The sequence below is a fragment of the Dermochelys coriacea genome, chromosome 25 (genome assembly GCF_009764565.3).
Source record: "Dermochelys coriacea isolate rDerCor1 chromosome 25, rDerCor1.pri.v4, whole genome shotgun sequence".
NCBI lineage: Eukaryota > Metazoa > Chordata > Testudines > Dermochelyidae > Dermochelys > Dermochelys coriacea.
Window position 1 is genome coordinate 7,595,280 of NC_050092.1, and position 68,531 is coordinate 7,663,810.

Sequence of the window (68,531 nt, forward strand, 5' to 3'; positions counted from 1 at the left end):
CAGCAGGTGAAATGCAACCATCAGCAGAAGGGTACCTGGAATTCAGCAGGACCAGGGTGGACTTCAGGGCTGTGCATGACGGGGTTGGCGCCAAACCAGTGCAAAGAGAAGGAGGGACATGGGTGTGGCTAAGAAATGCAGAAACCTGCCCAACCCGTCTTTGGCATGCCACCCCAATGACCCCTCCTAATGGAACCCTGACCATTCGGCTGCTCCTCGGACCTTGTATTCATGTGCAAGGATGGGGCTGGAGGACCAGATTTGCTCAGTAGTTCCATCAGCATAGTATAGCATCTAGCTAGAGAATTCAGTAGGAATAGGGACAGGATGCATGATCTCAGAGACTATAGCTTTACTTGATGTGGTGGATGCAAGCAGCTGGGAGCCAGTCCGTTAGCTGTGGGGCAGGGACCAGCTTCTTGTCCTATGCCTTTACAGCCCCTCGCACAGGGGGCCCTGCTCCATGTCCGGGGCTCCTAGGCCCTATGGTGATACAAATCATCAATAATAATAATAATTAATTAATCAACAGATGTGTGCATCTCAGCAGTAACACCTGGCATTCAAAACAGCATTTTTCTGGAAGCCCAAGGAAAGTTTCCAAAAAGCTGGCTGAAACAGAAGCAGGGATTTTCATAGGCGCCTAAGGCCTATGAATCAGGCACCTGCTTCCCATTGACAGTGGGGTTTGGACATCCTAGACCCCTTTGTTAACTCCCCCTCCCCCCCGCCGCCGCCTAAATCTTCAGCTGGTGCCATTTCCACTTGCCATCTGCTCTGGGCTGCATCTGCACAGACCTGCGTTCCATCCTCCCCCTTCCTCAGAGCCGATTCTTTTCAGCTCCCCTAAAGCCCTCTGGGGGTCTGCACTACCCCAGTGACCCTCCTAGCCACCCCCACTCCAGCTCCCAGCAGCAAGGAGAGCCCCTCTGTTCCACGTGCAGAGAGATGCTGAAGGGAAGAGGGCGCACTGTTAGACTGGGGACAGAGAACCTGCTTTGGACCCTCTGTCTTTGCCTTTCCTTAGCCAATGATGCTCTACATTAAACAGCTTTTCGCCCACCCCTCTCCTCCTGGGCTGGATCCTGCCAGCGGCTGGGGGTGCTTAGGATGCCAAGGGAGAGGCTGTGGAGACATTTGCTGTCCTCTATCCAATCAGAGGAGACGTGGCACTGAAAAGAGGGGTGCTTTATGCTGCTAGCTCTCCACACACCCCCCACACCCCTCCCCTTCCTTCCCAGCACACAAAAGCAGTGCAATTAGCTGTCTTAAGGGAGCTGGGGCTTAGCCAGCTGTGAGCTGCAAATAATCAAATATCTCCGAGGCAGTCCCTGGGCAGAGCAAGCAGCAGTGGCTGTGGCCGTGTTAAGAGAATACAAATAACTGCCATCCATTTCCAAAGCAAAAGGCCAGCTCCTGTACTGAAGGCCAGCACTGATGCAGCTTCTTGTTCCCCAGCTGCGACAGCCTTTCCCAGCGGTATTTTTATTCCCATCCTGGATGTCCTAAGGAGCCCCCTGCTATCGAAGGAGGAATGCCCAGCTGGAATACAGGAGAGAGCTTCTTTGTTCCTCAGTAGCAAGAAGAGACCCTCAGAGGGTAAGTACAAGATGCCCTCCTTGCTTCCCTTCTGCTGGGGAAAGGGTTGATGATGGAGACACCGGGTCCAGCTCTGGGGGTGTTTTTTCCTCCATCCTGCTTTGAAGGGGTTTGGGGAAGGGGAATTAGAGCTCCGGGATCTGCATGGGCGCTGGGGCATGGCTGGTTCCTACATGCTAAGAAATCATCCGTTAGCACAAATACGCTCCTTTCCCAAGCAGCGAATCCGGCAATGCACCAGGATAAAGACAAATATGTAATGCAGGACGCACTGCACAGACAGAGGGAGGGTGAGGAGAAGGCAGTAACCCTTCACCACACAGCTCTCCACCAGCTTCCTCTGGGGCTGGCTCCCACCTCTGACAATGCCCACAGTAAATCCGAATACTGGATTTCCTTGGTGATCCATAGAGCTTCACCCCCTTAAAGCAGCAGGCAGACAGAACTGCATCTCCTGCTCATCCATCATCATGGAGGCCCTCTTTAGAAAGGACACCAGAACCGCACTGGCTCTCACAAACAGCATCGAGTGGGCCGGAGGAGCAACACTGGCTTTAGTGGGGTCACTCAGGCTTGACGCTGATGTAACTGAGACTAGGATCTGGCCGGTTGAATTAAAAATATGTTACTATTTGGCCAACCCCTAAATACACAGACACCTCATGTATATTGGATCCTTTGGATTGAGCCTGAACATTCATGTACCTTTCTCGCTGACTGTGCTTATGTGCAGGTGTGTCATGTCAGTTATTCAGCTCCGGCAGTGGGTCTGATCCTGCTCCCTTTAACTTCAGCTGCTATTAAGATCAATGGGAATGGAATCCGGTCAAGAGAGGAGTATATGGGGCCTTGCTAAAGGAACTGACAACATGCAGTCCTGAGCCTGAATCCTTGCACACTCTGAATTCCTACTGACTTCATTTCGAGCTTTAAGTGGGCAAAGAATATAGGGTCAGGCCTGAGATAGGATGGGCATGATTCTCATTGACCGGCAGTGTAAAGGGGTCACAAAGCAAGAGTGATCCACAGTCACTCTGAGACCCCTTTGCACTGCCAGAGGCCTGAATGTAAATGAGAACTAGGCCCGTGGGTCCTGATTCTGCCTTCCCTTGCACTAGTGTGGCTCAAGAGTGACTGCACTGAAGGGAACGGAGTTACATCAGTATAAACCACATGGAAGCGGGCACAGAGCCAAGGCCCCTATGCAGACATGTCCCTGTATGGTTTGACACATGTTTTTATAAAAATGGGATCAGGACAAGTGATGAATGCCACAAGGCTACCAGGTGTATCTCCTGAGTGAAGAAGAGCCAGTGTCTTCTTCACAGGAGGCCTTCCTCCTAGACCCCTCTCTTCCTCTCTCAGTGCAGGGTGCTTAGCTGGGTCGCAACACAGAACATCACCCAGAAATTTCTCTGTGCAACAGAAGAGATTAACATCCACAGGAGACAGCAAAATGCAAACAGGTGTCACTGCCACATAACCCGAAACCGATCTTGTATTGTTGTCCTTTAAACCTGTATTGCATTTCCATTGGCGATCGTGTTGGTTAACGTCAATATTAGTTGTATGGCAGAATAAAATCTGAAAGGTGAGCCTATACACCACAGAACGGAGCGTGTTGGGTGCCTGCGGATCACTGCAATGGCTCTGCTCAGAACTAGCATCTCAAAGGGTGATCGATAAGTAGTTTGCTGTGGTCGCATTTTATACAGAGCCTATGCTCCAGAACCAGCTGATTTATTTTTATCCAGGGGGGTCAGTAGCCCCAAAGTACCATGCCCAGGGGCTCACTGGCTCATGCTTTTATAAAGCCATTGTGTTTTCTGTAGAAAGTCTATATAGTCACGTCAGATCTGAACATTCCCCCCACCCCGACCCACCTCTGGAGCTAAATTTTCCAAATGGCTTCTGATGTTGGAACAGACCAGAATCAAAACCTTGGACTCCCATACTCCTGAACTATAAGGGGGCTGAGGGTGGGCTGCAGATCTTGAAGGGTGTAGCTTTATGCTCAGCATTCAGCTTGTTGCCCATGCTGCTGTGTCTCCTGTTCCAGACCAAGCCCCTTGGCAGGTGGAACCCAGTGCGGCCAGAGTCTCTCCCCAATCGCAATGGGCACCACCGAAGCCACGCTGCGGATGGAGAACGTGGAGGTGAAGGAGGAGTGGCAAGACGAGGACTTCCCCAGGTCTGTTCTGGCAGAGCTGCAGCTAGAGGCCGGGGAGAATTATACTAGAGAGCAATAGGACACCTGGGTCTGACAAGCAGGTTCTTGCAAAGCTCAGGCAAACCATCATTCAGAAAGCAGCAATTTTGCAAGGATGGCTCACAGCCCTTTTCAAAATGTTTGCGTGGCAAGAATCTTGCAACACACTCACACCTCTTGGGCACTCAGATATCAGGGTGAGGGGCAAAATGGTCATGTGATAGTTAGGCATGCCTCCTTCTCTTATCTAATGTGCAGGAAGTATCTCCTCAAAGAAAGCAATTCTGCACGTACTTACTCAAGCGAGCAGTTCCAATGAGGCGATTGAAGTCAATGGGACTACTTGTGTGAGTAACTGCTACACGATGCTATTATAAGTTGTAGAATCAGGTCCCAACTGATCCCCCACCAGGGCTGTCAGACAGCCATGTAGAGAAAGACGGAGTTGCATCTGCTCGCACCCAATCTGAATTTTTGCCTCTGGCCCCTAGCACAGAACCCATCTCTCCCAGCTCCAGGCTTCAGCTTGTACCCAGCACCTGGCTACACCCATGCTTATCACTTGGGACACACCATGCAGCTGGCGCAGATGAATGGGGTGGAGCGGTGCGGCCTGAATGCTGTGGGGATGCCTTTCAAGTAGCGATCCTCTCTTCCCAGCTGCAGCGGAATTGCTACCGCCGGGACTACAGCCACCCTGTGTTCATAGGACAGTGGGCCCGCTGTGTAATTCGGCCTGTTAAGTGCGGTACCCTGGCAAGGCCAACCACTGTAGTCAGAGGTCTCCTGTCCTCCTTGTTGTTAGATGATTAGCTTAGCTCTGTTCATGCAAGTCCCAGCTGCAGGGCTAATCTAAGCACCTCTGTCTGCAGCCCACGGTACCCAGCTCATTTTTGTTCACTCGTCGTCCTCCCCACGCACAAGAATGAGACTCAGCCAGGCCTTTGTGTTGCTAGAAGATGGGAAGAGCCCTCGCTTATTTCAGGGAGGGGCAGGGGGCCCCAAACTAGCAAAGAGTTCCTGAGAAAACAAGTTAGCCCTGAGCCAGAGATCTGCCGCAAGACTGGACGGCAGTCGTGACTCCCCCAAATGTTGTCATTATTTCTATTACAGAAGCATCTAGAGGAACTAGGATCCTAAGTGAGCTCAGAACCCCCTCCCCCCGCATTGTGTTTGGTGCTGTACAAACACAATGGCCAACAGGCCCACGTCTCCTGAGTCCCGGGCCAGAGCACTAGCCACTAGGTCACACTGCTATGACGATGCAGGAGCCACAAAGTTCCATTTTTTCCAGCTGTGGCGAACCTGCTCTCTTGTCATAATAACGTAACACTTCTCTTAGGTTTCGACCCTCGATCTCAAGGTGGGTCGATAGCCTTTGTTCCCATTTTGCAGAATAGGAAAATCGAAGCACAAAGAGCTGAGGTGACGTACCCAAGGCCACGCAGCAAATCAGTGGCGGCGTTGTGAACAGAGCCCCAGTATCTGGAATACCAGACCCCCTGGCCTAGCTGCTAGACCACACTCCCGCCTACTGCATAGGGACTAAACAGGGAAAGAGGTTAGCCTTTAATGTAAATAAAACCTAACCAAGCCTGTCATCTGACACATGAGCCCCTGCTGGACTGGCAGAATTTAGCTGGCTTTGGAGAATTTAGTTAAAGATATTTTCACACTTCAATCACAGAGACTTGCCTTGGAGCCCGGATGACGTGCTGAGCAACTTTGTATTTGCTCAGCGGCCATTAGCCCCTCTGGCTACGAAGGTGCAGGTGGTCCCTACAAAGATCCCCACTGGGCAAAGTGAATTCAGCGCCTGACAAAGGGCGGAATGTGAACGTTCCCCGTAGCCAGCCGGTTCTTGGGGTGAATTTCCTGTTCCCTGGTAGCAAAGGGGTGGTGCCCACTGCTGCACAACTGGGCTGAGCTCTGTCACCCAGGCAGAGAATGACCTAAGTGGCACCAGCAAGGAAAGACTCCTCCCTGAAGGCTTAATCTCCTGGCTACAGTATGTCTCAGCTGTTTGTGTGACTGCAGTGATGCTGAAGTGATGCTAGAGGGTGGATGCAGGAGCATGCTCACTGTGTCACTAGCATCCATCTAATCCACAGAAGAGGCACGGGGAGCAGGTGCCTTATATGGTGAAATTGGCCATCAGCTGATCAGTATAGAGCAAAATGGTGGCCCATGACCCTTAGAAAAGCTGCTTTATTCAGGAAACTCTGGAAAAGGGGAACGATTCTTAAGCTTGCTGTGTGGGAAGGAAAACCCAAGGGCAGATTTACCCTAGGAAGTGGGAGACAGCAGTCTAAGCAGCCTTTGGAAAGGTAAGGAAGACCCCGTACCTCTGACTTTTAGACAGATTCTGTTGCTAAATAAAAGGATCTGAAATCCCCCATCAGCTTCATAAACCCCTGAGCCCCACGGCAACGGGTATTTTGATACACCCAAGCCAGATGGCTTCTTTTTTTCTTTTTTTTTTTTTTGACAGTGCATCACCCGACTGTATCAGGCAACAGAGGGTCAGATCACAGTCACAGAACCAACCAGGGAAAGACAGAGAGAAAGACAGACAGACTGAAAGTGTGTGTGTGTCTGGTGGATCTTTTGCACTGATCTAGGAATATTCTTATTTCTTACCAGTTTAGGGTACTGCTGTCTGCTGGGCTCTGGGCTGGACCTTAGAAGCAGGGCCAGTGTGCCTTTAATCAGAACTCGTACACACATTAATATACAACAACCTGGCTCCAAAGGGATTATCCCTTCATCTGAATGTTTATACAGTTTAATTTGATGGCTGTGGTGGCGTGTCAGTGCAAAAGCAGTCTCTGTAGTTCTGTAGGGCATGTGCAGTCTAACCCCCTTGCTTGAACGTACCAGGTAAAACAAGCATATGGGTTGCTCTAAGACTGGCCTGTTCTATGGGGCTCTGTCCCTGAATTCGCAAATCTTCACACCACAGCCCCTAGCAAGCACTGGACAGTGGAACACAAATTCTAGTGTGGGTTATTAGGCACCAGGCAGAAGGAACACAGCCTGGCGTTTTGCACAGTGTGCTGAACTTCAGAATAACATACATCATTCGTGTGCCAGCGAGAGCCTACGTAGCTCAGCTGGGCAGACTACAAGTGGACGTGGCGAGACGTGTTGCTTAACATATGCAAAGTGTGGGCCAGATTCTGATCTCATTTACACCTGGGCAGATCCACTGGCTTCCTTGAAATGATGCAGGACTTGCACCAGTGTGACTGAGTGCAGACTTTGGCGCTGGCCCTTGCATCTGAAAGCAAAGCTTTCTGTTACATTGGCATGGCTGAACCTCCTGCTAGCAGCGACCATCTTGCAGAAAAGGGAGGTTTACGGGGCAAGCTGAAAGTCAGAAGCTGCCTCTGGAGCTGTGACCCAGGGCTGCCGATTGCTCAGTGCTCCCTGAGACATGGCTGTAAATTTCTGTGTAGGGAAATGATACAGTGTGCCTGGGTCCTATTTGTCTGTATTACAAAACCACTGCAGCTTTTGTGGGGGGAGGAGGGGGATCATCAGTTTCTGCACAAGGAAGGGCCAGGATAGAAATGGGAGAGTCTTGAGCCAGAGCATAGCATGGAGGTGCTGAGTTCTCCTGAGTTTTAAGGCCACTGACTCCCTTGGCCCCAATCACCTAATCTCTTGGCATCAGTTTCCCCACCCATATACCCACAATCATACAGGAAGGGTTCATTAGTTAATATCTGCAAGGTGCCTTGACATGGGTGGTGGGTATAATAGGCCAGGGGAGGCTGTGCTTCTCCTGGTGCTACCCCCAGTTGTGGGGTTTTGGGGGGAAGTTTTTGATTTATTATGCCCCAGGCAGGCATAGCAAAAGCTTCTTCCAGACCAGAGACGCTTTCCCCCGGGTGGCTTGGGGTCTGGGGAGGGGCGACACGGCCTGGCTGCAGCTGGCCCGGGACTCTTCTGGGCAGGTGCGGGGGCCCGGCTCGGGGCTTCGGCCAGACCAGGACTCCTCCAGCCGAGGGCAGGGGATTCAGGGCTCCTCCGGGCACAGGGGGGAACAGGGGGTATGGGGCTCTGGCTGCGAGGAGGGGGCAGGCAGAAGGGGCGGAGCCAGGGCTAGCCTGCCCAAAGGGGGACTCCACCCACCACCCCGTGCCTTGAAGAGAATGAGTAAAAGGCAGTTGCCGGGCTGGTTGCAGGTTAGGGCTGTGGTGTAGCTCGCAGCGTTGTGGGTAGAAAAATTGCAAAGTGCCAAATTTTTCCCCCATCTTCCTTGGGCAGAAGTATGAAGTCAGGCCGCAGCTAACCGGCCCAGGGTGGGTGCTGATGTGCCCAGAGTGTCTGTTCATTTTACAAGGCTCCCTTCTTGGCAGGACACTCGCTGTTTGGGGGCCCCTTCAGGGAAGGCCAGGGCAGGGGCTGTGGCTTAGTGAATGCAGCAGCCAAATCCACCTGTTCTGCATGGCTGAGCTCCCAGGCTTCTGCGTGGCATCGTCTTTAGTCTGTTTCCCCTTCCAGCTGTCAAGGGGCCCACACAAGGCCGTGCTGTCTGGGCTGCAAATGCAGCCAGGGAAGGGTTAAATCCAAACCAAGAACTTTAAATGAAAACCCAGGAGAACATTGCAATGCGTAAAACTTGACAACAGCCTGGCTGCTGCTGTGCTAAGACCACAACCTATCATACTGGTCTCATTGTTTCCTTGTGCGCCTCCATCGGACTGTCCCCATCTGCTGTGTCTTGTCTTATACTTCAATTGGAAGCTCCTTGGGGCAGGGACCGTCTCTTTGTTCAGTGTTTGCCTAGCACAATGGGGCCCTGGCCCATGACTGGGTCTCCTATGTGAATACTTTGTTATTATTATTATTAGATTCGGGGAGGAGCCTCATCTGGGTGGGCAAGGAAACAAGGGTGTAAGGCACCGTGCAAGAGTGAGAATGACTAAACAATACCTCCCTACAAGAATCCACCAAGCAGAGGAGTGAACAGGTCTTCCAGGTTCAGCCACTCTGCTAGACTCTCCTGTCTGTCAACATCCCATCTTTAAGGTTGGCAAAGGGGAGCTTTCAGCGGAGGGTTAACACAGCAGCCGTCAAATATTTCAGAGACTCCTTCTACAGAAGCTAAGCGTTCCCCAAACCTTAGTTCCTGAAGGAGCCTCCTCCATTAATAGATATGACACGGACAGACACTGTTTAGTTGGTGTTGGTCCTGCTTTGAGCAGGGGGTGGGACTAGATGACCTCCTGAGGTCCCTTCCAACCCTGATATTCAATGATTCTATGTAGATGATGAATGAGGGCTTCCTACTAGGTATGTTCCTCACATGTATCGCAGGGTTAATTCTCACACTGCTGGGGGCAGTAATTTAGTATCTAAAACATCAAACTTAGAATCTGTAGATTCCCCAGTGCCACGAACTCAAATCCCTGTAGGTTTGAAGCAACCCTTCATCTTTCACAGAACATGAACGTGGGTTTCATGCAGTTTAATAAGGGAGAATGAGGACATCTCTCGGCACTTTTGGGGGGTAAAAGAGTTTTCTCTAGTGCCCTTGGCCAAAATGTCCACTCTCCTTGCTGGGTGGCAGCTGGGTGTCTGGCTGCTGCCTCGCACCCCAGAAGTGGCTGCATTTCAGTGGGGATGCGATGTGTGTGTGTGTTCATATAGATAGTTCCTAAAGCACCTTGGGATGCAAAATGCTATAAATATAAATGGCAGATTAGGTTGTTCCCAGTCTATGCCAGATGGGATGGACCCAACTCAACTATTGCATCTGGTTGAAATGTACGTGGCTCAAAGGTGTAGAACTTGCACATTTTCCCCAGGGCTCTCCAGTGCATCAACAATGGAAAGACCTGCTATTGATCTCTCACTCCATTGAGGGTGGCACCGTCTGCCATGCGTATAAGGTCAGGGATGTAAAGCCAACTGAGCAATAGCTTCGTAGCTCAGTATCAAGTATTAGCTTCTAAAGCTCCTCTGAGCTGAAGGCCTCTTCTGACCCTATATCCCTGCCCAGCAGTTAGGGTTGGCCAAGGTAGATCTATTGTTCTCCATCCCTAGATTTACATTGAACCAGTCTCGGGCAAGGTCTTTCTCAATCCAGAGCTCTTTGCATTGAGACTCTCTTCCCTGGGATCCTTCTCTGGCTACTTATTTTGGATACATGGCAGGTCCTATCTTCTTTGGCTGGTCTTTTCTTGTCCATTTTTGGCTCGCTCCAGAGCTTTTTGCACCTATGACCCATTTTCCCCTCTACTCCTTTGCATTCATTGGGAATTGTTCTCTTTTGCTGGGGAGCTGGGTGGGAGGAGGCATTGACTTGAGGATAACTGGTCCTGTCCTATTTGGTATTAGGGTGAGGGATTTCTTCCTGATGGATTTTTAAATGATGTTGTACCTTGAATTTGATAAATACGATGGGCCTAATATACTTATTGATAGTTGTTACGAAGCCCAAGGAGCTGGGATGAACGGACTTTAATAGTGGCATCTCCTGCTAATTATGCTCTCTTTGCCTCCTGGACCCTTTGCTTTGGCTGGTTTGCAGACCCCTCCCAGAAGAGACAGGAATGGACTCCCTGGGCAGACCCACAGCTGAGAACACATCTTGTAAGTATCAGCCTTGCCTTGTTGGGCTTCGAAGAGGGTATTTTGCTGAGCCCAGTGGGCAGCAGGCCATGGTTAGAGAAAAGAGAGAACAAATTTCCTTCAAGTCTCGTCAAAAAAACTTGCATGGGGCACAGAACCAAGAACCATCTGAGTGTGTTACAGATTCACAACAAGTGGGGGAAACAGGCATTTTCACCGTGCTGAGCACTCCTTGGAATTGTGGGTGCTCAGCCCCTCCGAATTATGTCCCACCCCTCTCAACTTCCTTGAGTGGAATGCCCCATGGCTTCCATCCATCTGGCAGCCGGCTGGGGACACAGCTGTGCCCGCAGCCTCGATGCATTGCTGCAAAGCAGTAGGAAGAGTTTGAAAAGCCCAGATGCTCATTGATAAGCTGAGCAATTGCTGCCATAATTCATTTTGCTCAGAACAGAGTTCGGACTGGAACGCTCATTGCAATTATTTGATTGAGCTTCGCCATGCACCTGGACACCGACAGAACAGAGCAGACACAACAGCTACATACGCACCAGGAACAGAGCCAGAATAGTATTTAATAGGGAGAGGAGAGGAACCCTAAGGATCAATCCTTATTGATATCTATTGCTGTGGCAGCTAGGAGCCCCAGTCCTGGGGGCAATACATTGTGCTAGGCGCTGCACAAACACGGCACAAAAAGACGGTTGCAGTAGTGGCCCCAGACCTCTTTGTTCCCTCGCTTTATTTTATCCGGTTAGTTTATCCTTTAAGTAAAAGTTGTTCTGTTCACCCCCCTGTGCTTTGAGCTCTGCAGCTTTCGTTGTGGTTGGCTATGGATAGTAGACCTCTCCTAAGATAAGAGAAGCATGTTTAGCATCATAGACAGGACTTGAGACAACAAGTGACTGAGCTAAAGCCCTACCTGGAAGCCAGTGGCAGAGCCAGAATGAGAACTCAGGAATTCCTTCGTCGCATCCATATATTTAATTCACTGTACCATGCTGCCTCTTCTGTGTTGTCAGCAAACCACCATCACCAATCAGCCATAGCAAGGGTTCCAGAGACCAAACCATGAAAACGATTATCAGGCTCTTAACTAGGCTCAAATACAGGTTCGAGCATCATTAGGCCCCAAATTGGTCTATTCTTATGGTTATTTATATTTTAATAGAGTTTTCAGCCACAGTTTCCTGCTTGGTGTAGATAGGGCCTCTGTGTCTCAGTTTCCCCATCCGTAAGATGGCAATAATGATTCTGACCTGTCTCGTGGGGGTTTGTGAAGATCAATTAGTTAGCACTATATTAATGCTAAGTGTTATTAACTGAACAGAGACTCTGGACCCACAGAAAGTTCGGTGTCAGTAATTTGCCCAGCTCAGCAAGGAATGACTTTGTGAGCACTTCAAAAGTGGGGCTGTATTTTGTAATGTGCAGGGACCTCATTAGAACAGAGAGCTGAGAGTCAGGACACCTGCCTTCTACTCCTGACTCTTGCCATTGACTCACTGTCTTGGCTTGGACATGTGCTTAACATTTCTGTGCCTCAGTTTAACCCCCTTTAAAATGGGGATAAAACAACTCACTGCACAGGGGTGTAAGGCTGCTGCACAGATGCAAGGATCTGGCAGGGCAAAGTCTTGCTGCAAGGGTGGATGATCAGGACAAGCTGTCACTTCCTTTCCTCTTTCCTTGCAGCTCCTCCTAACACTTTGAACTTTAACGGGGCTCATCGGAAGCGCAAGACGCTCATAGCCCCTGAAATCAACATTTCCCTCGACCAAAGTGAGGGTTCCATGCTGTCCGATGACTTCCTGGACACGCCCGACGACCTGGACATTAACGTAGATGACATCGAAACCCCGGATGAGACGGACTCCCTGGAGTTCCTGGGCAATGGGAATGAACTGGAATGGGAAGGTAAAAGACCAACGTGGGGTGGATTTCACTAGGACTTGGTGCTTGTCTTGGATTTACTTTAACCCTTTTTCTTTTAACTCTGCTTTAGTGTTCCCCAGCTGTGACACATAGCTCCGTCGTGTACCATTTGTCCTCAGTACATTCACAGCTGACGGTATGGCACAGGCTCAGCTGTTGTTAATTGTCATAACAATGGTGAAGTCAATGGAACTACAAGAAATGAGACCAGCTGAAGATCATAGAATCAGAATCATAGAATCTTAGGATTGGAAGGGACCTCAGGAGGTCATCTTGTCCAGTCCCCTGCAAAGATCTGCCCCCACAGCTCCAGGGAGGGGTTGGGGGTGGTGATTCAGAAGTTCTCTCCCTCCGAGTCAGTCCTGTGCTAATGCCCCAGCATGTTGTTCCACAGCAGAGGATCCATCTCTCAGGTGAGGTGCAATACCGAGGAACTGATTACTTGAGCTCAATAAAGAGTCTGTGTCACTTCTCACAAGAGCCAGAGCACTGACCTCAGGCCAGATTCCAACACAGATCATTACATTCTGCCTCCCTCGAGTCCCCCTCCAAGTGTAAGAACAGGAACATCAGAAAGACCACACTGGATCAGATCGACTGTCCATGGAACCCAGTATCCTGTCTTCTGACAGTGACTGGTGCCAGTTCATTCACAGGCAATGAGCAGAACAGGGCAATTATCGAGTGACCCATTCCCTGTCATCCATTCCCAGCTTCCAGCAGTTGGGGCATTTAGGGACACACGGAACATCCCTGACCATCTTGGCTAATAGCCATTGATGGACTTATCCTCCATGAACTTATCTAATTCCTTTTTGAACCCATTTATACTTTTGTCTGATAACTTTGTTCTTTACTATAGTTGGAACCAATTTGTCTGTTACTGAAGTTAGGCTTACCAGCCTGTAATTGCCAGGATCACCTCTGGAGCCTTTTTTAAAAGTTGGCATCACATTAGCTATCTGCCAGTCATCTGGTACAGAGGCTGATTTAAGTGATAGGTTACATACCACGGTTCGTGCTCTGTATTTCATATTTGAGTTCCTTCAGAACTCTTGGGTGAATCCCATCCGGTCCTGGTCACTTATTACTGTTTAATTAATCAATTTGTTCCAAAACCTCCTCTACTGACACCTCAATCTGGGACAGTTCCTCAGATTTGTCACCTAAAAAGAAAGGCTCAGGTTTGGGAATCTCCCTCGCATTCCCTGTAGTGAAGACTAATGCTGTCAAGGTTCCTCCCCCACTCTGAACTCTAGGGTACAGATGTGGGGACCTGCATGAAAACCTCCTAAGCTTACTTTTACCAGCTTAGGTTAAAATTTCCCCAAGGTACAAACTATTTTACCTTTTGCCCTTGGACTTTCGCTGCCACCACCAAACATCTAATCGGGTTTTTATTAGGAAAGAGCCGTTTGGAAACGTCTTTCCCCCCAAAATCCTCTCCAAAACCTTGCATCCCCCTTCCTAGGGAAGGTTTGGTAAAAAACCTCACCAATTTGCATAGGTGACCACAGACCCAAACCCTTGGATCTTAAGAACAATGAAAAAAGCATTCAGTTTCTTAAAAGAAGAATTTTAATAGAAGAAAAAGTAAAAAAGAATCACCTCTGTAAAATCAGGATGGTAAATACCCTACAGGGTAATTAGATTCAAAACATAGAGAATCCCTCTAGGCAAAACCTTAAGTTACAAAAAGACACAAAAACAGGAATATCCATTCTATTCAGCACAGCTTATTTTCTCAGCCATTTAAAGAAATCATAATCTAACGCATATCTAGCTAGATTACTTACTAAGTTCTAAGACTCCATTCCTGTTCTGTCCCCGGCAAAAGCATCACCCAGACAGACCCAGACCCTTTGTTTCTCCCCCCCTCCAGCTTTGAAAGTATCTTGTCTCCTCATTGGTCATTGTGGTCAAGTGCCAGCGAGGTTATCCTAGCTTCTTAACCCTTTACAGGTGAAAGGGTTTTTCTTCTGGCCAGGAGGGATTTTAAAGGTGTTTACCTTTCCCTTTATATTTATGACAAATGCAAAGAATTCATGTAGCTTCTCTGCAATGGTCTTGTCTTCCCTGAGTGCTCCTTTAGCCCCTCGATTGTCCAGCAGTCCCACTGCTTGTTTGACAGGCTTCCTGCTTCTGATGTACTTAAAAAAAATGTTTTGCTTTTAGTTCTTGTATCTTTTGCCTGCTGTTCTTCAAATTCTTTTTTGGCCTGCCTTATTAACTTTTACACTTGACTTGCCAGAGAGTATGTTTCTTTCTATTTTTCTCAATAGAATTTGACTTCCAATTTTTAAAATATCTCTTTTTTCTCTAACTGACTCTTCTACTGTGTTGTTTAGCCATGGTGTCACTTTTTGGTCCTTTTGCTGTTTTATTTATTTTTTTTTAACTTTGGGACAGACATAGTTTGATAGATAGTTTGAGCCTCTGTTATAGTGTTTTTTAAAAATTTCCATACAGCTTGCAGGCATTTCATTCTTGTGACTCTTCCTTTTAATTTCCATTAAACTAGCCTTCTCATTTTTGTGTAGTTCCCTGTTTTGAAATTAAATGCTACTGTGGTGGGTTTCTTTGGTCTTTTCCCCCCTACAAGGGTTTTTAATTTAATTACATAATCGACTGTATTACTGAGTGGTTCGGCTATATTCACCTCTTGGACCAGATCCTGTGCACCACTTAAAACTAAAGCAAGAATTGCCTCTCCCGTTATGGGTTCCAGGATTAGCTGCTTCAATTGACAGTCATTAATGGTGAGAGAAATTTTATCTCTGCATCTCATCCTGAGGTGACAGGTTCTCAGTCTGTGGTTGTTACAGTCTCTTATTGCCCTGCATGGAGAGCATGCTGAGACTCCAGTTTATATTCTTAATGCATGCATTCTGAATCTGGATCTTAGGGTGTGTCTACATTTAAAATGCTACAGCAGCACAGCTACACCTGCACCACTGTAACGCTTCAGTGTAGACACTCACTACAGTCTTCCGTCGACCTAGCACTGTCTGCACCATGGGTTAGGTCATCTGAATTGTGTTGCTATGGGGAAGGGGGGATTTTTCACACCCAGAGAGACATAGCTATGCCAGTGTAAGTTTTCAGTGTAGACGCCTAGATAAGCACCTTAGACCTCTATCCAGTCTCAAGGAGAAGCTCACCAGAGTTATCGCTTTCCCTCTTCCAGATGATACACCCGTGGCCACAGCCAAGAACATGCCCGGGAACAGCGCAGACCTCTTTGGGGATGGGGTGGTAGAAGACAGCAGCGCTACCAATGGGAGACTATGGAGGACAGTTATCATTGGGGAGCAGGAACACCGCATCGATCTGCAGATGATCAAACCCTACATGAAGGTGGTGACACATGGAGGTGAGGTTTAGGAAGACCATGGTGCCTCAGAAATGCACTAGCCTGCTGGCCTTTCTTCTAGTTGCTTCTTGGGATGGTGGGGCTGGAAGAAATGTAGCAACTGCATGGGTGGCGGGGGAACCACAGGCTCAGGGAGGCTAGCTCTAGCCCAACTCCCCCCCTTGTGGCAAGGCCCTGCCCCTCCTCCCTCCCTTCCCCTGCCGGAGCCCAGAGCCCCCCCAGCACAGAGCAGGCAGCGCGGTCCCCAGTGCCCCCAGCCCCAGAGTACCGGGCAGGCATGTAGTGTGGCCAGGGGTGGAGCATGGGCAGGGCCATGCAAGGCTGTTTGGGGAGGCTCAGCCTCCCCCAGCCTTTGATACCCGCCGCCCATGAGCAACTGGTTGTCTTGCCCATCAGTAAGGAGAGCCAGTTCCCCATATCATACGAGGCAGCTATCCCACTCAGCATGGCACCATTCACATCACTAAAGCCGGTTGGGATTATTTCGACTAAACTTTTTTCCGACGACACTTTGCAGGACAGGGCCAGTTTCAATGCACTGCCTGTTTGGAAAAATGTTTGGGGAAAAAAGTTTTAAAATTGTCAAACCATCCTGTTTTGACTTTTGCAAGCAAAAAGTTCCCCTCATTTGGTCCAAAACGGCTTTTTTGTTTCAAAATTTAAGTTAATTCGTAGTTCAATGTAAAACAAATTTTAAAAAGGTCAAAACCAAATGTTTTGATGGACCTGAACTGGATGTCTTGTAGATTTTTCATTTGCAAAAATTTTCAAGATTTTGACTTTTCATCCCAGGACAGGATAAAATATCAAAAATCTTCCAGGGATGGGGAAACCATTTTCCACCCAGCTCTGTATGTCACCCTAAAAAACTTAGCTACATAATAGAAAGCATACAGGAACTGACGGCAGCAATAGATGTAGGGTCTGGTCCCTCTCCGAGGTGCGGGACACTTCCAACTAACACAGAAGTCAACTGGAGCTGCAGGAGCTAAGCAGCTCTGAAAAACAGGCCCTGGTGTCTCAGGTTGGACACGTAGGCACTAAGGCACCAGACATAGTGGCCACGTCTGAAAATTCATGGCTGACAATGAGCTCCTATTCCTGTGCTTTGACATCAGACCGTATTTCCCCCAAATACAAAGACTGGTTTATATCCTGCGACTGAATAATGAGCTGACCATTCTGAATAACGGGCCTAACAGAAAGAAAAGGAGTACTTGTGGCACCTTAGAGACTAGCAAATTTATTAGAGCATAAGCTTTCGTGAGCTACAGCTCACTTCATCGGATGCAACAGAGCAGGTTAAGATCAAATGGGAGGCCGTTGTTGTTCTTCCCCTGGGTAAAAGTTTCCAGGACTGGATCATAAGTTGGGCTCCCTCAGTCGATGGCCTCTACCTCTGGAATCCAATTTCCTTGAGAATTTGCCAAAATCCTCATGGGCACAGCTTTGTGGCACACTGCAAGCCGTAGTGATTTTCAAATAAGCCCTGAGCTGCTCCAGCAACAGGAGCTTCATAAGGTAATACAACAAAGCAAACATCGCATTGCATCTCTCCCGGGCCGTGATCCTGCATAGTTCTTCCTGCATGGAGGTCAGTTGGAGTTCTGCGCGGGCACCTCTCTGTGGATGGGGTGGTGTCCCACAACACAGCATAAGCACAGGCCTGGCTGCAGAAGCACTTTGTTGTTTTCCGTTTTGACCTCCTGCTTCTGTCTCACTCAAGTGGCCATGCTGTCCATCTCTTTCTCTATTAGGGTACTACGGAGAAGGTCTCAATGCTATCATTGTCTTTGCTGCCTGCTATCTCCCAGACAGTAATCTAGCTGATTACCATTACATCATGGAGAACCTCTTCTTGTAAGTGACAACGCCAAGTTGCATGATGGAGGGGAGGCAAGAAGTGTCCAAGGTCCCCAGGTAACCTCAGTATCTGTGCCACTCATTGGGACTTTACATGGAGCACCTCAACTGGGAGACTAGGCAAGGTGGAATCCATGTCAGCTGTACAGGATGCTGCTGTGTATCTGGCTGAATACTGCTGGATGACCTGTTGTCCACAGTGTCCTCCTACCTGCCCAATGGTCCAAATTCTGACCCAACACCGATACCTCAAAGCAGCTTCACATATAGCATTGATGTGCACCCATATGCTGGCCAGCAATAAATGCATGCCCAAAGTAGGAATTATCCATCTGAGTCTACTGCTGTGCAAAGGACCTTATGGACATAAATGTATGGACCACTGTACCTGATCTCTAGGCCCCACCTAAACACACCCCTTCATGGCTCCTGCAAAGGTGCCTCATGGTGGATTTGAAACATCTTCTCCAAATCCCACAACCCACAAAGACAGACAGGTCAGATTTTCAGTTACAATGTTCCTTTGACTCTTCTTGTGGTCAAATAGAGCGACCTGAGTCACAATACGGAGTCAGAATAGATTGGAGAATGATCAGCGTGGTGGGGCTGGGAGAGAGGGTGTACACAAATAAATACAGAAACCCCGCTGTATGTATTGAAGCTTCAATCCCTGCAATCCCATTCCATTGCGGCTGTGGATTTCCACCTGATAGGTACGTAATCAGTAGCTTGGAGCTGCTGGTGGCCGAGGACTACATGATCGTGTACCTGAATGGAGCCACACCACGTCGGAGGATGCCGGGCCTGGGCTGGCTGAAGAAATGCTACCAGATGATAGACAGAAGGTGAGGAATGCCCTCTATGGGCAGGTTATTTCCCTGATCGTCCACTGCACTATACACCCAGCTTACGGCACCACCAAAACAATGCAAAGGAGCCTTAGTGTAAATGTTTCAGAGTAGCAGCCGTGTTAATCTGTATTCGCAAAAAGAAAAGGAGTACGTGTGGTACCTTAGAGACTAACAAATTTATTTGAGCATAAGCTTTCATGAGCTACAGCTCACTTCATCGGATGCATTTGATGAAGTGAGCTGTAGCTCACGAAAGCTTATGCTCAAATAAATTTGTTAGTATCTAAGGTGCCACGAGTACTCCTTTTCTTTTAGTGTAAATGTGACTCACTCCCACAGCTGTAAAGCTGATTTTGGCTCCTATGCACCCACATAAGGTATGTTAGGACTGGATGCATACAGAGCACGGGGGGAGGGCTAGCTCAGTGGTTTGAGCATTGGCCTGCTAAACCCAGGGTTGTGAGTTCAATCCTTGAGGGGGCCATTTTGGGATCTGGGGTAAAAATTGGGGATTGGTCCTGCATTGAGCAGGGGGTTGGACTAGATGACCCTCCTGAGGTCCCTTCCAACCCTGATATTCGCTGATTCTATGACCCCACCTATAGGGGGTGGGACTTGCACACTACAGGTCCTGGGGGCATGACTCCATCCCTCCTAGCAAAAAGGGGACAAAGTCAGCAGAATTGTTTCTCACCTGGTATCATTCCACATCTCCCATGTGGCACCAGTGACTCTTGCAAAGTGATGCACTGGGAAAGCCAGCCTGCAGCGCTAAATGGGCCTGCTTCCTCCTTACACTCACTGGGTCGTTCATTCCTGATTACCGGGTTCACACTTCACAAAACCCCCCCCAAGACAAAGATGCAGCATATACGGACCAGGGGGGTCCATAAACAAGAAAACGCAGGATTATTTTCACATTAGACTTTGATGCTATGTCATCCCTTCTATTGGTTATATTTCACAGGAGTATTAAATACAAGCATGTATACTTATAGTAACGGATTTTAGAGTAGCAGCCGTGTTAGTCTGTATTCGCAAAAAGAAAAGCAGTACTTGTGGCACCTTAGAGACTAACAAATTTATTAGAGCATAAGCTTTCGTGAGCTACAGCTCACTTCATCAGATGCATTTGGTGGAAAAATATAGTAACGGAGAGACACATCTGGGTCAACATCAATTTGATGCATAAAACTAGTAAAGGAACTAAAGAGTATTGTACTAACGCTCTGTACTATAACAAGTATTGTTTCCTCGTCCTCCCCCATCTCTTTCCCCCTGGTGACTGTTGTCTCATACTTAGATTGTGTTCTGTGTTTGTACAGCGCCTAGCACAAAGGGGATACTAATAATGAGTGTCTCCTTGGAAGAAGTAAGTAAAAAGAGAATTTCTTAGTCACGCTATTTTAATCTATATTGTAGAAGCCAGATCCCCGGCTGGTGTAGATCGGCATAGCTCCGTTGACTTCAGGTTTGGGGATGCTGCAGACAGTTGATCATTTGGGGTGTCTCCATTTTCGGGTGTCCCCAGTGTCTAAATAATGAAAGAATCGTTGAGCCAGAGAGAACGAGCAGGCATGAGAATGACTCTGTAGCCTGGTGGTTAGCACACTCCCCTAGGGGTAGAAGATCCAGGCCTCCTGCACCAATGTCGTTTTTTAATTTAGTCACAGTAGAACGGCTTCAATAGGAGGGATTCCCCACATCAGAGTATCCCATAGCCCAGCTGTTAGGGTGCTCACCTGTACAGGTGGAGAGGAGGGCACGTAAGGGTGTTTTCCCCTCCCAAACTGCAAGCCTCAGGGGCAAACACCTACAAGATCTCTATCATGCATTCCTACAACTACAATACCCACCTGCTGAAGTGAAGAAACAGATTGACAGAGCCAGAAGAGTACCCAGAAGTCAGTTACTACAGGACAGGCCCAACAAAGAAAACAACAGAACGCCACTAGCCATCACCTTCAGCCCCCAACTAAAACCTCTCCAACGCATCATCAAGGATCTACAACCTATCCTGAAGGACGAGCCATCGCGCTCTCAGATCTTGGGAGATAGACCAGTCCTTGCTTACAGACAGCCCCCCAATCTGAAGCAAATACTCACCAGCAACCACACACCACACAACAGAACCACTAACCCAGGAACCTATCCTTGCAACAAAGCCCGTTGCCAACTCTGTCCACATATCTATTCAGGGGATACCATCATAGGGCCTAATCACATCAGCCACACTATCAGAGGCTCGTTCACCTGCGCATCTACCAATGTGATATATGCCATCATGTGCCAGCAATGCCCCTCTGCCATGTACATTGGCCAAACTGGACAGTCTCTACGTAAAAGAATGAATGGACACAAATCAGACGTCAAGAATTATAACATTCAAAAACCAGTTGGAGAACACTTCAATCTCTCTGGTCACTCGATCACAGACCTAAGAGTGGCTATACTTCAACAAAAAAGCTTCAAAAACAGACTCCAACGAGAGACTGCTGAATTGGAATTAATTTGCAAACTGGATACAATTAACTTAGGCTTGAATAGAGACTGGGAATGGATGAGTCATTACACAAAGTAAAACTATTTCCCCCTGGTATTTCTCCCTCCCACCCCACCCCACCCCACCCCCCACTGTTCCTCTGATATTCTTGTTAATTGCTGGAATTAGCCTACCTGCTTGTCACCATGAAAGGTTTTCCTCCTTCCCCCCCCTGCTGTTGGTGATGGCTTATCTTAAGTGATCACTCTCCTTACAGTGTGTATGATAAACCCATTGTTTCATGTTCTCTGTGTGTGTGTATATAAATCTCTCCTCTGTTTTTTCCACCAAATGCATCCGATGAAGTGAGCTGTAGCTCACGAAAGCTTATGCTCTAATAAATTTGTTAGTCTCTAAGGTGCCACAAGTACTCCTTTTCTTTTTGCGAATACAGACTAACACGGCTGCTACTCTGAAATGGTAACAAAGTTACTAATATCTTTCTTTGAGAGGAGAACTGATTTTTTAGACAAAGGAAATGCATCAGAGGGGTAGCCGTGTTAGTCTATATCCACAAAAACAACAAGGAGTCCGCTGGCACCTTAAAGACTAATAGATTTATTGGGGCATAAGCTTTCACGGGTAAAAAACCCACTTCTTCAGATGCATGGCATGAAAATTACAGACACAGGCATAAATATACTGGTACATGAAGAGAAGGGAGTCACCTTACAAGAGGAGAACCAGTGTTGACAGGGCCAATTCAACCAGGGTGAATGTGGTCCACTCCCAATAGCTGATGAGGAAGTGTCCATACCAAGAGAAGGAAAATTGCTTTTGTCGTGAGCCAGCCACTCCCAGCCCCATTCAAGCCCAAATTAATGGTGTTAAGTTTGCAGATGAATTGTAGCTCTGAAGTTTCTCTTTGAAGTCTGTTTCTGAAGGTTTTTTTTTGTTGCAGAATGCCTACTTTTAAATCTGTCATTGAATGTCCAGGGAGATTGAAGTGTTCTCCTACTGGCTTTTGTATGTTATCATTCCTGACGTCTGATTTGTGTCCATTTATTCTTTTGCGTAGAGACTATCCAGTTTGGCCAATGTACATGGCAGAGGGGCATTGCTGGCACATGCTGGCATATATCACATTGGTAGATGTGCAGGTGAATGAGCCCCTGATGGCATAGGCACCGACTCTGTGGATGCTCCGGGGCTGGAGCACCCACAGGGAAAACTAGTACGTGCTCTGCACCCACTGGCAGCCAAGCTCCCCTCCCCGCCCCACCTCACCTCCTCCACCTCCCTGCCTGAGTGTGCCATGTCCTGGTTCCTTATCCTAACTCCCAGCGCTTGGCATAGCAAGCTCCGGGAGGGAGGGGGGAGGAGCAGGAACATGGTGCGCTCAGGGGAGGAGGCAGGGAAGAGACGGGGCCGGGGCAGGGATTTGGGAAAGGAGTCGGAATAGGGGCAGGGAGGGGTCGGAGTTGAGGCAGGGACTTTGGGGAAGGGGTAGGAATGGCGGCGGGATGGGGTTGGGACAGGGGTGAAGTCGGGGCGGGGCCGGAGGCAGAGGCGGGGTTGAGCACCCACCGGGGCGAGTAGCAGTTGGTGCCTATGCCAGATGGTATGACTGATGTGGCTGGGTCCTCTGATGGTGTCGCTAGAGTAGACATGGGGACAGAGCTGGCAATGGGGTTTGTGACAGGGATTGGTTCCTGGGTTAGTGTTTCTGTGGTGTGGTGGAGTCTCTGTACCTTGAAGTCTTTACGCTATGATTTGAGGACTTAAGTAACTTGGCCAGAGACTAGGGGGCTATTACAGGAGTGGGTGGGGGAGGTTCTGTGGCCTGCAAGGTGCAGGAGGTCAGACTAGATGATCACGATGGTCCCTTCTGACTTTAGTAAGAGTATCTGAGTAAGAATAGACATTACCATTTTAAAACTAACCAGTGTCCCATAAGTGACTTGCCACAAGTGGTCAGAACATGTTAGTATTAGAGCTGAGCGGGTCTAATATTTATTTAATTTTCTTTCTTGAGATAGGAATTCGATACCGGGCTCCTGTCAGAGATATCTAAGTTATTATCAGCAAAACCGCTAGAGTTTTCGGCTGCCTAAGTAGCCCCTGGAATCACGGTTGAAGTTGTGTGTCCCCCCACCACCACCACCAAATCTGAAACGGCGCCCTTGGGGACTGGCACAGAATTTGTGAGTCCCGCACCCCTCCACACGTGGCCCTGTTGGCCTGACTGGAGCCGCCCCCACAAATATAGAAGTTAAACTTCGCCTATGCTCACCGGAGAAGTGGCAGATCCCTTCTCATCCTCCAGTGAAGGGGCACTTGAACCAGGGGTCTCCCACATCCCAACTGAGTATGCTAACCAAGGGGTTCAAGGTTATAAGGGAGCCCCCCCACCCCACCCCACCCCACCCCACTGGCTTGTTGCTCAGAATCCCTGGCAGAAGGAGGCACCTATCTCCATGAGAGGGGCGGGGCAGGGCACCTCCCTCTAGCTAGCTTGGGCAAGGGGCCACCTAGACACTGGCTTTTGTGATTCCCATTCCGAGATGCCTGTCTCTCCCCATTCATTGTATAGGGAGCCCAGGTCCTGAACTCAGGCTCTGTGAATCCCAGCAATTTTCTAGGCACCAACACGTTAGAGGACACTTAGCACTGCCCGCCTAAGACCCTTTGTGTGACTTTCTGCTTTAGGACTAGAACAGATTTTCTCTTTCCTCTTCCAGTGGACACAGTGGAAGCCCTGTTATCATCAGAGTGTGTAAAACAAGGCCTGGGTGAGGTGCTGAAGAATATACTGTAGGAACATTCCTACAATAGCTAAAGGCATCAGGACTATGCCCTAGCTGGTCTTCTCCTTCTCTAACTTATGTGATCCTGTGGGCCCAATTCTGCCCCGACACCAGAGTAAATCTCTGAAATCCACGGAGTCCCATGAGGCCCTCCAGGAGTTCGGAAGCAAGCCCTTTGCATCTAACCTCTCACCTCTGGCCTTTCCGCAGGCTACGGAAAAACCTGAAAGCTTTGATAATCGTGCACCCTTCGTGGTTCATCCGGACAGTACTGGCTATATCCAGACCCTTCATCAGGTGAACAAAGAACTCTCCCGCATCCCAGTGGGTTTTGGAAAAGCTATTAAACCTTGTGCCAATCTCTACATGTTAGAGAGCAGGGTGAGGGCTACACAACACGAGGGGCAGATTATCCCACCTGAGTCACCCCTTCCTCTGAATTACCTGGGACTGGCCACAGTCAGAGAGAGGATACTGAGCTCGCTGGACCTTCTCTCTGATTGAGCCTAGCAAGCCCTGTATTCCTGTTACCCTACTGAGGCAGCCAGAAAGGGAGGCTGGATTTTTGTGGCAGGAAATTTACTCACTGGGAGAGGGGAAAGGTGTCCCAATGCTGCTGGAAGGGGTTGGTTTTTTTTTGTTTTTGTTTTTTTTTATCAAGTTCTTATAACAACAAAAGGAACAACTGGGCCAGCTCCTGACTTGGGCCGGGTGGGTGCTCTAGCAAGGAGGACTCTAGGCCAAATTCTCTCCCCACAGAAGATAGTGGTTCTTTGAGAAGTCCCAGATGCCTTAGCCCCAGCCTCTCTCGGTAGGGGTCACTGTATAGACTGGTGTAAAAACTCATAGGATTGGCATTCACAGCTCACCCCCAAGCCATCCTCTCTCAGCAAAAGTTACTGTCAAAAGGGTGGAATGAAGTTGGGAGCAGGAGAACCCCACTCTAGGTGTCTGAAGTGTTTGTAGTCTCTGGCTAAAGAGAAGCCTTCATTTTGGGTCATATCCCAGTTGAATTGAAATCAACAGCAAAACGCTCACAAATTTCAATAGGATCTGGATGTATGTCCCAGATAGTCACTGTTCTGTGAAGGGGGAAGTTGGAATAACCTCTTAAAGGGTTCATGTTCTCTTCCTCTGTCAGTGTGAAGTTTATCAATAAGATCCAGTACGTTCACAGTCTGGAAGAACTGGAGCAGACTATCCCCATGGAGCACGTCCAGATTCCTGACTGCCTCCTACAGTAAGTATCACAGGGACCTCTCACTTGAAAACTTGGCAACTCTGGGGGCCACAGTCCATTAGCTCCTCACCATGTGCACCTTTTTCCCGTGCTTTAGAGAGGAAGGATGGTCCTGTGATCACGGCTTGGCATTCAGGAGGCCTGCCTGTGGTCTAGTCCCAGCTCTGCCACAGACTTATTGCTTGGCCTTGGGCAAGTCCTACCCTCTCTGTGCCTCAAGCTTGCCCATTCCTACCGGCAGAAAATTCAAGAGAGAGAACACATTAACTCTTTGTATTCTGGAGCCATTGCTTGCCCCAGGCTCTTTTGGCTTCAGAGTGAATGCTGTGTTTTCCTGGCGGTGACATTTAAGGAAATCTATCTTGTTCATTGCAGGTACGAAGAAGAGAGAACCAAAGCCAGGAAAGAAAGGTAAAAATCACCTTTTGGGGGGAATGGGGCTCATACTGTCCTAAAGCTTTCTCCTATGGGAGTTACAGCCAGTAAATTCTGTGTTCCTCATAAGCCAGGCAATCCATTTGGTCTGTATTTGACTTTTACTGATATTCATTCAGAACAGAAACAAGATGCAATGGGAGTAGCTGCTTGAACCTCAGACTTTCCCATAGGTTTTAACTCAACCTGATAACTTGTGTGAAACCTGCCAACTGCCTAGTCCCCACTAGGATTTTACCATTTTTTAGCTAACTTGAGTTAACAACGTATCACTTTCACTAGTGAAGATGCCCGCTGTGGTAAATTCAACCCTCACTTTCCATCCATAGGAAGAACCTGTCCCCCAACTAACACCTCAACACGGCACAGAAACAGTCCCCCAGAATAAACCTGCAGTGGAACTACTGAGCCCGATTCTCATCTAGGAAAGGGCTTGTCTACACAAGGAGTTGTTCCTGCTTAATTTCCCTGACTAATTCCGTGTGTGGATGCTCTTACTCTGCAATACCTTACGTGGAGTTAATCAGGAACCACTTCCTGTCCAGACAAGCCCTAAAGCCTCTCTAAGGCTGTTTCATCTCACCATAGTGGTGTAAAGTGGCAGGAAAGGTAATTTATGTGCTCTTTAAGGCCAGAGAGGTGTAAAGAGGCCTTATTATAAGTGAGAATTGGGCCCATTATAACCTAGTTTGTTTTATTTCCAAGTTATAAGCCATCCCATCCGAAAAAAAAATAATACTGAATTAGGATATATTGCCACAACTAATGATAATAGCATACATTACCATTACAGTACCCTATACTAAAAGCAGAGGGGGATACAGGAAGGAAGCAAAGCTAGCTGAGTTAGCATGCGTCCAGTGAGGTTTATTAAAACAAAATGCCTTATCATACCTGGGAACCTAAGTGGGACTCACTACCACAGACAAATGTTAACAACCTGGGAGAAGGAACTCCTGCCATGGGCTCGAGTCATGGTGACCATTCCGTATCAAAAACATAACCCAAGTCAGAATTATGCCCCCGACTTGCAAACTCTTACACACAAGAAAACTTTAGCACGCAAGTACATCCATTTGGTGCGCACAAGTAACTTTATCCATGTGAGTTGTCCAATGAATTCAGTGGTATTATTCATGTACATAAAGTTATACGAGTGTCTGCAAAGTGGGGCCTGTGTTAGTCCCCAGTTCAGCAAAGCACTTAACTCCATCCCTCTTCGGGACAGCTCTTGATTACATGCTTAATACGAAGCATATGATGAAGTCCCGTTGATTTTGATGGCACTTGAGCATGTGCTTTGTGGAACAGGAATGGACTTACAGATGTGCTTAAAGTTAAGCACATGCTTCGGTTGTCTCTGGCCCCCTTTCGTGTTTGCTTTCAGCAGATATATTTATTTATTGCAGAAATGTTTCTCTGAATCAGAACACTTGTGGATGGAGGAAGCAGGAGATGTGATATATCCCAACTTCAGTCAGGCTTTTGATACATGACCTTCTCATAAACAAACGAGAGAAATATAACCTAGGCAAATCTACTAGAAGGTTGATGCACAACTGATTGGAAACCTGTACTCGGAGGGAAGTTATCAATGGTTCACAGTCTAGCTGGAAGGGCATATCGAGTGGGGTCCTGCATGGATCTGTTCTGGGTCCAGCTCTATTCAATATCTTCATAAATGATTTGGATTATTGCACAGAGAATCCATTTATAAAATTTGGGATGATACCAAACAGGGAGGGGTTGCAAGCACTTTGGGGGACAGGATTAGAATTCAAAATGATCTTGATACATTGGATGGCTCTCTCCCTGTTGGCCACATCCTGCTGCTCGGGGAGAAGGGGCGGAGCCTCGGGAAGAAGGGATGGCCCAGGGGGCAGGACCACAGTTCTGGTGTCGGTGGGCAGCCCCACACTTTTAAGAAGGGCCACTCACAACCTTCCAGCCCTTTAAAGCCATGCAGTTCCATGGACCCTTCACAGTTAAGGAGCTATTGAAAAACTGATCAATGTTTGAAAATGCATGTGACCACATACTTAAATAAAAGCCTATTTACCTCTCTCAGGGCTTGCCTGCCCCCCAAAATCATATCACTTTCCCTGTACTGCTAGAGTTCAAATCAGTACAACCCCCCCTCTAGTGTGCATACAGTTAGACTGGTATGAAAGGGGCTTATACCAGTCTAGCTTATTCCTGTACAGGAAGGGGAATAAGCTAGACCAGTACAAAGCACCTTTATAACCAGTATAACCGCGTCCACTCTACAAATGTAACTATTTTGGTTTAAAAAAAAATCACCCCCTAATCAAAAGAGTTATATCAGGGAAAACCTGTGTGTAACCCAAGCCTAAAGGTCAGATTCTGCCAGGCCTGCATTTCTCTGCACTGGTTCTTAGGGTGAAGTCCTGGTTCCACTGACGTCAATAGCAAAACTCCCATTCAGGTCATGGTTTCACCCATGGAGTAAGAGGCTACTCCACAGAAATAAGGTTGCCAGAGTCTAGCTCCAAGTTATTAGAAGTAATTAGTGTGGTATTTCTTTAAATTGCTTGAGCTGATCAAACAAAAAAAACGCACAAGATCCTCTAAAGCTCAAAAACAGCCACAAACGTAAAATTAGAGCAGCCAGCACTCTCAAAGGGCTAGTCCCAGGAGAAAAGATGACTCACTTGAGTAACAGCTGCAAGATCAGGACCATAATGAGCAATATAGGTACATAGCGCTTTACATCTTCAGAACACTATACATACCATAAAAGCGAGATTGATCTGTAATAAGCGAGGAGAAATGGAAAGGTCTGGATCTCGGTATTTGAATAGAATCATAGATTTCAGGCCAGAAGGAACCATTAGGATCATCTAGTTTGATCTCTTGCATAACAATGGCCAAAGAACCCCTCCTATTAACTTCTGCATCAAGCCAAATCACATTGGATGGAGACACAGCATCTCGTTCAGAAAGATGTCCAGTCTTGATTTAAAAGCTGCATGGGCTGGAGAATCCAGCACATCCCTTTCACGTTGGCTGCTCCCACTCGGTAGATTTCAAATACATTTTATCATTACAGGGCAGAGGAGAAACAAGAAATGGCAGAGAAAGAAAGGTAAATACCCTGCACTTGTCGGTGAGCTGCATGCAATGTCTCTGCATCTCAGCACCTGCCTGGTTCATTGTTATCAGTTCTGTTCCATTGAAAACATGGTATAATGTTGCCAATAGTGGTTGAAAATATCGTGATAAAAGCTACCGGGGAAAATCTAGCTAGCAAATCAGCAAGATCTTCAGAAAGAAAAGGAAGGGCACACATTTGGCCATGTCACTTAGCGGGTGCATGTTTCAAGAAGATTCTAACCCTATTAAAGACCAGTCTGCTCTTAGTATAACCAACAATCCTATTGTGTAGCAGCTCACAAAGTCAATTGCTGCCATCAAACCCCATGCCCCAGTGCTCGTGATTGCTCAACTGTGTGTTCATGGACCACAGTGAAAAGACAACATGTTAAAATGCAGATCCCTCCCTAGTCACTGCAGCCAGGGAGCTCTGCCCTAGATAATTCCAGGACTCACCCAGGGACTCGCATATCAAAGGATGTGGAACCAGGGGCAGAGCGTGTTGTTCTCGGGAAACAAGAGAAGATGTAGGGTTGCCAACTTTCTTTAATTTCTGAAAACCAGACCCTAAAGCAGGAGCGCCAGAACTTCTGCCTTGCCCACCCCCCGCTCCACCTCTTCCCCCGAGGCCCCACCCCGTACTCACTCCTCTCCATCCCTCCCCTGTCATTCACTGCTCTCCCCTCTCCCCCTTCCTCATCACTTGGTCCTCTCCACCTCCCTCCCCCAATCAGCTGGCCTCCCTGTGCTCTGGGGCTGGGTCGGGAGCTGCAGCCCCTGACACAGATCCTGCCTGCCCATGAGATGCAGGAAGGAGGCAGTCCTGGCTGAGCAGGGGCTGGCATGGGTTAATGACCCCAGTGCCTCCCTCCCCCACGGTAACCAGACTTTTGGTGTCTGGTCAGTACAGCTGACCAAACACTGCACAGGTTCCCTTTCGATTGGACCATCCGGTTGAAACCCAGACACCTGGCCAGCCAAGAAGATTTAGTGAGAAAGGAAACGAGAGACTTTTGGAATCCATCCTGTCCCCACAGAGAAATGAACGTGAGGTGCAGGGTTTTGTTTAAAGCCAGAGATCATTTTGATATTGAACCTGCAGTGCTAAGTGAAAGGAAGCAGGGTCCATGCCCTGGCAATCCCTGAGCAGGGATAGGAAATTGATTCTACCTTGCTCTTAGCCCAAAGGCAATGAATAAAGGCAAGAGAACTTTACAAAGCTTTATTGCATCACAGCCATTCAGCCCCCGTTTTGGGTAAGATTTAATTCCTTACGTCAGCCTGGAACTTTGCCTTTGCCAGTTTCTCCCTCTCATTTACACCAGGAAAAACCCCACCCACGTGTGTATGTCAAAATCTTTATAGACATAAACGTGGCAACAATCTCCTGGAAACAGGAATTTGCAGAGTGGTGCAGCTGACGGGTAGCTCTCTGAAACGCCACCCCCTGAAACTATCCGATGGCCCTTTGGGGAATGACCTTAAAACACAGCTGCGTGATTTCCAAGCATTTTGGAATTGCCCAAGTTAGTGAATTCTCTAAGCCTAGCACCATGCCTTGCTGTGTCACCTCCCGCCAGGCTCCAACTCTGATGAGCCCAACTCCTGTTCTAGGGACTGAAATATTTTCTGTACTGTGACAGTATAAAGAATACATGGATCAGCTTGATCTTTCTCCGTTATTGGTTTTCATCTGTCTGACTGGATTCCTGGCAGTGCTCTTCAACTTCATAGAGCTGTGGTCAGGGAATGGCGCCAGAGAACCACAACGTCACACAGAGTGGTCTCCTGACATTGTGTAGCGCTGTTTGTCTTTATGTTGCGTCACTGCAAAGGAAAGGGACAAATTCTGCTGCCAGGGAAAACTGGGCAACTCCTTTGAATGCCTGGGTGCAGCTCGAAGCAGAATATGACCCTCCAGCATCATCATATAGGAATGCAAAGCAATGACAAATGTCAGACTGCAGTGTCAAGACCTGATTGTTTGACTGCTTTGGCTCCGACTCTATTTAACAGAATCTCTACTTCCTACTCCTGAAGGGGAAGGTGGGTCTTGCTGCTATTCCGTCCCCAGGATAAGATCAAACCTGGGAGAGTCCACTGGAGCTGCCCTGTGTCCCTCCAAAAAACCACACGAGACTCTAGGGCTGTTAGTTGAGGATGACTGGTGTGTCGTGCAGATTTGCTTATTCACTGCGATGTTTGTCTCCCAAGCAGGCTTGTGCTGCCGAGGGAGGATCAGGAAACCAGGTTGGAATGAAACCTACTTCTAATTCAGAATTTAAAATTTGTTTTCTTTTTTTCTGCCGTGCAATGACACTTCTTTACATTCCTACCAATAAATGCTGTGACTATACTACTTATAGGAACCTAGGAATTGGACCTTGGATTGGATCCAATCTGGCATCTAGCCCAGCGTCCTGTCTCTGAGGATGGCCAGTGCCAAATGCTTTCCAGGAAGGTGCAAGAGCCCTGCAGTAGACAGCTCACCCTGAGCTGTAATGGTTAGAGATTGGCTTAATCCCTGAGGACAAGGTTTAAAATCCCTTCCAAAATGGTTGCTGCCCTTAATTATGCCATTAGTTGGAATACAAAGATCTTGGCTCTGGTCTGGGTCTAGCTGAATTAGCAGAGCTGTCCTCTTGGAATTAAGCCGATGTTCACCGAGTGGGGCCAGATCTACACTCAAAATTTGACCCAGCTATGTCGCCCAGGAGTGTGAGAAATCCACGCCCCTGAATGAAGAAGTTAAGCTGACCTAACCCCCAGTGTAGACAGTGCTAGGTCGACGGGAGAGTTCTTCTGACAGCCTAGCAACCGTCTCGGGGGCAGGTAGATTCCTGACGGCAGTGGGAGAACCCCTCCCGTCGCTGTAACAAGCATTTACCCTGAAGTGCTACAGCAACACTGCTGCTGCCTCTCCAGTGTAGACGTGCCCTGACTAGCATCCCTTAATGCTCCCACTATCCTCAAGCACAGAAACATCTGCTGGAGACACACGCATCTTGTTGCTGGAGTTTAACAGCAGAGAAACGTGTGGCCCATTAGGAAGGATTGGACTAGGTTTAGCGTTAGCGAGTCCGTGAGCTCCTGGATGGAGACATTGGGCTTTGAATAAGCTTTTGCTGCAGAAAAGTATGTATTATGAGATGCGAAGAGTGGTGAGCCAGGGAACTTTTTATCCTCTCCTGCCCTGCTACCAGAGAGCAAGGCTGGGCCAGTCAATGTGGGGCCCCAAGTAGTGATCTGCATTGATTATGTTTAAGGACTGTCCATCAAAAATTACTGTAACCAGTTAGAAATGCTCATTAATATCAAGGATAATACAACCGGTCAAAGGAAACAAACATCAACCCCTAAAATTCTACTGGACAACACACATAATGTTTAAAAAGTGGAACAGCTGTAATTTACAGCGCATAAGGGAACATATAGATCACAGCACAGGAAATACCTAGCGTTCTTAAGGGCCACATTAAACATGACCCTGCCACCCTTTGACATCCATGGACTACATGCATGAATAAGCACAACTTTGAGCAAATAAAACTTTGCAGTTTTGGATCCTCAATCCTTATTCAGGCAAAATGTCCATTGAAGTGAATAGGAGTTTTGGAAAAGGAATGCCTTGATGAGATGGCCTGACGTGTTTGGCTTGCAGAATTTTATGGAGGATTAAACTCACACGTATCCATATTCTTTGGGATGGTTAGCTATTTGGCTTTCAAGGCATAAGATTTATTACAATTTGCCCTCTAAAAATGTCCCTGTCTTTCTCTCTCCCCTCCTAGCATGTCATGAATAGAAATAACAAGGAATGAATGGAACCGGAGAATGACGCAACCTGGCAGTCACCCACTGTAAATGCCCTTCCTGGTACAAGATCTTGTCATCTTCTCATTCCAACTCCTGTAAGATTAAGGAACCTGCCTCCCCCGTCTCAGAGATGCAAAGTCCTTTAAAGCTTCTGGAAACATTTTATTTAAAGAAAGAATAATCCACTAATAGCACTTTCTAGGACAGGATGGTTTGTGGCGAGAGATAAGCAGTGCAAAACTATACAATATTTCCTCTTAGCACGTAAACATCACCCCATAGTCCATTACAGCCACCAGCTCAAAGAAGAGGTCTTTTTTTTTAGTGCATAAACCCATTCCCTAACTTGCTGCTGGCCAGCACTGTGCAATTTTGCTTCCCATTATACGTCAGTTTCCTCCACATAGCAATTCCGATGGCCGTGGCCCTATGTTCGCTAACGCAGGAGCTGGGAAGAGCAAGTTTTCCTCCCCTACAGATACGGGGTATGTTTCTTCTAGTAGATGTTGCATATCCACCAAGCTTTTGGCCGACACATTTCCCCCATCCCTGGCTCCCACACCTCGGATATCCTTGCTGGTCCAGCTCTCTAGCTAACTCATGGCGAAATTTATCTATGAGTGAATGCGATGACGTTTAATTTGTCCTGTCCCTCTTCATAAGGCTCCCGCAGATAAAAGACTATACTCTGAAAGAAGGCTCCTCTATCTCGGATGCCACCTTAGCCAGAATCCTTCTATACCCAGCTTCTCACATCATGGCACAAAGAAAGACCTATTCTTATGAAGGAACCTTATGGACTGGGAAGTTTTTCACACCTCTTCTTTACATAGATGATGACACTGGACAGTCATCCACTCTTTATACCTCCTATTGCAAAAACAAGCTGCTAAATGTTCTTACATTCTCTTCCTGGGTAGTGAGAGTCTTGTCTGAGCAAAGGGTGGATTGCAGCGTGACCAGCACAAACCCAGGTTGGGAAATCTTGCAAATACAAAGACGGGGAATTATATGGACATGCAGGCACTCAGCTCAAGAACAATGCAGATATGGTATCAGGACTTTAACACGTGGTTTGGGGACTCATGATGATTTCTGAGCAGAGGAGAGAAGAATTTGAACAAGCATAAATAGGGCAACGATTTGTAAACCCCGTCTTAGCCCAGGGTCAGCCTATGCAAACAATGTCACACATGCACAAGGTAAAACCCCTTATGGATGAGTTCTGAAGCTGAAGAATTATCTGAGAATCTCAGTGGTCAAGAGACATTTTATAACTGGTGTCCCTGGTGGATCTTATGTACAGAGCCCCAACAGTCCAGCTATCATTACCATTTGAAATTAATACCACTTCACTCTGCTGTAAAACCCCACAGGAGGGCAATACTGGCAAAGCAAGATTTTCTGAACAGAGGAATCAGCTTTCTGTAAAATGCAGAGCATTGGTTTTTATACTTTCCTATAATTAACAATGGCAGAGGAGCAGAGAGTATGCTAGCTAGCCATATACTTGCCAATGTTCTTATCTTCTCATGTTCTGCACGTTTCTCCTATATTGTGGGCAGAAGGTTTTCAGTGGGATGCATGACTCTTCAGTCATGGATTTATTTTCTGAGCAGACATATGCCTGGAAGGAAAGGAGAACTGCATTGATATCATGAACCACAGAAGAAGAAGATCTTGATGCTGTCTCTTGCAGGCATGTTAAAAAGAAGTAACAATTCATTTGCCAAGCATTCATGAAGCCGCCTGGCTTCCTGGAAATTTCACTCTTAGCCAATTGCTGGCTGTGGAGGTCGGATTTCTGTGCTACAAGCAAAAGAAAGCAGCACTTCAGGTTTTTTGGAGTTTGAGTTTTACACTAAATAAGACAAAAAAAGAACATTTTGCACTAACAATTCCAAAAACTCGGCAGTCACTTAGTTTCAAGGCAAGAAGGAGTAGTCAGAATATGAGAGGGTTAAGCTGGTCCACAAAACGGTGTGCGCTCTCACAAACAGACTGATCCAAAACCCATTGGGGTGCATAGAAAAACTCCCCCTGACATCAAAGAACTTTGGAACAGACTCAGAATAAATCCTTACAGATTTTGCTGTAGTACAGAACATGTGAATTCCCCATTCCCATCAGAAATTCACAGGCCTAGAATTTCATTTTCATTCTGAGAACTCTTTCCTGCATTTCCATGAAAGTCAAGAATGCAATAAACTGTATGATATTGAAGGATGGAAGGGAGTTATAAAGTCGTATCATGGGCAGTTTGGTAGAACATTAAAGAGATGTTAGAAATCCAACCCCAGAAACCTCCACCACATCTGTAGTAACTCAACACTTCAGCAAAAATGTTCACAACATCCCAGTCAGTGGACTAACACTGTTCTGGCACACCTTCTGCTGGGGGGAAAAACCCACAAATTTATCTTCAATCTTGGGACCTTGAGAACTAAAACGTTGATAGTGAATAGAAACCACAATAGGTGAACTTTTTTAAACATCATCATTTGCAGCGTTAGCAGAGAAACCACAGAAAGGATGGACCTGGAGATTGAAGTATTAGCATCTTATGAGGTAGATCCTCCAGAATGGGGTTGAGGTTTCAGGATATTAAAATGTACATCATCTATTTCATTTGCACATACAGGGAAGGTAATTCATTGAAATGGAGAACGTCAACTTGACTTTCGTAAAATGAGCTAATTTTTTTTAAAAAAATACACTTTCTGGTAGAGCACTCTTTAAACAGGATATCCTAGATATTGTTTTAAAATGTGTTGAGAGATTTTCTGCTTCCCAGCTGATGTCTATATAAGGATCTTTTCAATATGAAAGAAACTGACTATACAGGAGAAAAAGTTAAACAGATGATACACACAGTGCTGTCAAATGCACAAAGTAAATTTAAAAAAAAAAAAAAAAAAGAGACAAAAAAGTATCAATCACTTCTTTCAACTGTCCCGATTTTAGGTATTACTTGTAACCCTAGTAGCTACAAAAGTCTGAGATGGAAATGTGCCATTCAAGTTGGTAATATCCCTTTAACAAGATATGCAGCCACATATCTAAGATTGGTATTGACTGCCTTGTGCAATTTTAAAATGTTTTTATACATCAATATAATATAAGATCCCTAGACTGTAAAAATACTCAACACAAAATGGCTGCATTTGTTTTAAAAAGAGCATTATGGGCTGGATTCGACTCTCAATGAAGACAATAGAAAGACTCAGTGGATTTCAAGGAGGGTTGGATTTGGCCCGCCAAAAGAGAGAATCAGAATGGCAGACAAAGTTTCAGAGAGCGCAGGGATCTGGTATAACCGCATAGGCCTGGAGTCCTCAACCAGTTGTTTAAAAACTACAACAAAATATGCTTTATGGCAGTAATAACACTTCACGAAGTGCCGTCATACTGGATAGCTCTACTTCTTAGGTAGTTGAAGGCATTTAACATATCTGGGCCTCACAGCAGAACTAAGATGTGCAGATATCTGCTATAAGTGCACAAATTGTCACATGGTATCACGTAATGCCATGTCAGAAATCTGGTGGTGTTACTCAAGCTCCACTGCTGATGTTAACGATGTTATTAGAAGCCTTTGGTGTATTTATTTCTGTGCATCTTCACTATTACTCTGTGCTGGAGAAATCTATCGATGTTGATAACGATATTATTTTCCAAGGCAAAATGGATCTGCCATTCAAAACGGTTACACCTGGATGTGATGCTGCTATATAGAATACCAACTGAAAAGAGTATTGGAGGTAGGGCAAGAGATTTCCTTGCCATTGACTTAAAGAGACCTGACAGTGATGACTTTAATGCCTTGTCTATACTAGAAAGGGTTTAATGGGATAGCTACACTGGTATAGTTATACTAGCAAAAAACTCTAGTGTTGCTGCAGTTTTTAATCAGTTCCCCAAACAAAACCAGCTAGACCCGCAGAAGCAGCAATTGGCGGTATAACTGCATCTATTTTAGGGCTTTTGTGGGTCTAAAAATTTTAAAATAGCATGATTACTATACCAGAAAAATGTCTAGTGTAGACCTGGTCTTATTCCTGCCTCTGAAGAGTAGCTATTTTGACTTATGAATGCTCTGTATGATACCAAATAACAGGTGTTATCAAACACATTTTCCTGGGTGAGACAACTCCTGGACTTATGTGCATTAGTTCAAATACTGAGTCCATCCAGAGCAACGTTTTTGACGGAGGGAAAGTGTATCTTACATCTGTGGCACCAGCTCCAAGAACAACAAGGTACTCCGCTCACAGCTACTAGTAGTTGAATTCTACCATCCATGTCATAGAAAACCATAAACTAAAAAAAATCAGATTCTGATCTTTATATCGAGATAGTTAAAGGGCAGAGTTTAAAATATCCTAATTCAATTTTTAATGTATTCATGCATACTCCCTAAGAGTCTGCTCCAAAGTCTATTAAAGTCAATGGGACTCTTTCCTTTGACTTCAGTAAACTTTGGATATGGGCCATAGTGAAGGAAACTTTTTTGTTTGTTCATTTAACAGCTTCAGTGATTTCTCTCCAATCTACTTGTTGTTCCGCTGTATTTTACTGACAGCCCAACGAAATCAGTAAAATGAGGTAAACATGATCAATCCTTCTGAACTGCAGATATTTTTTCCAGGGTTAAGCAGCAGTCATCAACAGGGTTATGCAATCAGCCTACTGTGTTCTGGCATCGTTTGAATGTGTCCAAATTCAGGACTATCCAATAGTTTTTGTTTTGGTCCACAAGACGCAGGACCCGAAATGGACAGAGTCTGTGAACTAATCAGGTTAGAAAATTAATTCAGTTTCTTCTCTACAGTCCTGTGTAAATCTGAGCGTCCGTTTAGAGCATACCTCATGGCAATTTTTTCCATCTACTTTTTCCAAAGACTCTTTGCTTACAGATGTATCTACTTGTTGGTAGAGAAAAACAATATTCCTAAGTGTTCAACATTCTTAAAAGCAACACTCGTCTATTTCACCATCCTGACTAGGGAAAAAGAACAGAGTTAATACAAAAATGGTTGTTTTAAATTGATATGGGCTTGACAGCGGGAGAAATATACAGGCAAGATTGCTTTAAAAATGCAGACACACTTTTTCTTTTGTATTTCCATACTAACTGGCAATCAAAAATAGAGCATGCTACTGTGAAAGTGAATTTTGAAGCCACCATAAGAGGGGGTTATAATCAATCTCAGTTTTCTTCCTTTGCAGTGTGCCCTCCCGACCATACCTATGTGTAAAAATGTGTGAATTGTCATTTTTCTAAAGTGTTTGTATTTAGGTGGTTTGTGCTAGAAGACCTAGACAATTGTTAACTATGCATTATTATTATTTTTTGCTTTGTATTCTGACATACAAATCTGTGGATATTTAATTAAAATCAGAATGACCCTTAAAGGAAAATGCCTCTTCTACATTTTGTGTGCATCTAATTTCACTGTTACATGTTTTGTTTACAATATGGCCTTAAATGTAAAACCAGGAGAAAAATCTCAGTTTCATTGGATTAAGGACCATTTTCTCCTATAAAACAAGTCACAAAGTGCCAGATTTCTAATGCTGAGGCTGCAAGGTGAATCTCTCAAAATGCTCTTACTAAAAATATAGTAATTTTTCTTTACTATATCAATAACACTTTGCTTCAGAAGCGACTCATGGAAAAGCTGTCCTATTAGCTTTTCGTCACACACTCTGAAGAACCATACTCTGCCACAAAAACTAAAATTTGAGAAGACCTGTTCCTTGTATATTTCATCTGCAGTCTAATTGACATAAATGCTTCATCATTCAATCACAAGAGATTCTGTTATAAACCAACATATATATCTAAGACGTCAGGATCCTAACTTGAATGCTAAAAACATTTTTAAATTATATATTGCATGAACATAAAATATAAATTAATATCGTCGTAAACCAAACATTGTTGGATGTATGTTGTGAAAAATTTACCATGAAATCCATAGCATTTAATGTGGGTACAAACAATTATGGCTACATCTGGGTTACACAAGATCAGAAATTGAGAGCAGAATTTGAGCGGAATTGGATCCATTATTTTTTTAATATTGATTTACAGAGCATCTATCACTATAACCGCTCTATATAACAACTAACAGATAATTTGTCTGAGCCCATCTCTGATTTTATATTTCTCTTCCAAAGAGCTGGTACGAGCAGATGACATACTGTGCTTAGAGAGTGGTATTTTAAAGCTTAAGGCAAGTTGGAGTTGGAAGTAATAGTGTACGATCTTCTTGTTTTGTCTATTTCCAGAGACTTGACTTAACGGTGTGCTGATTGAAGTAATGTTGTGTAACATGCTGTCTGAGACAAAACCACTGCCTCAGTGGCAGGGTCACATGTTACTAGGATCTGAATCACTTCTAAAATATTTCAAGTGGCCCGTCACCAGATTGTTACTAACCTCACTGTTTTGCCATCTGAAGAATTTGGGTCAGTGGTGACAAAAAAGGAGGCCGGGAATCCTGGGTAAGGTATGCTAATCACGCATCCTGACAGCTAGGAATGTGACCAGCGCAACAGATAAAGTCCGAAAGCTCCCCCACATTATGACTACACAGTGCAGCTGAAATAGGATTAACTGCTACTCTACTGAAGAAACAAAATGTTGCAATCAGAAGGCAAAATGTTCTTTCTCAGAAAAACACACACCGTTTGCGCAACCTTTGCTGTATTTTTCCATAAACGACTCTGATTTCTTCTATGCAGCAGACTGCTTTAGCAAGTTTATATTCTTATTTAGTATTTATTAAGCATTGCCAGTATTCTCTGCACCAGAACTAAAAAGACGACCATCTCTGGGACAAAAAACGTAGTCTGAAAAGTGGCGCGCAGAAGAGGAGATTCACTGGAAAGCTCAGAAACCCTGTGGGGATATTGAATTGTACTGCGGTTTAGGGGAGAATTAGGTTGTTCATTTCACTTAACCTGGGAAATACTCCATGTGTATTCTATAGATAAAGGGATAGTGAAACAGATGACTTTGCTAATATTTTCCTTAGGTCATCACTCCCTTCCTACATAAAAAGATAACACACACCGGCTGGGTCTACACATAGGTCAACATAGCTATGGCACTCCGGGGTGTGAAAAATTCATACCCTTGAGTGCCGTAGTTAATCTGAGCTAACCCACGTGTAGTGGGGTGGTCACCCCGCTCAGACCCTGACGGGGTTAAAAGCAGCCCTGGAGAAGGCTGTGGCTGGGAACAGCTAGGCTGATGGGGGGGAAGCAGCCACAGCTGGGGCCACACCCCAATCAGGGCCCAGCTGGCCCTGATAAGGAGGCTGGGGGCCAGAAACTGAAGGAGTCTCACTCTAGCCCTGGAGTGGGAACGGCTAGCTGCCTGGGAGCAAGGTACCTTAAGCGGAGCAGTGCTGGAGAAGGGCAAAGGGAGTTGGAGAGCTCCAGCCTGGTAAACCCCCAGGCTGCAGGCTTTGTTAAAGGCTCAAAAGGTACTGGGGCTGCAGAGGGGCAGCCCGGGGATAGGCAAAGGCAGCAGATCCTAACCCCTTACCAATGATGAGTGGCCATTACAGACTGCAGTCTGCTCCAGTGAACGGGGGCTAGATGATGACTGGCAGTAGCCACTGAGGCAAGGTGAGTTTAGAGAGTTGGGGGTTCCCCTGGGAGGGGAGACTCAGAGTGAGGGGGTTCTGCTGGGGAACCAAGGGAAAAAAGGACACCGGGGTTCAGAAGGGACACAGGGACAGCAAGACACTGGCCTGCAGAGGGCGCTCCGGGCTGGAAGAGCTAATTCCCAAGATGATCAGCAGGAGGCACCACGCCGGTGAGTCGTCGCGTCGCTTCACCACGGTATACACATGGTGAGGTTGATGGAAGAATTCTAGCTACCATCATTTGGGAAGATGGATGACCTGCATCAACAGAACAACCCCGTCCATTGCAGTATGAAGCATCTATGCTATGGCACCACAGCAGCATAACTTCAGCGCTGTCTTTGTAGTGCCCGTAACGTAGACATGACCTCAGTTACAGTAAAAGACTAAATCTTAATGAGAAGGCCACGAATGGAAATTAAGACCAAGTCAGTAAGCTTCTTCCGGTCATATGTCCATCTTGACCCTAGAAGTAATACCCCATGGGGGGGTGGGTCTTAGGGTGACAGGTGGGTGGGACCTGACAGGTCAGGGACGGGACTAACGTTTGATTGATGGTAAGCCCCTTATACTACTAAGCTCTGCCATAATCAGCACTTGCCAAAGCACTGTAGGAAACAGTCCTGCCAGGCTCTGGGATAGACTAGGTGACTTAAAAGTAATCTTAGACAGATTAGATTTTTATGGGTAAATGTTGGAAGACGTCCATTTCACCATATACACACAAACCAGCAAAAAATATTTCCATTGATGAGGACTGAAATGTAGAGACAGGCAAGATAAGAAAAATGCTAAGGACATTTACTTAGTATATTTTGACATGTGATGTTGATTCCCCCTTACTCCCAATTTCATGCAACCATGAACATTTAAATTGATAAAAATTGGGGGGGGGAAATGCTTAAAAATAAACATTATCCATCAAAATTACAACAAAATAAAAATCAAATTCTGCCATTCCTACCTAAAAGATTGTGTCTATTGCTAAGGTCTATGAATCAGCCCACATGGGGTAGATTAAAGGTTTGAGTCCCTCCTCTCCTTCTCAATCAAAAGTCACTTATTGTGGTTTTGCCTTCTGCCTGTTTAGAGAGAGCATCTAGTTGGACATATAAAACGGGCTTCTCTGGTGGAGGCATTAATGAGACATGTACAAGAATGGCACATCCTATTATAGCTCAAATCCAAATCTGCCATTTTAACCCAAAATTACTCTGTGTGGCAAATCTTTCTCAGTTTAGTTTCATTAAAAGGGAAGCAAGTCCACAGACATCTATAACTTTAAGCAAGAAAAATACCACGCCAGACCATCCAAAAATTCATAAAGCATGATAAAAAACAAAGCTTTGCCCCCCAAAACATATAATCAACTACTATAGAAATCATTTCAATTCTCAAGCCTTAAAGTGACACTTCAACATTTCCCATAATCTTCCAGGAGTTTTGAAACCCTTTCTACCCAAATTCCCACAAGAAAAGAGCTAAGTTCCACCCCAACCACCACCACTGAAAATTCACCTTCGCCCCACCTGTTTTATGTCAATATTGTTTATTTTAAAATTAAGATAGCCCATGAATGAAGCAACATGTTTGATAATGTATATTATTATCAGATATATGTCATGATAGATGTTTTCAGCCTAACATCCCATGCACAAGACAAGATCCCTGCCCCAAAGAGCTTACAATTATACAGCGTTAATACCATGAGTAAAGAAAATTTCAACACTAGGGGAGATTAATGAAGTGACAATCAAATGGATAGAGGGAAAGCCTTCAACGGAGCGTTTTATGTTTATTTTTGGTGTGTCACATACCGGAACTTTGGGCTGTGATCGTTAGGTTCTTGGGGTATTTGCGACATTTTGTGTATTTGACTTTTAGTCCTACTATAGGCAAGAGCAGTCAGGGGCCCTGGGAAGCATGAGAGTGGAGATTCGTAATAGAACACTGACTACAGAAGTGAGTTTTGAGAAGGGATCCAAAAGAGGAGAACAAGCTAACATGTTGTTACAAAATTCATTGTTGGGTTATTTTCCTTTTTAGTTCCTTGGAAAAAGCATCAAGTTCTATATAAAATTATCTGCTTTCACATACAATTCAAACCAGTTCCAAAATTTTAACTATCAAAATATTTGAACCCTCTTAACTATTTGTAAACATTCTTAATACACAAGTAATATAAAGAGAGGTAACTTATTCTTTATCTGTTTGAGGAGGGTTGGTGGGAGGTATTTGTAGGAATAAAGTGTCAGTAAATAGACTATTTACACACAGTGAAGAAAAAGGAAGTTTCAGATGATCCAGCAAATAATGATACATTGAGAAATGTCATTAGTGATGTTTTAATTAAAACTTTACACGTGTTATGTTTGAAATACAACTATGCAAACACCAGATTACACCAAACTAATGCAATACATTGGTATTTTTATCTCTGGCACAGCTTCTCAGCCCAGGGGTGCAGGGCAGAGGAGGTGCAGGGAGGGTGGGAAAAGCTACATGACCCTAGATCCAACTTTGGGGGAGATCCTCAGCAGGTCATAGCTCCTACTTCACTGAAATGGGGCTATGACGATTCACCCAAGCGGAGGAGCTGCCCCCTGGACTCCCCACTGCAAATGTTGTGCTGTGCTTAAAGTGATGGGAGTATGTTGGGAAACACTGATCTAGACCCATTGGTGACATTTGCAAATCACTCAACCTGTCCATTTTTTTTGTGACCGTCCGTAGACTTATATCATTGGGATGGGCAGACTTCCTGTTCTTAGCGGCCCAAATTCTGAGTGTGTTTGTATTGCCTGGTGATCCTCTAGAAGATGCAGTACACAAAATACTACGCAACCAGATGCTACAATAATTAGTGCCGTGTAAAAGGCCAGCAAGAATCCTTCTCTTCCCTCTTCTCCATGCTGCAGTGTTAATTACAGCCCTGCCAAATTCTTGAGGAAGGCACACGCTCAGTTGGATTTTAGGACATGGTTTATTAGGTGGCCATCTTGGTCTGGATAAGAACAAGGTGACCTCCATGTTGTGACAGTTCCTTGTTCCCCTATTCTGGGCAAAAGGCAGGAAAGTGAAAAGAGCGGGAATAAGTTCTTGCTAAATAACTGGTTTCTATATAAACAAACGAAGGGAGGGGCCAGGGGCTCTTGAGTGCTGGAATCTTTGGGGCTCAGGTGTCTAAAAGCTCTCTTTCTGTGGGGTGGTACACCCTCCCACATTGGTTACTGGTCTGCAGTAGCCACTCACTGAACAAAGTTGTCACCTTGGGGTTTATTAGTTATTTTCTTTTAGGAAGCAGACGCACACTCTCAGACTAAATCCGGTTAATTAGATCTGACACTCACCCACAGAGGATGCAAAGAGGGACAGAGTGGGTCTGAGATGGGGTTACTTACTTGTCTTCGACACCTGTGATCCACCGTTGGTGTCCACCGCTGATCTCACAAGTCCGGATTCTGCAACCTTGCCCCCGGCAGTACCTGAAGGAGGTAGAAAAACATCTTCGCTTTATTGAGTGTCTGTGCACATGTGTTTGCTTATATTCCAAATCTCCAGTGTCCTTAATCCATCCCCTGCCCCTTCCTGCCTTCTTCTTTAGTAAATAAAGCGTTGTGAGTTCATATCCGTGTGGTGGTTTCTTTTATTCCAGCTCTGATAGATGGGCTTAAGCGGGGACCCAGCGGGAGGTATACTGTAAGGCTCCCCGAAGTCTTCTGGTCAGATAGGTTCCCTAAAAATCCTTTCAGCCTGGCACCTGTGAATGCTTTCCAAGACCATTAATGCAACCTCAGTGTGGTAGGAGCGTCTGAGCCCCCTGCATTCTCCTTCAGCTCGGCTTTCAGCCCATCAATCCACTGGCTAAGCCCCCACCTCAGAACTACCCACATGGACAGTAACACCAAGAGCACAGTGCAAAAATTGGCTCTGTGGGGCTGCAAAAGAGTGAAGAAGAAAGGGAGAGAACTTGCCCACCATGTCGTTTAAATAAAAATCAACGGCACGAAGGTTTACAATGGTGCATACAAAGCCTTGCAAAGTAAGGAATCTTTCAGTAAGCTTTTTCAATTGGTCCATCCGCTGATTCTATAAAAGGCACAACAAAAGGGATACACTGTGGTCGGGGAATTCAAATCCAGAATTTTCATCTCTGTTCAAAACAGAGGAGGTTTAAGTGTGTTCGGTGCACTGTTAACATCATATTGATCTGAAAAAAATCATTCAAAATTATCTCCAGGTTAACATCAGCTTTTTTTTTTAACCTTCACCTCAAAAGGTCCCCAGTTCCTTATACCTGCAAAAGCATTTGGGTCTCAGTATTTCATTTTAGGACTAAGAAAGCAGGGCCTTTGGAAAGAATAAAGGTTTCTTTCGGGGCAGGTTCTGCAATCTTTGCTCACACTGAGTAGTACATATTCAGGTGTGTAGTCCAACTCAAGTCAATTCCCATGAGTAAGTGCTATTCAATAGGAGTCAATTTTGCAAAAGCAGGTGCTTAGGAAGGCCACCCATATAACTGTTCATGAGTTTGTGTCAACATGGAAGAAATAAGCCCAAATAGTGGTCGGTTAAGCCAACGTGCCCATCCCAATAAAGCCTCAAGGGGTGGTAGCCCAACAGGATTTCATGGCATTCCCCTACATTCTTCTTTGAAATGTTCCTCTAAAAATCACTGAGTGCTCATGCTTTCGCTGTGAGACACTTAGAAACACAGGAGAAATGGAAGGGAAGGCAAAGCAATTGTGTGTGTGACTTCAAGGAGAAGGCAAGACTTTTCATTTTGCCATTACAAACCTCCCTCCCCTACCCCAGCAGTCCCTGTGGAAATGTTAAAAGGGGCGACATTCTCAGCTTGCCCATTACTAATTTAGGCAAAGGAAAGGTTTGCCAAGAAGGTATTTATAACCCAGCTAGCAAGGGGTAGTAAGGGGGTCTGGGAGGAGTGGAAAACAGGTGCCGTTGCAGTGCGCAGGACCCAGCTACTGAGATCAGGGCTGTCTAAGAACAGCTTCTAAAGTATTGCCTCTCATGAGAGTCCTGGTGCTTTTCCATCACCCTGTGGGGCATGGCAAGGCTGAGGGACGGGGGAGGTCATTGCAGTAGTGGGGTATAAATTAAAGGCGCTCCTGTCTTTTTTCCTCAATGAAATAGTCAAGCAACTTGCAAGGCAGAGCTTAGAGCAAGAGGCCAGAGACAGGCACTTGTTTGGGGAGAGAAAGGATCAGGCATTGCTTTGCTCCACTTTCATTTTCTCCTGAATCCAAGTTTCTTCCCTCCCCAGTCCTGCTGAGGACGCAACTCCAGGAAGATGAAATACATCATAGGTATGACAGGTTATGGGGGGGGTAAGTTGCTTGGTGATACTGCATTTATTTCCTGCTTTTTATTTTTGTTGCACGCAGCATGCCCTGAGGTGTGAAGATTAGATGTACTTTTATGTGGCAATAAGGCGGGGATTTAAATAAGGCAAAATCTAGTACTAATGTCTAATTCTAGGTCATGCTTGTTTTTTTGCATATGGGGAGCTCTCTGCAGGTTGGGATTTATATAGCAATAAAGGGAGGGAGCTGAAGCCAGAAAATCTATCATTATATGTGATTTCTAAGTAGGTTTAAACAGTGAAGAAAATGAAAGAGGCTTTCAGTGCAGAGTGAGGTTTTAAGCGTTCCACTGCAAAACACAGGGGCGGGGAGGAAGTTGATGGAAAAGCTTCTTAAAATGAACGCAAAAAGGAGAGTCTTTTTTCCCTTCCCCCTCCAACTGTGAGAGACGGGGAAGTAGATCAGCATAAACCTCCAGAATTGGCTGACTGCAGGGGACAGATCCTCTGTGGGTGCCGGTTGTCATGGGCCATTCCACTGACACCAGTGGAGGATCTGATTTATATGGTATGAAAAATCAAGCAAGTGTGAAAGCTTTGGAATGAAATGTTCAAAGTTGGCACATTCAGCCCTGATGACTCCCACCCTCCTCTGGGGAGGAAAATCCCTCCACTTGGGGATGCAGTTGTGGAGGGGAACGTGGGAGTTTGAATCCAGATCTGCCCCAAGACTCATTCACAGGACAGCAAAGGTAGACTCCCTGCGTTGGTTATATTTAAGGCAGCTGTTTAAAGCATTTTCCTCTTGTGGCAGATTTTTTTTAAAGTCTCAAGGATCTTGGCTGTATCAACTGATGTATCCTAAATCCCACAAATAGCAGGGTAATGGGGCTAGAGCAATGCCAGTAAGAAGACATTTGGAATCTATTTTTAAAATGGCACATTCATTGAAAGGGTGCCTGCCTGGGCCAGTCCCCATCGAGTGAATCCCTGGGAGACGTCTGCTCACGTTCCTTGTTCATAGTCCCAGGATTTAAAGACAGGGGCGATATTTTAAGTGAGCAACTTTGCCCCTTCAGGGCTGAAGCCACGTGGGACTCAGAGAGTTCAGGGCTCTCATTAAAACACACATAGCAGAGATCCTGGGCCCCAACAGGGGAGCAATTTAACTAGAGGTTTAATAGAACGCCCTGCATTTGAGACTGAGGGGAACAATCTGAAGGACGGGAGGACTTTCCCCCTGACTGGAGGGTTCCCCTCTTTTGGCTCTGGTTCTTGAGAAGAGGACCCTGGGGAATGTTGTGAAGGCCACGTCTATAACGGAACTAGATAAATTCATGGACGATAGGTCCATCAATGGCTATTAGCCAGGATGGGCAAGGATGCTGTCCCTAGCCTTTTTTGCCAGATCCTGCTGGGGGCAAGAAATATTGAAGCAAAAGTGATGGGATTAATGTAAGAAACATCCCTTCCTTCCATCAGGGCAAACAGTGTGGAGCCTGCTGGCCTTCAACACATGCAACAAATCAGAACTCTTGATTAAAGATTCTTTTTAATTCATATAACTCAGAAGCAGATAGACCTGGTGGTAATGGAAATACCCTCTGAAGAGCTGCTGTTCGTCAGCAGTAATTGTACATTGTACTAATGCATCTTCCCTAATGCCGCTTCAAATTTTCTATTTAGCGTGACCAACGGTGGCAAAACCACTTTGACCAACCGGCTTATCAAAGCTCTTCCAAACTGTTGTGTTGTCCATCAGGATGATTTTTACAAGGTAAGTATAACTTCTCTGCCTAGTTAATGTATTTATAAGTGCTTATATATTTAATGTATTTATCTATTTAGTACAATGTCAAGTATGTACCATAGGGAAGTTCGGTGTGCGTTTGTGAGGTTAAGTTGTTTAGGAAGAACATATTTCATTTTTAAGTTGTTTTGGACAGACTGATATATAATTGCCTTTTACTAAATGCTAGTATGTTAGTTTCAACACAGTATGTAGAACCCAGCGTGTTAGGCCAACAAGGTTGGAACATACCGAATTATCATTTCCACAGCCTATCTCCTGGAGTTTTAATTTCATCTAACCTTAGATCAGCCCATGGTTTTAAAGGAACCTTTTTTTTTTTTTTTTGCTTTTTGTTCAATTATTTTCCTAGCTTGTTGCCACCTTGACCTTTTCTTGCTCTCATTCTCTTTCCGCTGCTTTCAAATGATCTTTTATGACAAAGCTGCAAGCAGGTCGGCATTTATCATTTGAAACAAAGCCAAACCAATCTATCGTCCTTTAGGCACATCCTCAGAAGTATTGAGGCTCCTAACTGTCACTGATTTCAATGGAAGTTAAGAGTCAAAATACCTTTCAGGAGCTGGGCCAGGAAGAGTGTTATGTCAGGGGAGTGGTCCCACTCTCTAACACCATTAGCTCTGTTTTACCTCTGTAGGACCCTGAGCCAAAGCAAATGGAAGTCAGTGGAAAGACTCCCACTAAAGGTAGTGGGTGTGTTGGATCAAGACCAAGCCACGTTAGAACATGTCCCCAGATTGTGTGTCGCGCTTTAACAGTTTCCATAATGGTTATACCATAGTTTGATCCCACTGATATAGGCAAGACCAAGCCATGTTATGATGATACAGTTGGAGCATTCCTATTTTAATAACACGATACCTGCAGCCTCGTGGATTTTCTTGTGCTGACAGACCTATCAATGTCCAACCTTCATAAGCATAAATGAAGTGTATATATTGCTCCGTTGGGAGCGTATCTTCACCTTAACCCACAAAGTGCAGCTAGATTAATGCTAATAGGAGTTTAGGGTAAAGGGGGTGGAGTTCTCGCTAACTTTTTCTGTAAAATATATCATTTCACTCTGACATGTTTCATCAATAAAACAGGGCTGCAAATGCAGGGTGATCAGTTAGCTAAGATGCGATCACAACCTGGGCCCTGCCGCACTAAACGACGAAGCTAGTGTTCACTTAACCCTAACCCTAACCTTTTTACAGCCCCATAACTCTGAGCCAGCAGCCAGCAACTGCCAACTGCCAGCAACTGTCATGCTGTTAAGTCTGTTATGATGTCACCAGAGCAACAACCATCAAATTGCATCAAATTGGGGGGGAAGAGATAGCTCAGTGGTTTGAGCATTGGTCTGCTAAACCCCGGGTTGTGAGTTCAATCTTTGAAGGGGCCATTTAGGAATCTGGGGCAAAAATTGGGGATTGGTCCTGCTTTGAGCAGGAAGTTGGACTAGATGATCTCCTGAGGTCCCTTCCAACCCTGGTATTCTAGGACATGTGCAAATCAGATCAGAAAAGTGTGTTGGAAAGACAGAATGATTACACGTCAGATGCTTGCCCTTTGAAGGCCAGCCTCTGTCAGGTGTGGGTTTGTTTGGTATTTCCACAAAATCAATGACATTTGATGATCTATCCTTTCAATCTTTTGGGGCTGCCAAGACAGGTACCTCTAAATTTGAGCTAAGATTAAGCAAGTTTTACTATGCTGACCCACAGCTTTTACTGGAAGTGTTCGTTACACTAATTCCTACTATGCTGAACATGTGATGTGGCAATTGTCACTTAACACTACTGGTGTTTTTTATATCCAAAGATTCTATTTCTTTGTGTAAAACCATGGTCCGATATCTAATCAGATCTGGCATTATTAGACTATGTTAAACTTAGAATCCTTTGTCAGAAGCAGTCCCCTTGGGACAAGAGAGGAAACGAACTTTCTGAAGCTCTCAGGCTGTGGGAAAGATGGGGCTGTAAAAAGGTTAGGGTTAGGGTTAAGTGAACACTAGCTTCGTCGTTTAGTGCGGCAGGGCCCAGGTTGTGATCGCATCTTAGCTAACTGATCACCCTGCATTTGCAGCCCTGTTTTATTGCTCTCTATATTTCAGCCACAAGATCAGATAGAAGTCAGGGAAGACAACTTTAAACAGTGGGATGGTAAGAGCAATGGTCGCTGTAGGAAGCAGTAAGGTATATTTTTAACTCTAATATTAAGATTTAATGGTACATTTCCATAATTCTATATTACAAGTTTATATTTACACACTTTCATGCCTCTGTGGTTTGTGGCTTTTGACTGTTAGTACATAGGTTTGTGTGTTAGCCTGGGATAGAATTTGGGGTTCGACTTTTTGATATTCTTATATCTTCTACTAATATGTGTAAACAGAGGACAAAAGACACTGTGTATGGTGCTTCCAGATGGGTTTGTAAGTACAATGGGAACAGCTAAGAGCAATTAAAGTGTTACTGGAGAGCACACTTGAAGATTGCCTCAACGCCTATCTCAAGGCAAGGTCAAGCAACCAGTCAGGAGGGGCAAAGAGGGATGGGGGGGAAGGTATAAAACACTAAAAGACCAAAGAAATGCCTGTCCCTGACGGTAGCACAACCTCACTCCTTTCCCCTCCCAAGGGGTACAAAAGAGGTGGGATGAAGACCCCACACTCAAAATGAAATGTCCCTAATTTGTAAGGGATGGGACTGTGGGCGTGCATTTCAGGGATAATTATACCTGCTGGGGATGGGGAGAGGAGACACTGGGAAACAAGGCTCTGCGGTGTCCGAGCTATGGGACACCTGCTTGCTGGAAACTAACCCCGATAAAGATTGCATTGCCTGCACTTTGAACTTCTGATCTTCTGCTTTCTGTCTGAGTGACAAGAACCAGGGGAGAGGGGGAAGGGAAAGCCCTCTAATAGCCTCCTGCGAGGTAAATCCTTGATTAGGAATTGGACTGAGCTCAGCAATTCATTTCACATTTGCACAAAAATGACATTTTTCTGCATCTTCTTGCAGGGAAAAATTAGTTTTGGAGGTGGGGAGTAGGGGACTGGGTTGAAAAAGGAGGGGGACAGAAGTCTCCAAGACTTATATATCCACACATATAACCTTAATGTGACTTTAGTGAAATACAGTTTACAACTATAAGACTTCCATGAAGCATTACAGGTGCCTTGCATCAGAATCTTAGCTCTCAACAAGATTTATTTACTGTATAAGAAGTGACGGTTTTCATCTAACAGAACTTCATGGGGAACAAATATTGAATAATGGGCTCTTCCATCTAGCAGAGACGGCATAACATGGTCCAATGGCTGGAAGTTGGACAAATTCAGACTGGAAATAAGGCATACATGTTTAACAATGAGTAATTAACTGAAGGTTATTGTGGGTTCTCCCACACTGGTAATTTTTAAATCAAGTTAGGAGGTCCTTCTAAAAGATCTGCACTAGGAATTATTTTGGGGAAGACAGAAGATCATCCAAGATGATGATCACAATGGTCCCTTCTGGCCTTACCCTCGGTGAGTGGTTCTGTGAGGATAGCATGTGCAAGGACACCTGCTCAACATTTAAACGTTGAGTCTATCAGGCTTCACCAGTAGCGGCAACCTACTTTCTGAAGCTGAATGTCAAATGTAAATGGGTTGTCTCCACAGATTATATATTAGGAGAGCCTCACTGAAGACTACATCGGTAACTTGCCTAGGGCCCTAGGCCTGTACAGTGCCTGAATGAAGCGGAACAGTGTTGCCCAAATGAGACTCTAGGTCCCATTATGAAATGCTCCATCTTAAAGTGAATGGCCTAGATTTAGGCCAAGATGGAACGCTGCATTCTGGGAGCCTTCATGGGAGGTATCAGAATTCTGTCAGTCGAACTTTGCACCACCCTGCTGTACAAATCTGATTGGTCTTGCAGTGATCCTCTGGTCTGCTCTGGCCTCTCCAATGAGTGTTTTTTCAGCCTAGTAGGAGCATAATTCAAGTCAAATGTGAAAGAATTAACAGCCTGCATTGGTTTTCCCCCTATGATCACGGGCTGATTAGCTTTCCTGTGCCAAATCTGGCTGTTCAGGCCCCTTTAGATACCTTACTTCTGTGCAGTACACAAGAGTATTTGTAAATGCCAGGCTGATTGAAGCAGTGTCTGCAGCAGAATTTGAAGCAATGGCACGCCAAGTCATAAAGGAAATGTAGAAAGCTTTTATTTGTTGCAGCGTGGCCACTAGCATTTGTCTCTCTGTCCCAGGAAATAAGTAGTAGTGATCTAATGTTGCCTTTTTCCCCGCTTCCCCAGACCGCTGATTGACTTGTTCAAAAAACGCTACTATCTGACAGTTCCCTGTGACCAATGCAAGAGGAGAAGGCGGTAAGCTAGTCGCTTGAGCTAAGTTTAATAATACTTGGCTTTGGTCTAGGTTACAGATCTGAACGCTGACATTCTGGAGTGACCTTAAAATAGGTACCAACCCTATCCCTTAGGGAACAGACGGTGCTCTGCAACTCATGACACATATACTATTGAACAACCATTAGATACCTGCCTTTGGTCTTCAGCCTTGTGCCAGACACAATAAAACCTGGTAATCTAACAGATTCCTTTCCATTTTAACACCCACAGCACACAACATTATCCTATCCCTGGCCCACCTGGTCTTTTCAATGGACATGTGTGGCCCATGCATTTAAAATACAGGAAGGAAATGGAGACCCATGAGGTTGATGTTGGTAAGTTACTCTTGATGCAAACGGTGGGATTGGGCCACTGATTTAATGCAGTCAAAGACTTCATTCAAGGAGGTCGTTCCCTGTAATTCTACTGGCTGCTCTTTTGCTTGTGATGAAGCCAAGAACACTGGCCTGGATTCTGCTCACTTGAACTTTTGCAGCCTCATTAACTTGAATGAAATTGCTCAGGGGTAGCTAACAGCACAATTTGGCCCAGTGTTGTAAGTGGACGTATCAGCATGAACACCACACAAGCCTCACAATACATCAAGTTGTGAAGTCTTTTTGCATTTTTAAGTAATTTGGGAGACATCATGACCCCATTCTGACTTCCTTTCCCCTATGCCTATCTACCTGATGAGGAAGAACAGTGATGTGGCTAAACACAGGATTGAGGCAGGAGGCCTAAATTCTATTCCCATCTTTGCCATAGATTTGCTCTGTGACCCTAAATGAGTCATTTAACCTGCATTTCCCCTCTCCTGATATGGGGACAATACTGATCTACCGCATAAGACTGTTGGGGTGATCCATATCTCTAAAATGATCTTTGATTAGAAAACACCCTTCAAAAGCAAAGTGTTATTTATAACCATGCAGACATAGGAACAGGTTATTCCTGGAAGTCTAAACCAAAATGAGAGACTATGTGGAACGAGATTTATTTTGGATGAAAATGCAGGTGTTTTGCGGCCGGGGGTTATTTTGTGCTGGCCACCCGCAAAACCTGGTTCAAGGGCCTTTTTAAACTTGACCTTCACAAAAGCCATTCTGACTGCAAACAAATCACTGGTTGTTTTTTTTCCTTTCAGTTTATCTGGATAGATTGAAGTTCAGATATGAGCTGGACAATCAGGTCTTCGAAGAGATTCAGAACATGCTTTTAAATTGTTCATAGGGAAATATGCATCTGCTTCTATGTGTATTGGTCCACCCCACTGAAACAGCACACTCCTTCCATACTAGGGGATTATTTTCTTCCTGCTTTTCAGGGTCTGAGGAGAACTGAAAGACCCAGGTACAGAGTTGATGTAAATAGTACTTTAGACATTAGAAGATAGAATTCTGTAAGGTTTATTTGGGGAAACCAGTCATATATTGTCCTTTGGAAAAGATCTTATGTATATAATTGAGAAAAATGAAGAGAAGTTATTTACAACTCAGCCACAGGCCGGTGTTTATATTCCACTGGTTTAAATATGTAATGGGTTAAGATGCATTTTTATAACTAAACACAAAACATTCAGAAAACCACCATTTGGTCTGCCTGTATTTTTGAGCCGATGTTAAACCTTTGTTTTATTGTTTGTGATACCATCTTTTAAGTTTGAATTTTTTCAAACGGAGCTGATATGAAGGAAATTAGCTGTATGTCAGCCAAACCTCTACATATTATTTTATGCTTGAACCAAATTTGCACTTACCCTAAAATATTGTGGCTTTCACGAGGCTAGTTCCTCTTCCACCCTGGAGTTCTCCACAGTTCCGTACCTCTTAATTATCAATACCTCTGTGAGTTTATTGATGTTGCCACCACCACAATCCCCATGCAGTAGATCGATCTTCAATCCTTTAATCCTCAGCCCTACCTCCAGGAAGCGGCAGCAGGTCTCTCACCAGCCAGAAACCTGGTCTCTGCTAGCCTCCCCTTTGTACCTAGTGCCTGTGCTTTTTAACTACCATCTCAGCTGATGGGATAATTAACCACTTATCTCATCAGCCCACAGTCTGATTAGATATTTTAGTCTTCCTCCCCTCAATCAGGGCTTCTCTGGGGAACTAGTAAGTGACCAGAATGCTGGATCAGCTGCTGGCTCTCAGCACTCTGGCACAATGGTCTGGTTCACACTCTATAGTCAATTGCCTTTTGTAAGATAAAGAATGTTGAGTGGGAGCTCATGTCTCCTCTTCATCTTGTAATCTGAGCATGAAAGTTATTCAGTCTTGAATTCCCCAGTTACTAGGACTGGATCAACAGCAGAAAGGGCCATGCTATGGTGGGTAAAAGTCAGAGGGCAGAATCTGGACCACAGTTGCACTTTGGCAGTGCCCGGGACTTTGCTGGGATTGCACCGATACGAGTGAGGGAAGAATTGGCCCAGACGTTAATATTAAACTTAAACTGATCTGAACTGGGAAACTGAACCACTCCTGAAAAGTTTTTTTCAGGTATTTGTCCTGAAACATCTTCAAGTTCTAATACAGGTCCTGATCCTGCAAATGTTTAAACATCTACTTCAAGCACGTAAGCAGTTTGATTCAATTCCGCAGGCCTATCCTCATGCTCAAAGTTAACTACATGCTCAAGTGCTGTGCTAATCAGTCATACACTGGACAAAACCCTCTTCAATAACATTTCAGAATCAAGCAGCTGGACCTGTGATCAGAGTAACGTGTCCTGGAGGGGCGCTTTTAAGCATATAATAAATTGTGCACTTGGCAAAGGCTTCCTATCAAACAGTAGAATACCCCAGTCACAATTTCATGAGCTGTAAATTTCACGAGGAGTTTTGCTTTTTTCCAGGTATTCATCTGGCAAGACGGACGCATATGCAAAATTTACGGTAAGAACGCTGCAAGTCACCTTTGGCTTTTGTTTTTTTTTTAAGCCAATAAATAATAATTAATAAATAAATAAATAAATAGCAGCAAAACTGGGGTCTTGTTTCCTTTCATCTATTTGCCTTTTTAAGGAAAATCAAAGATGAAACAGGATTTTTTTCACAATCAGCTTGAAGTCATGCCGAGGCCGTAGAAAGGTACAATAGTTGTGCAAATCCTAAGGCTGGAGGCTGAACTGTAGAAATAGAGCTTGGCACGGAGAATAACTCCAGGTGGCATAGGCTGGGCCTTTAGAGAAACATAGGAGGAATTATGCTTCTGTGGCCAAAGAACAAGACTGCAGGATAGGACATCTCTTTTCTATTCCCTTCTTTACCACACAGACTTTCTAGGGGATCTTTGGGAAGGCTTTCTGCCTTAGGTCATGTCTACACTTAAAATGCTGCATCGGCACAACTGCTCCAATGCCAGTGAAAGGGAAGACTGCCTGGACAGCAGGTCCCGGGAGACTTTGATATATGCACTCTGCTGGAAGGGGAAACTATAGTGACCTGGCTGGAGGCCAAGCCATGAAGCATTATATCATAAGGACAGACAAACTGGGTCAGACCAATGGTCCGTTTAGCCCAGTATCTTGTCTTACAGTGGGCAGTGCCAGATGCTTCAGAGGGAATGAACAGACCAGGCAATTATTGAGTGATCCATCCCCTGGCGTCCAGTCCCAGCTTCTGGCAGTATAAAATTATTAGAAATCTAAAAGAGACTATTAAATCCTTAACAAGATGTCACCCAAAATGCCCCAAATAGTGGTTAAAATGTGGTTCTCTAAAGACCTCTGCTGTGCTTCCAACAGAACGGGATCTGGTAACATCTCCCTCCTCGTACCAAGCATAGAGCCCCTTGTAACAATAAGAAAAGGAGTACTTGTGGCACCTTAGAGACTAACAAATTAATTTGTTAGTCTCTAAGGTGCCACAAGTACTCCTTTTCTTATTGCGAATACAGACTAACACGGCTGCTACTCTGAAACCTTGTAACAATAGGATCTAGAAATTTACCCTGATGATGAATTTAATTGTAAGTAGTAAGTAAAAGTGCATAAGATAGCACAGTAACCTACAACAATACATGCGGCAGATGTGCAAGAAAACCAGACAGAAAAAACAGATTAGTCTAAACCAAAAAGGCCACGTTGATGTAATCCAAGGACAGATGACATTTTGCATGTGAAACACAGATGATGTGGAGATGAAACCAAACTTGATGGGTTGGATATTAGGCCTAACTGATGGACAAATAATGAGGGGATGGGCTAGTCCACCCATCCCTCCCTATCTGGGTCCTTAAAAGAAAGATTTGGAAGTAGGGGGACAGAAAGGAAGAACCTCAAGGACAACAAATGGAGGCTATTGGAGGAGCTTCAAAAGCATGGCTGCCACCCCCGTCGTCTCCTGGGACCTTCTTCATTCTACTGCTGAGGGATGCCCTGATCCGACTGTGCCAGAGGGGTGGCAACGTCATCTGGATCCTCCTCTATCAGCTCCAGCTGAATCCGAGATACCGTCTGGGATGAAAGGACTTTAACAGCAGCAGCAATTGCAGCTCCAGCTCATCTCAACTGACTTCTTTTCCCCCAGCAGGACAGTCATAGAATAGAAATCATAGAATATCAGGGTTGGAAGGGACCTCAGGAGATCATCTAGTCCAACCCCCTGCTCAAAGCAGGACCAATCCCCAATTTTTGCCCCAAATCCCTAAATGGCCCCCTCAAGGATTGAACTCTCAACCCTGGGTTTAGCAAGCTAATGCTCAAACCACTGAGCAGTCTTTGATACCATGGAAGAAACTGTCACACAAGGAGGATTTTTCCTTCTAAAACTCTCACCAGCTAATGAGACAAAGAACAAGGGATGTTGTTACAATGACAGCCTGACTTAACACTTTACATTGCAAAGGCTTTCCCTGTTTTTCCTTCTTTCTGTATCTTTAATAAAAGGTTTAAAGGATTTTTAATGGGGTGTTTGCCATGGTACTAAGCAGGCGGGGGTCTCTGTAGAGTAGCGGTCCCCAAACTTTTGAGGGTTGCACCCCCTCTTGGGCCCCTGTCCGTGCCCCTGGCCTCTCCCTGGAACAGGGTCCGGGAGCAGGGCCATGGCTTTAGAGGGGGATGTGGACAGGGGTAAGGGGCTGAGGCTGGGGCCACAGCTGTGGGTGGTCTTGGAGCAGGGCCACAGCCAGGGACCAAGACTGGGGGGCAGGGGCGAAGCCAGAGCTGCAGCCGGGCTGCGGTGGGGGCCAGAAGCCGGGCCCGCAGCTTGGGTAAGGCTCCACTCCCAGCCTCAGCTCTGGGCCAGGAATGGAGCTGCAGCCTGTGGGCAAGGCTGGGGGCTGGGGCAGGACCAGGAGCAGAGCCTCCGCCGGGCTGTGATGGGGGCCAGCCGCTGGGCCATCGGCCAGATGCAGAGCTGCGCCGAGGCTGGGGATGGGGCTAGGCTGGGGCTGGGACATGGGACATGTCTGTGGACTGGACCAGAGCAGAGTTGGAGGTGGGGAGAGGCTGAGTGGTGCTTCTTTCCTGCCCCCCTGGGGGCTGGCACGGGCCCCACCACGCCTCCTGGACATTTCTCCACACCACCCCTAGGGGCATGCACCCCACAGTTTAGGGACCACTGCTGTAGACCAATCCCGGACCTTGTCCAACACTGTCTAATGTTGGATAGTGACTGGGTTATGTTAACACCGTTAGCCCATATACTCCATCCAAATTAATACAACAGGTCACCCCATGAAATAACTACTCCAGAGACACAGCAAATCAATGGGGTAACTTCCAAGAACCTGTTTCCCTCAAGGGCCCAGAATAAGAACCATAAGTAAGAGAAACATTCCACAAGCTTTAGCACTATGTGACTCTCGCAGAGTCCCGAGACAACTGCTGCTATAGGATTTCCATGCATCCACTTCTGTGCCGGCTGTGGTGACAAATATCCACGCAGACGTGCTGGCTCTACCGCACGAGGGAGTGAGACAAATTCAGCCCTTGTGCAACTGCGGGGAAGTCGACAGATCTGCACCTGTTGACACCATCTCTGCATTCAGTGTTTTGTTAAATGCAGCGCTCCTAGGAGGGGGGGGAAAGAGGCTCGCCAGGCACTCCTGGGCGTTGGCAGTCTTAAAAGACGTCATTTACAACTAAACTGGACGACGCCCGTGAGAATACGCTGCCGGGCTCTGTATTGCGTCGGCTCTGAGGTTGTGGCCAAGTGATCCCACGAGCCTTTCCCACCTTTAGTTTCCATCAATCTCCATTTCCAGCCCTTAGGGAGAATGAGGCCAGTTGTGTCAGCAAGTCACGCTTAACCCCTGACAGGGGGACCCTCGGATCAGCCATGATCAGCTGGCACATTTTTAACTCCCCTTGTTCCGGCCGGCATTAGATGCTTAGCAATACTTAGGAGACACTAGGATGCCCTGGACCAGGCACTGGCTGAGGAACCGGGAGAGCTGGGTCCTATTCCTAGCTCTACCGCTGATCAACTCCATCCCTTCCTCTCGGTTTCCCTTCCCACCCGCCAATCTATTTAGATTGTAAACTCTCCAGCGCAGGGATGGTGCCTCATTCAGTGTCTGGGCAGCGCCCAGCACAATGGGGTCCTGAGCGTGGCGCTAGTCGGCGTCACTGGACAATTTCCCAGCACCCGGCCCTTTCTGCAAGAACTGGCAGGTTTTCAGAGCTCTGAAGGCGGAAGGAGGAGAGTGTCCTGGGAAGCCAGGAGCAACAGGGAAGCGTAGCGTGAGACAGGATTCAGGTCTGTGGCGGAAGCCCACTGCTTCCCGCCCTCGGGAGAGGTTCGCAAGGCTGGGATTGGGTGCCAGCCTCCTTCAAGCCTCGAGGAGAGCCAGCGGCCCTGCCTAGAACTGCAGCCTTGGCAGCCCACAGCTTGAGGAAATAGGCCAGAGACTTTTGGAACCATCCTGCAGAGGTCAGGTCACCCCTGCTCACCCCCAACAGAAATCACAGCCTCGGCAGGGTGGGACTGGAAACGCCGGAAATGCTCAGAGCTGAGCTGCGGGACTCCGAGACAGCCCCGCCGAACGCCAGACGAGGGGGAGGGAGAGCCAGTTTAAACCCTGATGAACTGCGACCGAAAAGCCAGTCTGGAGGTCAGTGTAGCAGTCGCAGCAGGGTGTTTGTGCCGGTCCCGGCTTTGCCTCCACCAGCTCCCTCCCGAACGCCAGCCACCGTGGGATTCGCTGGGGCCTGCCAGCTGCCCAGGCCTGCAAAGGATCTTTCCGATCTCCACATCCAGAGGGGCACAGGTCAGCAGGGGGTGCATAGGTCACCCTACAGCGCTCGAGGGGAGCACTGTAGAATTCGACACACAGGCTCAGACCAGTGGTGCTTCCGGTGCTGGTACACCAGGCATGAGCCTCCCTTGTGATTTGCACAACCGCATTGGTCTGGTTACATCACAGGGGCGCCACAGCCACGCGGGACTGTCTTCTGCTGCCGTCAGTGCACGATGCTCCATTCAGTTTCCCTTCTCCCCAGTGAGTCCACGGCTGGCTTCCCAAGTCACCCTGCTCCTTCCACCCAGCCATGACCCCAGCCTGAGAGATCCCTCCACCTGTGGCTGCAGCAGGGTGTCCCACCCCCCAACCATAGCCACAGTTTCCTTCTGCCACTCTCAACTTTGGGCTTTCTTCCCAGTTGCCCTCCATGCCTGGAAGCCCTTCCTCCTCATCAGTTAGCTCTTTGTGGAAAGCTCCACCAATGCCATCCCCGCTCCCAGCTTCCCCATACCCTGGGTCTCTCAGGATGCCTCTCCTGGATTTTGCTTTTCAGGCTATCGGCAAGTTGGGGCAGGGGCAGCATTATTCTGCTGCTCATACAGCCCTACCTCGTTCTCTGTGCTTAGTGAATCGCACTATCCAGGCCCTCAGGGACACACAGCCCAGGTCTCATGGGGCACGGGTGCTGAAACATCTCACATTTGCTTCAGAGTCCAGATGGCGAGCCCTGGTGAGCTGAGGAGACCAGGCCGGCTCCAGGCACTGGCTGTGGCCATCAGAACCAGGTTATGCTGGGACTCCTTTCCTGCTGATGAATGCCTTTGGCTGATCAAGGCAGCACCAGGTCTCAGTTTCCCCTCCTGCAAAAAATGATATTGGCGTCTTTGGAAAAGCATGGAAAGATTTAGGGGTGAAAAGTGCTAGATCAGAGCTAGGCAATATTAGTAGGTGGCTCCGCCCAGCGTCTATTCGAAGGGGACTCTGAATTGCAGCCCAGGTGCTCCTGCTCGTGAATTGATCAGACAGGGTGTCCTCTCCCCCATACAAGGCTATTGCAGTGGTGCAGCGTGGGACAGTGGTTAGTGAACAGCAGACTGACCTGAGCTTCCCATCTAGAATGGGTTATGGGGGAGTAACCGCCCCGCTGCACCACACTCAGGAACATCCAGCAGTTGCAAGTTTCTTAAGCTTCCCGGACCCCACCACGGGGGACCGGGGGGCAGCCAGAACCATGGACCCTGCCGTGGGGGGCCAAGGGGTAGCCAGGACCACAACCCCAGACCCTGCTGGGCCCTCAGACCCCGCTGCATAAGGCCTTGGGGCAGCCAGGACCCCAACCCCACTTGGACCCCACCATACGGCGCTGGGCAGCAACCAGCTGCCTGGACCCCGAGACCCACCGGGTGGCAGCCAACTGCCCTACTGGGCGTGGTCAGGCAACAGCAGGCTGCCCAGAGCCCACAGGCCACCACGTGGCGGGGCAGCGGGAGCACACAGCTGAGCTGGGCCACAGCTGTGTGCTAATTGGGCTGCATGCGGCCCACCAACCGCGGGTTGAGAACCACTGATTTCTAGTTGCAATGATTGCTGTTACAGCCAGGAGGAAGTGTCTTCCTGACCCGCAGCCCGTGACAACTCCATGCCCTGAAGCATGGCAACCAATATTGGTAATTTGATCAGCTAGTGAAATGGCCGAATGGATTCTGCCTCCCACAAGGGCAATGGGGTTACCCAGAGGGGGGCCAGGTTTGTCTATTTTAACTAGCTATGGGCCCAGCCCTAGCAGTAACAACCATGCCCTCATCCTGGCCAGCATTCAGGAGAATCCCTGCTATGCAAACCCCTCGCCGGGTGAGGTATTTGGGGCATGTCGCCTTTTATCGCCACAGTCACGCTCAGGTCAGATGCCAGCCCGGTTACTGGCTCCCTGCCCTCCTGTCACACTGAGCCATGTGGCTGACAGGGACGAACAGCACCGGCACCCTGTGCTCCCCTCTGTGTGCCAAGAGCACACAGGCTTTATGCCTGTCCTTTCGTTGAGGGCCCAAGTGTCCAGCGTTCGAGGCACTGAACCTAGGGTTACCGCCCGTCCGGTTTTTACCAGGACAGTCCAGTTTTTGGCTTCTGTGTCCGGGTGCCATTTAAGGTTGCCAAGTGCCTGGTTTTCAGCGACCTGGCAGCCCTAAATGGCAACCGAACCAAAAGTCCAGTTACTGCGGAGAGGCATCGGGTCATTAACCCGCGCCAGCCCCCGCTCCACCGGGGCTGCCTCCTACCTGCAGGCAGGCTCCTGGAGATACCACTGTGACCTAGCCTCCCGCATCCTGTCTTCAGCTGGAGCAAGCCTCCGACAACCTCACTTCATTCCCTACCGCAGAGCAGCCAGCCATTTTGCCATCTCAACGTCTTCATTTCCGTGGTGGAGAGCTCCTTGGATGACTTTTCTAGTGCCTGGCCATGTCTCTGTTTGGTACATTAGCCTGGATCAGATGATTACACACTCTGCCTTTTTGTGTTATTGGCATCAATGTGTTTTCTGATCCTTTCTGATGGCTGCAATGTTGTTGCTGCTGTGTTGATCCTAGGATATTAGCGCGAGAAGGAGTATGTCCACACAGCAAAGAGAAACCTACGACTGACCCGTGCCAGCTAACTGGGGCTTGCATTGTGGGGCTGTTTCATCACTGTGTAGGCTTCCAGACTGGGGCTGGAGCCCGAGCTCCAGGACCCTCCCACCTTGCAGGTCCTTCAGCCGGAGCCTAAATGTCTACACTGCAATTACACAGCCCCACATGAGCCAAGTCCGGTTTTTACTCACAGTGTAGACATAACTTTGGAGTCCTTTTCCCAGCCCTGAAGACGAGCTTTGCGTTGGCTCTCTCACCAATAGACGTTGTCCAGTAAAAGATGTTACCTCACCCGCCTTGTCCCTTTATACGGGGGTAATTAACAGCTTTACTGAACAGCTGCCCTAGAGCGTGAACTCGCTGCTTTCAGGCCGTCCACACTCGTTTAAAACACAAACCCACCCTCCTATCCGAGCTAATTCTTCATAGGAGACGTGACAGCATCGATCTCACTCAATCCCATGATTGACACTTACAAGGCCGTTGCTGAGTCAAGGCTCCCATCTGTCCCTCGGTCACACGCGGTCAGACGGAAGCGGGTCCTATAAGCACCGCAACATGGGTTCAATCAAATCACGAGGGACAAAACAAACATACACAAGATCCAGGACTATAACACACAAGCCCAGACCCTGCCTGGGCCCTATTTTCCCTCGGACATCCCCAGCATTAAGGTCAAAGCAGCTAGAGCATCAGCATTACACCCCTTGGCCTGAGGATGGTCTTGGGGGGTTATTTCTTCCCCCTCCAGCAACTTTTGGGGTTGGGGCACTCAGGCCTGCGGAGATTCAGACTCTGAAGCCCCTGTGCTCTGCTGATGGAGGTGCTTTTCGTCCCCTTGCTAAAGCAGGTCATGCTGTGGGGCAGGGGGGCAGGCAGGGGTGGGGGAAGGAGCCTGCTATTAATAGCAGCAGGGAGTTGCATTCTTCTTTCTACCCAACTTTGGTTAAAGCTTTCAGAGGCTGGCACAGAATCAGAGCTGGCCAATCTTATCCAGCTCAGCTCTGCCCGACCTAGCCAGTGAAAGAGCTACGTGCTTCCCCGCCACGCTCCTTTCCCAGCCCCTCCCATCACAAAATGTTCCCAGGATCCGGAGGGCTCGGATATCCGGGTGATGGGCCTAATGTAAGAATCTAACTAGAATAGGACAGAGCACAAGGGAGATGTGCCTGAGAGATGACAACCCTCCCCTGCCACCCCCTTAGCTGTGTAAATCGCCTGGCTCCCTGCCCAGCCCCATGTTCTAGTCATTATGAAGAATGGACCTGGACCCATGGAGAGCATTTGGACCCAGGAGTTTAGTTAGGGGCACAGCAAAGAGATGGAGGCCAGGTGGAAAATTCAGACCTAGATTCAAATTCTGACCTACCTCCATCCCCGAAAGCTTGGGTCTATTCAGACCAGGGGGTTGGTTCAAGTCAGCCTCAGATGATGATGATTAGGAAGGAGATTCCCTACAGACAGGATCCCCTGTAACAAGATCTCTTTGCTCATGAAGATCAAGAGTTGTCACACTATCCTGACGACCAGGGAGTTAACAATCCTTAGCTTTGTTAACTCACAGACCTCACAACAGCCCTGGGCATGGCGGTCCCATTTCACAGACAGGGAACCAGCTGGCCTGGTTCTCCCTTGTTGGGCACCTAGCATCATTATGTACAGCAGTGCAGAGCGGGCAGGAAGGGATGAAATGCTATGGCCAGCATCAGCAGGGGGAGCATTTGCTTTGTGCCAGTGGAAATAACTACACCGAGGCAGGGCTGTGGGGAACAAGGCTCGGGATGGAAAAGTGACTTGCCCAAGGGCAACCTGGGTTTGATGCAAAACCCACTGATGTCAACAGACTTTAGTGGGCTTTGGAACATGCACCTGTAGCAGAGTGAAAATGGACCCAGGAGTCCTGACACCCAGTCCTGAGAGCCCAGGCAGCAATAGTCTAGTAATAAATAGTCCAGAGGTTCTCCTTTCCCACTAGTTACCTCCTCCACTGTCTGTCTCTCACACACTCATTTAAATCCCTTTCAGACACTAGCCTTTTTACCAATGGCCACTCAGTTGCCCGCCCCCTCCATCCCCTAATAGGAGGGACAGAGCAGCAGCAGGTACCAAGCAGCTGCCAGATGGAACCTGTGGAAGACCCTATGCCACTGGTCCAGCCCCGTCCCAAAGCCGCCAGGGAAGAGCACATCCCTCGTTTCATGGACATCTCCAACGAAAGGCGGCAGGGGATGGGGCAAGTACCGTTTATGGGATGGGGTCCGGGGCCAGCAGGGTAGGGACACGCATGCACACACTGGATTTTATGGAGAGGAAATAAAAGGCCGGCTCCAGCTCCCAGGCAGGTCAATGGCAGTTTGACCCTTTGGGGAGGAAGTCTCTGAAAGCAGAGCGTCCGGCGCCTGAACCGCTGGTAATTAGCAACGGCGGAAGCCAACTCCGGCAGGCTCCAGGCCAACAGGGCACTTCTGGAGGACACCAGGGAAGAAGACAGACCGAGGGGGACTGGTGATCGCAGGGCGGAGGAACTAACAATCTGCTCACTTTGCACCAGCGCCCTGCATCTCTCTCTTACCTCTTGCTGCAGGGGCTGCGAACACTGGTTCAACGGGCTACCCGGGCCGGTTTGAAAAGTCTTTCCCCACCTTTTATTCCTGAGCCCGAGAGTGCCAGGAGAGAATGGGAGATGCACAGAAAATGGCTACAACTCAGGTCTCTAGCGAATGCCTGGGGACCGCTGGCTCCTCTCTGCCCACCCCGCAGGAGCTCCTGGAGTTGTCCCTCCAGCCCAGCCCTGGTCCTAGGCTGAGTCTACACTAAAAAGTATAGTTGACCGGCTCCATACACCTGAGTGGCATAGTTAAGCCAACCTGGTGTAGACAGTGCTAGGTGACCGGAAGAATTCTTCCAGCCACCTCGCTAGCGCATCCTGAGGAGGTGGATTAACTCCAGCAATGGGAGAACCCCTCCCGTTGGCATGGGTAGTGCTGCTCTGGTGGGTTACGTGTAGACACAGCCCTGCCCTCTCCCCAGGGCGAGATCTAAGCCAGGCACTCACTGCCTGCTGGCTGATGTTCAGGTTGAGCCTCTGAGCCCTACCCCAACTATAGAGCAGAGCAGCGTGTGGCTAGAAAGCAAAGGCAAACTCCAGGGCCAGTCGGGGGTGCAGACAGACAAGGCAGACATTTGATTTGTTCAGCTGGTGTGGGAGTGGGTTTGTGGCACGTGCTGGGCGTGACTTGAGGAAAGGGCAACGTCCCGTGAGGTTTCCAGGCAAGGAAAAGACAGGGAACGGCTCAGTCGGCCCAGCCCGGACAAAGCTGATTCATGCAGATGGAGAGGAGTCAGACGCTCCTTCCTCCTGCAGAAGGGACAGCTTCCCCAGCTGGGATTGTCAGGACCTGGGAGACATTGCACAAGGGCTGAAAGGTCAGCACCCTAGAGGGGAAGATCACCTTCCCCAACCTGCCGTGGGCCAGAATGACTCAGCCCTCCTGACCCAGCTGCCTCGGGATCCCACAATAGAGCTGGCATGGGACAGCTCCTTGCATGTGCAGCAAATGTCACTCCTGAAATCTTTAGACAGCGTGGCCTAGTAGCGTACCGGGCACTGTACCAAGAATCAGCATCCCTGGATTCTCTTCCTGGCTCTGCCACCAACCTGGTCTGTGACCATAGGCCGGTCACTTGCCCCCCACTGTTCCTGTTTCCACTCCCACCCTGTGGGTATTTCGATTGGAATCTCATTGGGGGGGGTCCTATACAGCACCAATCTCAGCTGGGCCCTCCCAGTGCTACTGAGACGTAACTAATCATTTTGGAGGGGCAGCTGCAAACTTCTGCAATCTTCACAAATGCTTTAATTGGGGGAAGTCATCCGAATTAAATGGTTGGGTCCAATTTAAACCCCAAATTTCGGTTTTGTAAAAGAAAAATAAGTTCCCATTCCGGCACTTGGACCTACCGGGGCAGAGCCCAGCTCCAGTGCAGCACCCTGAGGGACTCAAGCCCTGTGGCTCTGAGTGCAAATCGCACCCTGTGGTTTTAAAACCAAGAACTAATAGGGATGTTTCCGTGTTTTCCCTCTCCATGGAACCAGGGCTTTGTGTTTTCTTTTAAACTCTGGAGAGATGAAACTAGCATCCATCAAAGGGCAAACATTTCATGAGAGTGGGAGACCAGCGATCAAAGAGAAAACAACTGGGCAATTTGAGGGGCACTTTATAAAATCCACTCGACCCACAGCAGGATCCAGCTGTGTTTGCTCATGAAATCTACTGGGTTCCAAGTAACACAAACAAACACACACACACACACAAGATTGATGGTCAAGGGGTTAGTATGCTAACTTTGAATTTGGGAGACTTGAGTTAATTTCCCTGCTCTGCCAAAGACTTCTGGGGTACGTCTATTCTACCATTAGATGTGAGCACAGCCTGTGTGAACATACCTGATCTAGCTAGATCACAGCTAGCTTGAGTAACAACCGCAATGACGCTGCAGCCGCACGGGCTAGCCCTGTCTGTTCAGGACCCTGGTTCCATACTCCAGCAGCCACTCCTGGGGCTTCACTGCTACTGTTACTCAAACTAGCTTTGGTCCACCTGCTGCAATCACACACACACCCCCTTGATTGCAGTGTAGACACAAGAACATAAAAACAACCATCATGGGTCAGACCAATGGTGCATCTAGCCCAGTATCCTGTCTTCTGACAGTGGCCAATGCCAGGTGCCCCAGAGGGAATGAACAGAACAGGGAATCATCAAGTGATCCATCCCATCGCCCATTCCTAGCTTCTGGTGAACAGAGGCTAGGGACATCATCCCTGCCCATCCTGGCTAATAGCCATCGATGGACCTATCCTCCATGAACATATCTAGTTCATTTTGAACCCTGTTATAATCTTGGCCTTCACAATAAAGTCTTAGTGGCTCTGTACAGAGGGGAACTAGGGCACAGCCCTACCCCACAGGGGGGAGATGGGGATAAATACAAATACTAGGGTAGCAGGGCTATGTAAGGATCATAGATAGATCAGGGTGTTGGTGCAGATGCCTTGGTAGTTATAAGTACCTCCAACCAGTTTAGTTCTAGCCAGTCTGGGCATTGCATCTCCCAGTCAAAAAAATAATAATTGTAGCACACAAGGAAAATTGCAGTGGATAATTATGGGAGATGCTGAAATCCTTGCTGATTTCTGCGCTGCCCCCTCGTGGCTAAATTCTGAAAGGGCCAAAGTCAAGAGTCTTTCAGCCGATCTTTCTCTGGCTATTTCCAAAGGGCAGCACCTGGCAGGCTGGCCGGCAGGCAGTTCGGAAAGTGGCAAGAGACTGGAACTTGCTGAACCTCTCAGCTACTGTGCAGCTGCCTTATGCCAAAAGGACCCTTTCCGAGCCTGCCCTGTAGCAATAAAACACTTGCCATTAGATTCCAGCCCAGAACGAGCTGCCGGCCTGCAGGAGAAAAGGGAAGATATGGAGAATGAAAACTCAGCCCTGAATAAAACAGCCTTTGAGCCTCGTGATGAGCTAAATCCTGGCCCCACTGAACAGCATGGGGTCCTGCGGAATGAAGCCTCAAATTCGAATTCTCTAACTGGATGTTCTAACAGTCACAGGTTAATTCTGGATTAGACTCACCCAACCTGATTCTCCAGCTGCTTATGCTGGTTTGACACCAGTGTCACTTCCATGGAGTTGCTCCTGATTTACACCACTGTCCTAGACAGCAGAATCAGGCCCATCTCTACCAAAATTGGATCAAACAAGGTTCCCCAAACCAAACTCCTTTGCGGATCTGGGGCCAACTTCTTGAGGCACAAGCAATGTAAATCAGCACCTGTAACCCACAGCCCGGCAGTGAGCAAACAAAAGAAGGGGCTTGTTTAAGTCTAGGGCACTGGGCACCAGCCCGTCTGCACATCCCAACCAGGGAGGGAACCCACTGATCAGATTCAGACGCCGACCGGGGTTACTCAGCTGGAGGGGCTGGCCAGTTAGCAAGGGGAAGCAGGAAGAGGTGCTGCGATAGGGAAGCGAGAGGCTTTTCTTTTCCATCCCTGGGTGGGGCAGGAGACAACTGGAATGAGTCACACCTGCCTCCCACGTACTTCAAGGCAGGTCATTACCCCCCTCGTCCCATGCTACTGCAGCCCTTAGGGAAAGGCCCCAGGACGCAGCCCTCCCCACTTGCAGCAGGGGAGGCCAAGCCATGCAGCCGCAGGTCTCACCCCAGCTCCAGGGCAGGAAGGTACCAGGGCAGCAGCCTGGAGGCAAAGCCTGGGGCCTTGTCTTTAAGGGAGACCAGTGACCTCTAGTGGCAGCCGGCCTCTGTTACACACTGCACGCCCCCAGCTTGCTCCACGGCCAGTTCTCATGGGATTTAAGCAGCTCATCACAAGGACAGACCTCGGAGCTGCTTGGCAACAGCCTCATAAAGCTCTCCCCCGGCCTAGGGCCCAGCCCACCCCATCTCATACTCCTCTAACACCTCGACAGGCCCCGCTGCTCTCAGGACCAACCTGCAGGCCCAGGGTAGAGGAGTGTGGATAAGCAACTCCCCCACCCCCTTTTTCAAACGGCTCTGCAAGGTGGGGCTTTGGCAGCACCCTGGCTGCCTCCTTTCAACAGAGGAAGCAAAGCTAACAGAGGTTAATACAGGCCCTGCATATAAATGGTGATGATCTAGGGGCAGCATGGGGGGGGCTTGATCTCAGGCACAGGTAGATATGAAGGGTTGTTTCCCCTCTTAGCACTCCCCCCTGAGCATCGCTCATGCGGCAGATGAAAGTTTTCAGCTGCTGGGGGTCTTGCAGGCTGCCCGCTCCCTGCTTCAGGTCTGGCAAAAGCAATGAGTGCAGGAACTGCTGCACGAGGGAGAAATCAGGAGCTTCAGCACCAAGGGCAGAATTTTCTGCCCCTTAAGCTGCATGGGCACATGAGTAGGTTATCCTACATGGGCAGCTCCTGTAGACACAGGGTCACACGTGCTTAGGGCATTACACTGGCCTAGCTGGGGTAAGTTTGTTTTCCTGTTAGATCAGGGGCAGGGAGAAGGACACCAACACCTTTAACTCAATTGGCAAAGTACAGAGCCTGCCCAGGGAATTTGATTGAAGGGCAGAGAGCTCCTGCCACAGGGAATCCAGCTGAGGCATTTCAAGTGGTATGAATTTAGCGCACGGAAAAGATAACCAGCTTCCTGGCCCTGGAGAAGAAAGGCCAGCG

At 47.2% G+C, this 68,531-nt stretch overlaps 2 protein-coding genes across 7 annotated transcripts; both read left to right on the forward strand.

The window, feature by feature from the left end:
- The first annotated feature begins 1,062 nt into the window (after positions 1–1,062).
- ATCAY (ATCAY kinesin light chain interacting caytaxin) lies at positions 1,063–37,727 on the forward strand. 6 transcript variants are annotated; one of them, XM_038384207.2, is made up of 13 exons: positions 1,063–1,599; positions 3,659–3,790; positions 10,350–10,411; positions 12,086–12,307; positions 15,513–15,698; positions 17,456–17,558; positions 18,275–18,406; positions 23,912–23,998; positions 24,843–24,941; positions 25,317–25,352; positions 28,447–28,482; positions 30,705–30,740; positions 32,282–37,727. In XM_038384207.2, exons 2-13 carry the CDS (start codon positions 3,714–3,716, stop codon positions 32,289–32,291), a joined length of 1,086 nt encoding a protein of 361 aa, XP_038240135.1. In that variant the 5' UTR covers positions 1,063–1,599; positions 3,659–3,713; the 3' UTR covers positions 32,292–37,727. The 6 variants fall into 6 exon arrangements, with proteins under 6 accessions (XP_038240135.1, XP_038240136.1, XP_038240138.1 ...); XM_038384208.2 differs by having other exon boundaries at positions 1,097–1,599; positions 30,708–30,740; XM_038384210.2 differs by lacking the exon at positions 30,705–30,740 and having other exon boundaries at positions 1,097–1,599.
- A 2,385-nt stretch (positions 37,728–40,112) lies between these two features.
- NMRK2 (nicotinamide riboside kinase 2) lies at positions 40,113–52,721 on the forward strand. Its single transcript, XM_038384477.1, has 6 exons — positions 40,113–40,174; positions 46,977–47,067; positions 49,199–49,275; positions 51,393–51,464; positions 51,717–51,823; positions 52,636–52,721. The coding sequence occupies exons 1-6, from the start codon at positions 40,113–40,115 to the stop codon at positions 52,719–52,721; spliced, it is 495 nt and encodes a 164-aa protein (XP_038240405.1).
- Positions 52,722–68,531: the final 15,810 nt, after the last annotated feature.

What these genes read in the sequence shown, in the direction of transcription:
- ATCAY (XM_038384212.2), top strand. Translation starts at nt 5,996, where the DNA reads ATGACCCTTAGAAAAGCTGCTTTATTCAGGAAACTCTGGAAAAGGGGA. An exon ending in TACCAGATGATAGACAGAAG is followed by an intron (nt 18,407 to 23,911) that starts GTGAGGAATGCC and finishes GCCTTTCCGCAG; the next exon opens with GCTACGGAAAAACCTGAAAG. An exon ending in ATTCCTGACTGCCTCCTACA is followed by an intron (nt 24,942 to 25,316) that starts GTAAGTATCACA and finishes TGTTCATTGCAG; the next exon opens with GTACGAAGAAGAGAGAACCA.
- NMRK2 (XM_038384477.1), top strand. Translation starts at nt 40,113, where the DNA reads ATGATCAGCAGGAGGCACCACGCCGGTGAGTCGTCGCGTCGCTTCACC. An exon ending in ATCAGGATGATTTTTACAAG is followed by an intron (nt 47,068 to 49,198) that starts GTAAGTATAACT and finishes TCTATATTTCAG; the next exon opens with CCACAAGATCAGATAGAAGT. An exon ending in CAATGCAAGAGGAGAAGGCG is followed by an intron (nt 51,465 to 51,716) that starts GTAAGCTAGTCG and finishes TAACACCCACAG; the next exon opens with CACACAACATTATCCTATCC.